The 72,089-nt window shown below is 32.0% G+C and overlaps 1 non-coding gene and 6 pseudogenes across 1 annotated transcript; all 7 read left to right on the top strand.

Moving 5' to 3' along the window:
- Positions 1–37,747: 37,747 nt before the first annotated feature.
- On the top strand, positions 37,748–40,204 carry LOC149514820 (25S ribosomal RNA; annotated as a pseudogene).
- Positions 40,205–46,563: 6,359 nt separating this feature from the next.
- LOC149514819 (18S ribosomal RNA) lies at positions 46,564–48,364 on the top strand (annotated as a pseudogene).
- Positions 48,365–48,667: 303 nt separating this feature from the next.
- LOC149514818 (5.8S ribosomal RNA) lies at positions 48,668–48,823 on the top strand. Its single transcript, XR_016328386.1, has one exon. It is a non-coding gene; the product is annotated as a 5.8S ribosomal RNA (ribosomal RNA).
- Positions 48,824–49,056: 233 nt separating this feature from the next.
- LOC149514817 (25S ribosomal RNA) lies at positions 49,057–57,716 on the top strand (annotated as a pseudogene).
- A 4,578-nt stretch (positions 57,717–62,294) lies between these two features.
- Positions 62,295–63,401, top strand: LOC149514816 (18S ribosomal RNA; annotated as a pseudogene).
- A 2,179-nt stretch (positions 63,402–65,580) lies between these two features.
- On the top strand, positions 65,581–65,735 carry LOC149514815 (5.8S ribosomal RNA; annotated as a pseudogene).
- A 253-nt stretch (positions 65,736–65,988) lies between these two features.
- Positions 65,989–67,360, top strand: LOC149514814 (25S ribosomal RNA; annotated as a pseudogene).
- The last annotated feature ends 4,729 nt before the right edge of the window (positions 67,361–72,089 follow it).

The raw sequence follows: 72,089 nt of genomic DNA, 5'->3' as shown, positions 1-72,089 counted from the left end.
TGAATGCCGCCTAGATGATGGGGTATTTAGGAAATTTTACTTCGTTAAGTCTTTTCACACGATTTTTTAATTTACATTAATAGTAAGATTAATAAATAAAAAGTATAATAGTAAATTGGGATCTTAAATATAAACAGTCGCACCTAAGCTCTGCCTAGATGTTGGAGAGTTAGAGTGGTCTCATTATATTTAAGAATCCAACTTTTAAATTATATTTCATTTTACATAACATTCATTGACATACACATATTAGCATGTTATTATTAGTATTTATTTTGTACTATTATGTCTTTAATTTTTATTTGTACTATTTTTAAAAAATAAATAAATAATAAAATATGATATTACAAAATAAAATAAAAATAACATTCCAAAAGAAATAATTCTTAGTACTCTGCCTAGATGTTGGAGAGTCACCAATAATTTTCTGTAAAGAGTGTTATTTCATTTTAATGATTATTGTGTTAAATCTTAAGCGAAAAGGGTTATTTTAAATTCTACCTACACGTTGGAGAATTTTAAGATAATTCTTTAACTTAAAGATTTTCTCAATATCCCTAAATAAAAATTTTAGCAAAAATATTTTTAAATGAAGGGAATTAATGTTAAATTTCAAATTAAAACCATTTTTATCCAACGTTGAAAATAGCGCATAATTAAATGGTACCAATTTATGGGCGCTGTGGGGGTGGTAATCCTTCCTCACGCGTAACCGACTCCCGGACCCAACCTGATTTTTCGTAGACCGAAATTTATCTTTTTGATAAACTTTAAACTCGTTTTTATAGTTTTATTAAAAAGATAAATTTTTGGGTGGCCAATCACACCATAACAAAGATTGGTGGCGACTCTTCTTTTTATTTATTTTCCCCGATTTTAAAACCTCATTTTTACGTCTAGCGGTCTCAAAACCGTTACGACAGCTGGCGACTCCACTGGGGAGATTGCTTGAGAGTCAGGCCAAAATTTTAATTTGCGCTATTAAGAATTGTTAGATTTAATTGGTTTTATTTGACATTTCATTTAATCCCCTTTATTTTGATTTTTTAAAAAAATATATATATATATATGTTAATGAATAAAATAATTGTATGTTAATTATTAATTTTGTGGTTATGATTTATTCATGTTATAATTAATACATTATTTTGCACACACTTTGCATATTCATGAGCTTTAGACCGGGGCTCTATCCCTTTTAGGAGGAAGTGAAGTAGCTACGCTCTCGTGAGGTGATAACCTCCGCATTTGCTAGCGAAACACTTCACTCAGATTGAACCCGTTCCGTTAGTAGCCTATAATGGGCGAGGATCGGGGAACCTTACTAGTCTATAATAGGCGATGATGTGAGGAATAGTCTGGGAACTTTTAGACATATAAATCCTAACCCAGCATATCGTGAGCCATAGGAAGCCTGCCTAGGATAGTGCCATGTCACCTTTTTAGAAAATTACCAAAAATTAGGACATTATATGTTATATTATTTGGTTATATGGTTGTTATATTATTTGGTTATATGGTTGTTATATTATTTCTCTTACTTGTTTGTTTTGAATTCTCGAATCGTTTTATTTTTTATATATTCTTTAATTGTGTACATTATATTTGAATATGTGATATTTATTTTAGGTCAATCATTGAAAAGAAAAAAAAAACAAAAATGTTTTCAGAAAAATTAAAAATTTTTCTTAAATTCTTTGTTTATTGGCCCAATAAAAAAAATCAATTTTCATCTTCTAGTTATTTTGTTTTTCCTTTTAAAAAAAAAAATTTTTTTTGTCTCATCTTTTGCATTTCATACATCATAAAAAATAATACATGTATCACATCCCATATACATCATAAAAGGTAGTATCAGTTTCACTAGGTTGGCATAATACAAGCATTGCATTCCATGTAACATGCACTTGATAGGTTTATGCATTCCATACAAGTATGTTGTATTAGTCATAGGAATACATCTCATCATTCATGTAAATATGTCATTGCATTTCATGCATATAAATTCATGAATGTAGGGTCGTATGGAACAAACGTTACATTCATATCCCGCTATCTCTGTAACATAATATATATATATATATATTTTTTGCATACACATTCATGGTTGAAGAAAATTTTTATTTGGGTCTTTGTACATATAAAAATTCATTGGGTCTTTGTACATATAAAAATTCATTGTCATAAGTATATATATGCATTCTGTGACATTCTCATATTCATGTGTTCATAAACATACTTTGTGTGTCATTGTTTTTGTGATATTCATTTAATAAGGGTAAGACTCTAGACTTTTTAGTTTAAGTCCCAAAATAAAATGTCTGTCTTAGTGAGAATTAGATGACGAAAATGAGAGATCAATTGGAACAAGGATTAGTGCTTTGGAGTTAAATCAAGAGGATTTATGGCTTGCACATCATGTATCATCTGTTTGAATTCATTGTTTTTCATGCTAGTGAACATGCTTTTGTTAAACCTTCAAAGCCAAAAGATTTTTTATAATAAAATTCTTGAGATTAATAAAAGGTTCAAGGATAGCTATCCTAGGAAACGAGGTCAGTTGAGTCTGCACACTTATAGCACTTGAGCCAGTATCATAATCATGAAAAATGAAGGTGCCAGTCGAACGAACAGAGTAGAAAAAGCCTAAGGAGAGATCGGTGAAACAGTTAGAGAATGCAACAAAACGTGAACAGATAACTGACAGAATTAAAACAGATGATAGTGGAATTGACAAAAGAAAAAGAAGTTGTTGAGACGCACAAGATAAGGGAGGAAACAGCTATCGAGACACCATTGTAACCATCTGGGTTTACATATGTTCAAGATCCTCATGTGTCACTAGCACCTCCAACAACTTATCAACATTATATTGGCCATTCATGATCTTGTTCCCACATTTGAATCCACCACCCGATCAACAACAAATCGAAAGAGACCAAGGAATGATCAAGAGAAATTACCCTTCCCTATTTCTCACCTTTTGCCTTTAGAAGGTCGATATCTCACTCCTGTGCCTTTGAAAACAACACCAAATCTATCAGCAAGGAGTTACAATCCCAATGATAAGTGTGATTACCATATGGGGGCAATTGGCCACTCAACTAAAAAATACAGACAGTTGGAAGAAAAGGTTGAAGATCTTATCAAGAATGGTTTTCTGACTCCAGAGGTAATAAAACAATAAAAGTTGTTGACTCCATTCAATTGTGAGAAGTTGATATGAAGAGGGAGGTGTCAAGTTTTGAAAATCAGGATAGGATTGATTTTTTTACTATGTATGTGGACATGTGCATTGTGTCTCTAAGAGTTATTTAACTTATAGAAGAATTGAATACTTTGGATCTTTTTCATGAAATTTTCTCTTTATGCATTTGTTTGGATAAAAGTTTCACATAAGTAACTTTCAAAAAAAAAAAAAACAAAAAAGAAAAAAAGTTTTATTTTGAAATAAAGATGGAAGAATTCTTAAAGAAAATGGTGATTACTGTTAGGAAAAAGCTCATTAAATACCTCCACACCTTTTCAAATACTTTCATCACTTAAATGATTGGACACATCAACCATAACCTTTCAGGGAATGTGAGTTTGAGTTCAGACCTTAAAGGGCTGATAATCTTTTCCTGGGCAAAGAACAAAAGAGATTAATTTTGAAAGTTTGTTTTGAATCTCAAAAATCAGATATTCTTTCAAATTTTCCAATTGATAGTCTAATGTGTGTCAAAATTTTGCTATGACCATAGATACAAAAACACTTGAGCCTTTTTCTTAAATAACATTTGTTCCATGTCTTAAGGCACATTGAAAAAAAAAAATCCCTTTCTGCCTAAGACAATTTATTTCATACCTTTATACCTTTTCTCTTCCTTTCACCAAAAAAATGCCAAAAAAAAAAATTTAGAGCCCAAAGAGCCTTTTTGAGCTATGCGATCAATCCTATACGACTTAATCGTCATTAGAACCTTGAGTAAAAAAGGGATGAGGCATAAAAAAAAAAACAAAAAAACAAAAAAAGAAGAAAAAAAACAAAAGGGACATATTCAATGATTTGCTCTTCTACCCAAGTAATCATATTTGAAATGATGAATGGCCATCTTTCTCTATCTTTCTCGTACATAAAAACTATCAATTTGCTACCGATTTGAGCCTATTAAATTTTTTGTTCCAAAATAAACCCTAGCCAAGGATCATTTTCTACATTAGGGGGTAAAATTAGGATACATTCAAGATTAACTTCAAGAAAAGTATCCGATATTGAAAGCATCTAACATGCCCTTCGGAGGTGAAAGTCTGGGGTAAAAAGTGAACAAGGTTTCGATTGAAATTTCAAGATTCAAGAAAGTGAACAGCCAAAGATAAAGTTAAATATTTCTAAGGCAAAACAAAGAAACCTTAGAGATAAGAATCTGAAGCTTCAATTAGAATTCAAAAAAAATAAAAAAAAAAGAAAGAAAAAAATATATATATATACCTTGAAAATGAGAATTCAAGGCAAAAAAAGGGGTAAGTAAAGTTGATCAAATTAAAGCCAAGTATTTCAAAGAAAAAAAAAAAGGGGGCAAAAGAAGAAGGTCAAAGAATGCTCATCAGGATCCTTGGCCTAATCACCCTGAATAACATATTTTGAGCCTATGTATCCTTTCTTTCAGAACCCTTAACCTCAGCCTACATTACACACCCTGAAAAGCCCATTTTGATCAAATGTGGATACTTGGATTGAAGAGCAATATCCTTGAATTTGTATATACTTGTTGAATTCTTCATTGATAAAAAAAATATATATAGCTCTAAGGTGAAAACCCCAAAAGGGCAGTTTAGAGCTAAAGGCATTTTTTAAGGCCTCATAATGAATTTCATAGTTCCAAGGTTCTATCCGAAATAAAAGGTCTCGATACAAAGCCTCTTGAGGGACCAGTACCCATTAAAGACCTTCCTTAAAAAAAAAAAGGCCAGCCTTATCTTCTTCTCAAATCTTGTTTGAAAAGTAATGGCTAGTTTTGACTCACATTGGAGTATCACGTTTTTAATAAAAAAAGGTGTTTTAAAATTATCTCTTTTTGTAAGCCCAAGATGAAATCTTTGCAACCCTTGTCGAGTTTTTCCATGAGATATGCCCACTAGTAAAAGGAGTTGAACTATTAATTACCCTCTCATCCATAAGCTTTCCAAATAGTGATCACCAACTTTCAAAAGATTCAGAAGTCTTGAATTCTAATTTTTTCATTAATTATGAAAATACTTTATGTGGGGAAATTTTTGATTAATTTTGAAAATTTTCAAGATTATTGAAACATTTTGTACATAATACTGAGATCATTTTTTTGGGTGAAAATGAAACAATGAAAATTTAAACAAAATTTTTTTCAAAAAAAAAAAGGGCAAAAAGAGTCTTTGCATTTACGTCGCTTGCATCTGCATCACAAGCAACACATTCGTATTTGCATCACTTGCATTGGCATTTGTATAAGACATTTGCATTCACACAACAAGAAGCATTTGCATTTGCATCATGGCATCTGCATCTTAAGAAAAGGTATTTGTAGGGACATCTACATGAAAAGGACATTGTCATTTGCATTGTGAAAAAGTCAAATGTATCAAGCATTTGCATTCTTACATTGGCATTAACATTTGCATCAGTATCATTTGATGAGAATAGAAATTTGTATCATGTTTGCATTTATCAACTTTGTAAATATTAAAAAAAACAACAAAAAAGGGCATGTTTTTAAAATTTTAAAGCCTCTGTTTAAGAGGAACCAATTTCAATCAAGATTTTAAAGCCTCTGTTAAAGGAAACCTTCCTCAGAAAAGACCTTTAGAGTCTCAAAAAATATCTGATTAGGCGAAAGCCATGTTTTAAAAGATTTTTAAATTTTTAAAGTTTCATTGCTTTTGATTATGAGGAGCATTCAAAGATTTTGAGATTTGTAAGACCTTCGGGCATAATCTCCAAAAGCCTCTGCGCATGACTTTCAAGATTAAAAGATTTTCAAATTTTTAAAGTTTCATTGCCTCTGATTATGAGGAGCATTCAAAGATTTTAAAATTCTATAAGACCTTCAGACATGATTTTTAATATCTTCGGGCAATTTTGTAAGACCTCCGGGTATGATTTCTAAGACCTCCGGGCATAAAATTGATTCGAGGTGTTATCCCGATCAATTCTATAATTTTGACTTGCGGTGTTATCCCAGTCAATTCTGTAAGACCTCCGGGAACAATTCTGTAAGACCTCCGGACATGATTTTTAAGACCTTTGAGCATAAATTTGATTCGCGATTTAATCCCGATCATTTAATTAATTCTCTGACTTACGGTTCAGTCCCAGTCATCTTTATCCTTTGACTCACGATTTAATCCCGATCATTTCATTAATTCTCTGACTTGCGGTTTAGTCCCAGTCATCTTTATTCTTTGACTCGCGGTTTAATCCCGATCATTTCATTAATTCTCTGACTTGCGGTTCAGTCCCAGTCATCTTTATCCTTTGACTCATTATTTAATCCCGATCATTTCATTAATTCTCTGACTTACGGTTCAGTCCCAGTCATCTTTATTCTTTGACTCACGGTTTAATCCCGATCATTTCATTAATTCTCTGACTTACGGTTCAGTCCCAGTCATCTTTATCCTTTGACTCACGATTTAATCCCGATCATTTCATTATTTATTGACTTACGGTTCAATCCCCGTGATCTTTAATCTTCGACTCGTGGTTTAACCTCGATCATTTCATTCTCTGACTTTCGATTCAATCCCAGTCATCTTTAATTTTTGACTCGTGGTTTAATCTCGATCATTTCATGCTTGACTTGTGGTTCAATCCCAGTCATCTCTAATCTTTGACTCACGATTTAATCCCAATCATTTCATTAATTACCAGACTTGTGGTTCAATCCCAATCATCTTTAATCTTTGACTCGTGGTTTAATCTCGATCATTTCATTATTTCTCTGACTTACTGTTCAATCTCAATCATCTTTAATCTTTAACTCGTGGTTTAATCCCGGTCATTTCATTATTTCTCTGACTTGCGATTCAATCCCAATCATCTTTAATCTTTGACTCATGGTTTAATCCCGGTCATTTTATTTCATTCTCTGACTTGCGATTCAATCCCAGTCATCTTTAATCTTTGACTCGTGGTTTAATTCCGGTCATTTCATTTCATTCTCTGACTTGCGGTTCAATCCCAGTCATCTTTAATCTTTGACTCGTGATTTAATCCCGATCATTTCATTATTTATTGACTTACGGTTCAATCCCAGTCATCTTTAATCTTTGACTCGTGGTTTAATCCCGATCATTTTATTCTCTGACTTGCGATTCAATCCCAGTCATCTTTAATCTTTGACTCGTGGTTTAATCCCGGTCATTTCATTTCATTCTCTAACTTGCGGTTCAATCCCAGTCATCTTTAATCTTTGACTCGTGGTTTAATCCCGGTCATTTCATTATTTCTCTGACATGCGGTTCAATCTCAATCATCTTTAATCTTTGACTCGCGGTTTAATCTTGATCATTTCATTCTCTGACTTGCGATTCAGTCCCAGTCATCTTTAAGCTTTGACTCACGGATTAATCCCGATCATTTTATTCTCTAACTTACGGTTCAGTCCCAGTCATTTTTAATCCTTGACTCGCGGTTTAATCTCGATCATTAATTCTCTGACTTGCGGTTCAGTCCCAGTCATCTCTAATCCTTGACTCATGGTTTAATCCTGGTCATTTTATTCTCTGACTTGCGGTTCAATCCCAATCATCTTTAATTCTTGACTCGCGGTTTAATCCCGGTCATTTCATTTCATTCTCTGACTTGCGGTTCAATCGCGGTCATTTTTAATCCTTAACTCGCGGTTTAATCCCGATCATTAATTCTCTGACTTGCGGTTCAGTCCCAGTCATTTTTAATCCTTGACTCATGGTTTAATCCTGGTCATTTTATTCTCTAACTTGCGGTTCAGTCCCAGTCATCTTTAATTCTTGACTCACGGTTTAATCCCGGTCATTTCATTTCATTCTCTGACTTGCGGTTCAATCGCAGTCATTTTTAATCCTTGACTCGTGGTTTAATCCCGATCATTAATTCTCTGACTTGCGATTCAGTCCCAGTCATCTCTAATCCTTGACTCCTGGTTTAATCCTGGTCATTTTATTCTCTGACTTACGATTTATTCCCAGTCATCTTTAATCTTTGACTCACAGTTTAATCCCGGTCATTTCATTTTCTGACTTGCGGTTCAGTCCTAGTCATCTTTAATCCTTGACTCATGGTTTAATCCCGATCATTAATTCTCTGACTTACGGTTCAGTCCCAGTCATTTTTAATCCTTGACTCATGGTTTAATCCCGGTCATTAATTCTTTGACTTGCGGTTTAGTCCCAGTCATCTCTAATCCTTGACTCATGGTTTAATCTTGGTCATTTTATTCTCTGACTTACGGTTTAGTCCTAGTCATCTTTAATCTTTGACTCGCGGTTTAATCCCAGTCATTTCATTTTATTCTCTGACTTGCGGTTCAGTCCCAGTCATCTCTAATCCTTGACTCGTGATTTAATCCTGGTCATTTTATTCTCTGACTTACGGTTCAGTCCCAGTCATCTTTAATCCTTGACTCTTGGTTTAATCCCGATCATTTCATTTTATTTTCTGACTTGTGGTTCAGTTCCAGTCATTTTAATCTTTGACTTGCGGTTTAAACCCGGTCATTTCATTAATTCTTTGACTTGCGATTCAGTCCCAGTCATCTTTAATTCTTGACTCGCGGTTTAATCTCGATCATTTCATTAATTCTCTGACTTACGGTTTAGTCCCAGTCATCTCTAATCTTTGACTCGTGGTTTAATCCCGATCATTTCATTCTCTGACTTGCAGTTCAGTCCTAGTCATCTTTATCCTTTGACTCATGGTTTAATCCTGGTCATTTTATTCTTTGACTTGCGGTTCAGTCCCAGTCATTCTTAATCCTTGACTCGTGGTTTAATCTCGATCATTTCATTAACTCTTTGACTCGCGATTCAGTCCTTGTCATCTTTAATCCTTGACTTACGATGTCGTCCCGATCACTTTCTTTATTATTCGACTTTTGGTGTTGCCTTAATCAATTCTTTATTTGTCAACACACAATGTCATTTTCTTTATCACTTGACCTGAGCTAAAAAAAAAAAATATGTTTGGATTCTGGACAAAATTGTTGTCTTTGTCTTTGCTCTATTACTGATTATCAGTAATGTGCAAAGAGGGGCAGCTGTAGACATCAATTTTTGTCCCAGAATAAAATAAAATAAAAACAATAATAATATACGAAATACAAAAATAATACAAAATACAAAACAAAAAAAATAAAAAAATACCAAACAAAAAAAAAAGATAAAAAAAAAATAAGGATGGCAGTGGTGCCGTCCCCAATGCCACTGCCACCAGACCCTACCCTCCACCAGATAAGACAGAAATGAATAAAAAAGGCATGGGGCTCGTGTTTACATCCCGTGACCGAGCCTCATGTCTTTCCCTTCAAAATACGTATGGCTGGAGCTCTATTTAGCGAAGCCAAAACAGAAAAAGAAAGAGCTCTCTCGAATCCCTTCTCTCGAAACCCCCTTTTCTGAAACCTCTCCCTAAAAACTCCTACCCATCAAAAACACTCCCAAAACACTACACCAAAATACCCAAAACAGAAACGTAAAAAAAAAAAAAAAAAAAACAGAAACAAAAACCAAAAAAAATAACACAGTCCTCGTCGTAGGCGAGGAACCTCAATGCCAAGCTCCCTGCAAAAGCAAAGAAATCATCAGTTTCACCAAAAAAAAAAGAGAAGGAAAAGAATCCGAAAGCTTCAAGCCCCGATCTACGCCGATCGGGGCTATTTATGATAAAACGGATGCCAGATCTGGAAAGATATCGTTGAAAGGAGTTTCTGGAAGCATTTTGGCATTTTTCGATTACCGGCGATGACCGCCGGTGGCGAACCAGGCGACGACCGGCAGGGTGGTCCGGCGATCGGACGGCGGTCGGCCAGACCTCTCCCCAGAGCGCTCTCTCTCTCTCCCTCTCTCCTTTTTTTTTTTTTTTGAAACAGAAACCAAATGAGCCAAAAAAAAATCTTCAGATATATATAGTAAAGCAAAAACTCAAAACGATGTCGTTTAGGGAAAGACCCCAAACGATGCCGTTTTAACCAAAGAAGGATCCGCGCGTGAACCAGATCCGACCCGAGATCCAATCGAACCGACCCGTCAACCTATTTCAGCCAACCTTGAACCGGTCCAGAAGAATCGCCAGTGAACCGATCTGAACCGGTACGAACCACTGGACCGCCCGAACCGCTGACTGAACCGCAGAACCGGTCAGACCGGTCCAGACCAGTGTTGACCGGACCGTTGACCGGTCCGGTTCAGGTTTAAAAATTTTTTTTTTAATTTTCTAATTTTTTTATATATTATTATTTTTGTTATTCTAAATATATTTTTTATATTTATGCATGATAAATTTATAAATTTGTTAGAATAAATATTTAATTATTTTAATAATAATAAAATTGAAAATGAATAATAATTAAAATATATTAAAATGCTCAAAAAAATAATTTTTATTATTTTCCCTGCCTAGATGTTGGAGGGAATAAAAATATTTTTCTAAAGAAATAATTCCGCCTAGATGTTGGGGAATTATTGTTAATAAATTTTCATAAAAAAATAAACATAAAAAATTTTTAATTAATTTTTAAAAATTATAAAAAATTGAACATGCTCCGAAAGTCTACCTAGATGATGGAGATTTTTAGAGATGTTCGCGTTCTACTTAAACCTTAAATACTAATTTTTAATTTTCAAAATCCCTTAAATCCAAACTCCCCAAAATCCAAAATCCAAAATCCATGAAATCCAAAGTCCTAAAAATCCTAAAGACACGTGTGAAAATTCTATTTGAAGCAATTTGTTCCTGAATGCCGCCTAGATGATGGGGTATTTAGGAAATTTTACTTCGTTAAGTCTTTTCACACGATTTTTTAATTTACATTAATAATAAGATTAATAAATAAAAAATATAATAGTAAATTGGGATCTTAAATATAAACAGTCGCACCTAAGCTCTGCCTAGATGTTGGAGAGTTAGAGTGGTCTCATTATATTTAAGAATCCAACTTTTAAATTATATTTCATTTTACATAACATTCATTGACATACACATATTAGCATGTTATTATTAGTATTTATTTTGTACTATTATGTCTTTAATTTTTATTTGTACTACTTTTAAAAAATAAATAAATAATAAAATATGATATTACAAAATAAAATAAAAATAACATTCCAAAAGAAATAATTCTTAGTACTCTGCCTAGATGTTGGAGAGTCACCAATAATTTTCTGTAAAGAGTGTTTTTTCATTTTAATGATTATTGTGTTAAATCTTAAGCGAAAAGGGTTATTTTAAATTCTGCCTACACATTGGAGAATTTTAAGATAATTCTTTAACTTAAAGATTTTCTCAATATCCCTAAATAAAAATTTTAGCAAAAATATTTTTAAATGAAGGGAATTAATGGTAAATTTCAAATTAAAACCATTTTTATCCAACGTCGAAAATAGCGCATAATTAAATGGTACCAATTTATGGGCGTTGTGGGGGTGCTAATCCTTCCTCATGCGTAACCGACTCTCGGACCCAACCTGATTTTTCGTAGACCGAAATTTATTTTTTGATAAACTTTAAACTCGTTTTTATAGTTTTATTAAAAAGATAAATTTTTGGGTGGCCAATCACACCATAACAAAGATTGGTGGTGACTCTTCTTTTTATTTATTTTCCCCAATTTTAAAACCTCATTTTTACGTCTGGCGGTCTCAAAACCGTTACGACAGAAATAATGATTGATGAATGAATAATGGCATGAAATATTTTTACATTACATTGAATAAGTCAAGAGTGATAAAGACAGGATTGAGATGTTCAGTCCCTGATAAAGACATTGAATTTGGAAAGAGATTTTTTTTTACAGAAAGAATGTGAGTGGAAGAGATGATTGAGAGCTATACTGGCTCGATCTTAGAAGAGCAATGCAATTGGGTCTTTGAAGAATCAAGGGTTCAAGGCCCAAGAAAATAGCTTGAGAAATTTGAGTACCACAATTGAATAGGAATTAATTGGCCAACATTTGCATAACATGCATTGAATTTCATATGCATTGCATAGCATATACTACATAAATTCAAAAAGCAAGGGTATTCTAAAATCCCACATAAAAAAGATAGATGTGAAGACATTTTCAAATTTGAGAAGAAACTTGTCAGGTAAGTTCCTAATCCTTGAAATAGGATGTCTCTTGGTATCAGGATTGATTTATAAGACCTTTGGGCATAATCTCCTAAAATTCCTTCAAATATGATCTTCGACTCCTTTAGACATGATTGTCAAAAAGCCATTTATTTTTCCAAAGTCATTGAGCCTCTAATTAGAGGAGCCATTTATTTTTTCCAAAGTCATTGAGCCTCTGATTAGATGAGCCATTTATTTTTTCAAAGTCGTTGAGCCTCTGATTAGAGGAGCCATTTATTTTTTAAAAAAGTCGTTGAGCCTCTTATTAGAAGAGCCATTTATGTTTCTCAAAGTCGTTGAGCCTCTGCTTATAAGAGCTTTGATCAAATTTAAAAAAAAATAAAAAAACAAAAAAATAAAAAAATAAAAAAATTGCCTCTGTTTAGAGGAACTTTGTTTATTTTTTTTCAAAGTTGTTGAGCCTCTGATTAGAGGAGCCATTTACTTTTCAAAAGTCATTGAGCCTTTGTTTAGAGGAGCTTTATTCATTTTCAAAGTCATTGAGCCTCTAATTAGAGGAGTTTTATTCATTTTCAAAGTCATTGAGCCTCTGATTAGAAGAGCATTGTTTATGTTTTTCAAAGTCGTTGAGCCTCTGCTTAGAGGAGTTTTGATCAAATCTTTAACACAAAAAAAAAACACAAAAAAATAAAAATGTCGAGTTAAGTCTTGATTAGGTGTCTACATCTTTGCACAATTTCTGTTTTACAGAAAATGTGCAAAGAGGGGTAGCTGTAGACACCCAATTTGGTCCAGGCCCGGATCAATTGGGCTTGGTCCAAATGGGTAAGCCCATTTTCTTTTTTTTATCTTTATTTTTGTATTTTATATTTATATTTTATTTATATTTTTATTTATATATATTGTTCTTTTATTTTTATCTTATGTATTTATTATTTATTTATTTATTATTACTATTTATTAATATATATATCCTTATTATTATTATTACTATTTTTTTCTGTTAATATTCATATATATATTTATCTGATTATATACTATAATTTATCTATTGTTTATTTTTAATTTATCTGTTAATTTTTTGGTTTATCTGATTATTTTCATTAATATTTTATTTGATTTTTTTTATTTATTTGATTTTTTTTTACTGAAGATTGGATTGGTTTTGGAGGAATCCCACCATGAATTGGGATTCAATCAGAGTCCAAATTGGATTCAATGATTGAATCCTAATCCAAAGAGGAGTTGTGATTGATCAGAAACTCTTCTGATCAATCTCTATAAAAGGACCCTCAGATCAAAGGAAAAAAATAGAGAAAAAGAGTTACTGGCTGAGAGAAAAGGTAGATACAGAGAAGATTTAAAAACTAAAAAAGGTTTTGGTGCATTTAGAACAACTCTAGGAATCGACAGGAATTTTTGAAAAATTTTTGTGAATTTTTTTCTGGAAATTTTTGGAAAATTTCAAGATTTTGGTTGAATTTTTCGACGAAGGTTGAATTTTTCGATGACTATTCTGGCCAAGTTTGAAGTTTCCAGCCAACTTCCCAGTTTTCGACAACCATTTTCAGAAATCGATCAGTTTTCCAGTGAACTTCCGACGAAAAACCTAGATTCTGGTGAAAATTTTTAGAATCCGATGGCCATTCAATCGGAGTTCTTTGGGTTTTTAGAGAGAAGGGAGAGAAGAGAAAGGAAGAAAGAGAAAGGGAAGAAGGGTTCTATTGAAAAAATGAAGGAATCAACCTTATATACCCTCCCAAAATGACGTCGTTTCTGTGTTAAGTAAACCAGAAGATCCGTACGTTTTGCCAAGATCCGACCCGACCCGAGCGTCGACCTCGTTTTCGACCCACGTCTCAAACCGTTAGTCGAGTCGAGCCGACACCCTTGAGCCGCTTCTCCGAGCCATTTTTTCTTCCTCAAACCGAGCCAAGCCGGGCCGGGCCGCAAGCCGAGCCATTCCTAAGTTTTTTTTTTCATTTTTTAATTATTAATTATTATTATTATATCAAAATTATTTAATATTTTTATTTTTATTCATTTATTTATTTATTTTCATTTTTATTTTATTTATTTTATTTTATTATTTAATATTTTTTAAATAAAATTATTTTTGAGGAAAAGTTGAAAGTATCAATTTTCCTTAAGAATAAATTTTCAAAAAAAAGGTTTTGAGGAAAAGTTAAAAGTATCAATTTTCCTCGAAATTAAAAGTTTCCAAAAAATATTTTTGGGGAAAAGTTGAAAGTATCAATTTTCCTTAAAAATAAATTTTCAAAAAAAAAAGTTTTGAGGAAAAGTTGAAAGTATCAATTTTCCTTAAGAATAAATTTTCAAAAAAAAAAAAGTTTTGAGGAAAAGTTGAAAGTATCAATTTTCCTTGAAATTAAAGTTTCAAAAGAATCTTTTTGGGGAAAAGTTGAAAGTATCAAATTTTCCTGCACAAAAGCAATCTTTTTTTTCTTCTTTTTTTTTAATGTTAAATAATCCGACGATTGAGCCTCTGCAAGTGAAACAGTAGTTTTCTTGCATACTCTTGAGGTGAGGGGATTTTCTCAATTTTCTGCTAAAAGTATTAGAGTTAATTGAGAACAGTTTCCAACAACTAATTACTTGGTAAATTTTTAAGGCTTATTGGATAACACAAAATTAAGCTGGTACCATCTTTTGATAGGCGTTGTGAAGGTGCTATAACCTTCCTTACATGTAACCGAACTCCTGAACCCTGTTCTGGTTAGTAGACCCAAACCTATTCTTTTACGGACCTTTAAACTTAGGTGTTCCCTGAAAAGATAGATTCCTTAGGTAGCCAATCGCACCTAGATAAAAAAGATTAGTGGCGACTCCTTCAAGCCAATGTCTAGCGATAGATCCCCGGATCTAGATGTTATGACAATATCATAAAACAATTATTTTTGTTCATAAAAGTTTATTCAAAATAAAATAATACTAATGTAATAATATTCTAAAAATTAATAACTAAGAGATTTAAAAAATAAATGTATTTACCAAACCAGTTCAAATAGTTAAGACTATATGAATAATTCTTAATTTTAAATCACTAGGACTTTTTGTTTTATCGTAAAACAATTTTTTCAGTTTTTAGTAACTTATTCAAAGTAAAAAAAAAATAAATTTATTAATATTTCAAAAATTAGTAAGAGATTTAAAAAATAATTATGTTTGTCGAATCAATTCAAATAATTATGACTATTTGAACAATTATCTATTTCAAATCATTATTACCTTTTGTTTTGTCATAAAACAAATGCTTTTGTTCATATAAGTTTATTTGGAATAAAATAATATTAATTTATTAATATTTTGAAAATTAAGAAGTAAGAGATTTAAAAAATAAATTTGCTTACTAAACCAGTTCAATTAGTTATAACTATTTGAACCATTATTTACTTCAAATCGTGATGACAATTTATTTTGTCATAAAAGAATTGTTTCTATTCACACATTCTTATTCGAAATAAAGTAATGCTAATTTATTAACATTCTAAAAATTAATAAGTAACTGATTTAAAAAATGAATTTGTTAACCTAACGAGTGCAAATAGTTATGACTGTTTGAACAATTATCTACTTCAAATTGTTATGACCATTTGTTTTATTGCAAAACAATTGTTTCTATTTGTACAAGCATATCTAAAATAAGATAATTCTAATTTATTAATATTCCAAAAATTAATAAGCAAGAGATTTAAAAAATGAATTTGTTTATTGAACAAGTTCAAATAGTTATGATTGTTTGAACAATTATCTATATCAAATTGCTATGACTTTTTGTTTTGTTATAAAACAATTTTTTTATTCATACAAGCTTATTTTAAATAAAATAATACAAATTTTTTAATATTCCAAAAATTAATGAGTAAAAATAAAAAAAAAGATTTTTGAACACATTCAAATAGTTATGACTATTTGATCAATTATCTATTTCAAATAGTTATGACCTTTTATTTTGTTTGTTTTGTTATAAAACAATTTTTTTATTTGTACAAGCTTATTTTAAATAAAATAATACAAATTTTTAATATTCCAAAAATTAATGAGTAAAAATAAAAAAAAAAGATTTTTGAACACATTCTAATAGTTATGACTATTTGATCAATTATCTATTTCAAATAGTTATGACCTTTTATTTTGTCAGAAACTAATTGGTTCTGTTCATACAATCATATTTGAAATAAAATAATACTAGTTTATTAATATTCTAAAAATTGATAAGTAAAAAATTTTAAAAATAAATTTGTTTATCGAGCAACTTCAAATAGTTATGACTGTTTGAACAATTGTTTATTTAAAATAGTTATAATCTTTTGTTTTGTCATAAAACAATTGTTTCTATTCATACAAGTTTATTGGGAATAAAAAAAATACTAATTTATTAATATTATGAAAATTAATAGGTAGGAGATTTAAAAAATAAATCTGTTTATTGAACAAGTTCAAATAGTTATGTCCATTTGAACAATTATCTATTTGAAATCGTTATGACCTTTTGTTTTGTCATAAAACAATTGTTTCTATTTGTGCAAAATTATTTAGAATAAAATAATGATAATCTATTAATATTTTGAAAATTAATAAGAGATTTAAAAACTAAATTTGTTTATGGAAACAGTTCAAACAATTATGATTATTTAAACAATTATTTATCTCAAATAATTATGATCTTTATTTTATCATAAAATAATTATTTCTTTTTATACAAGCTTATTCAGATTAGAATAATATTAATTTAATAATATTCCAAAAATTAATAAAAGATTTAAAAAATAAATGTATTTGTTGAACCAATTCAAATAGTTAATACTATTTGAATTGGTTATTTATTTCAAATTGTTCTGACTTTTTATTTAGTCATAAAATAATTATTTCAGTTCATACAAGCTTATTCAAAATAAAATAATAGCAATTTATTAACATTTGAAAAATTAATGAGTAAGAGATTAAAAAAATTGTTTATCAAACAAGTTGAAATAGATTTGACTATTTAAACAATTATCTATTTAAAGTCATTATGACCTTTTGTTTTATTATAAAACATTTGTTTCAGTTCAAAAAAACTTATTCGAAATCAAATAATGCTACTTCACTAATATTTTGAAAATTCGTAAGCAAGAGATTTAAAAACTAAAGCTGTTTTTCGCACCAATTCAAATAGTTATGACCATTTGAACAAATATCAATCTTAAATAGTTATGATCCTTATTTTCTCATAAAGCAATTGTTTCTAATCATACAAGGTATTTTAGATAAAAATAATATTAATTTAATAATATTCCAAAAATTAATAAGAGATTTAAAAATATATATATTTGTTGAACCAGTTCAAATAGTTAAGACTACTAGAATAATTATCTATTTCAAATCGTTTTGACCTTTGGTTTAGTCATATAATAATTGCTTCAGTTTATACAAGCTTAATTGGAATAAAATAATACTAATTTATTAATATTCAAAAAATTAATAAGCAAAAGATTTGAAAAATTAAATTTGTTTACTAAGCAAGTTTAAATAATTATGACTATTTGAACAATTATATATTTAAAATCGTTATGACCTTTTATTTTGTCATAAAACCATTGTTTTAGTTCATAAAAGCTTATCCAAAATAAAATAACACTATTTTATTAATATTTCAAAAGTTAATAAGGGATTTAAAAAATAAATCAATTTACTGAAATAGTTCAAATAAGTATGGCCATTTGAACAACTACCTATTTCGAATTGTTATTACTTTTTGTTTTATCTTAAAACAATTGTTTTTCAACATTAAGCTTATTCGAAATAAAATAAAACTAATTTATTAATATTTCAAGAATTAATAAGAGATTTTAAAAGTAAATCTATTTACCAAACAAGTTCAAATAGTTATGACTATTTGAATAATTATCTATTTCAAATTGTTATAACCTTTTGTTCTATCATAAAACAATTATTTCTGTTCCTATAGGCTTCTTCGAAATAAAATAATACTAATTTAGTAGTATTCTAAAAATTAATAACTAAGAGATTTTAAAAAATAAATCTATTTACCAAACTAGTAGAAACAGTTAAAACTATATGTACAATTATTTATTTCAAATTGTTATAACCTTTTGTTTTGTCATAAAGCAATTATTTTAGCTTATACAAGCTTATTCGAGATAGAGTAAAAAGTAATTTATTAATTGTTCAAAAATTTATACAAGATTTAGAAAATAATTTTATTTACTAAATCAGTTCAAATGATTATGACTATTTGAACAATTATCAATTTCAAATCATTATTACTAATTTATTAATATTTAGAAAATTAATCAATAAGAGATTTAAAAAGTAAATCTATTTACCAAACCATTTTAAATAGTTTTAACTATTTGAATAATTATCTATTCCAAATTATTATAACCTTTTATTTTATCATCAAACAATTGGTTCTGTTGATACTATTTTATTTGAAATAAAATAATACTAATTTAATAATATTTTGAAACTTAATAACTAAGAAAATTAAAAAATAAATATAATAGCCAAACAAGTTCAAATAGTTAAGATTAAATGAATGGTTATTTATTTCAAATCATTATGACCTTTTGGTTTCTCGCAAAATAATTATTTTGTTTGTACAAGCTTATTTGAATTAAAATAATACTAATTTAATAATAGTTAAAGAATAAATAAGAGATTTAAAAAATAAATTTGCTTACCAAATCAACTCAAATGGTTAAGACTATTAGAATAATTATCTATTTCAAATTGTTTTGATCTTTTGTTTAGTCATAAAACAATTGTTACAGTTCATATAAGCTTATTCATAATAAATTAATACTAATTTATTAACATTCAAAAAATTAATGAGAAAGAGATTTAAAAAAATAAATCTATTTATCAAACAAGTTCAAGTAGTTGTTACAATTTGAACAATTGCCTATTTAGAAGCTTTAAAACCTTTTGACTTGCCATAAAATAATTTTTCAGTTAATACAAGCTTATTTTGAATAAAATAATATAAATTTATTAATATTAAGATAATTAATTAGTAAAAGATTTAAAAAATAACTATGTTTATCGAATTAGTTCAAATCGTTATGACTATTTGAGCAATTATTTATTTCAACTTATTATGACTTTTTGTTTTATCATAAAATAATTGTTTCTATTCATTCAAACTTATTCAAATTAAAATAGTTTTAATATATTAATATTTTGACAATTAATAAGTAAAAGATTTTAAAAATAAATATGTTTATCGAACTAGTTTAAATAGTTATGACTATTTGAATAATTATCTATTTCAAATCATTATGACCTTTTCTTTTGTAATAAAATAATTGTTTTAGTTCATATGAGCTTATTTCAAGTAAAATAATATTGATTTATTAATATTTTAAAAATTAATGAGTAAGAAAATTGAAAAAGGAATCTATATATCAAATAAGTTCAAATAGTTATGACTATCTAAACAATTACCTATTTCAAAACATTATGGCCTTTTGTTTTATCTTAAAACAATTGGTTCTGTTCATGTAAGCTTATTTTGAATAAAATAATATAAATTTATTAATATTTTAGAAATTAATAAGTTAAAATTTAAAAAATAAATCTGTTTTCTTAACTTGTTTAAAAATTTATGACTATTTGAACAATTATTTATTTCAAATCGTTATGACCTTTTGTTTTGTCATAAACCAATTGTTTCTATTCATACAAGCTTATTCATAATAAAATAATATTAATTTATTAAAATTTCAAAGGTTAATAAGTAAAAGATTTAAAAAATAAAGTTGTTTACCAGACGAGTTTAAATAATTATAACTATTTGAATAGTTATTTATTTCAAATCATTATAAACCTTTGTTTTTGTCATAAAATAATTGTTTCTATTCATACAAGTTTATTCGAAATAAAATAATATTAATTTATTAATATAATAAAATTAATCTATTTATCGAATAAGTTCAAATAGTCACATCCACTTAAACTATTATCTATTTCAAATCATTATGACTTTTTGTTTGGTCGTAAAATAATTGTTTTTATTCATGCAATATTATTCAGAATAAAATAATACTAATTTATTAATATTTCAAAAATTAATAAGAGATTTAAGAACTAAATCTATTGACCAAACTAGTTCAAATTATTATGACTATTTAAACAATTATCTATCTCAAATCATTATGATCTTTGTTTTGTTATAAAACAATTGTTTCTGTCTATACAAGCTTATTCGAAGTAAAATATTGCTAAACTAATAATATTCTAAAATTAATAAGCAATATATTTAAAAGGTAAATGCATTTGCCGAACCAGTTCAAATAGTTAAGAATATTAGAACAATTATCTATTTCAAATCATTCTAACCTTTTGTTTAGTCATAAAATAATTGTTTTAGTTCATACATGCTTATTCGAAATAAAATAATATTATTTTATTAACATTAAAAAAATTAATAAGCAAGAAATTTTAAAAAATAAATATGTTTCCCGAACAAATTCAAATAGTTATGACCATTTGAACAATTATCAATTTAAAATCATTATGACCTTTTGTTTTATAATAAAACAATTGTTTCAATTCATAAAAGCTTATCCAAAATAAAATAATATTACTTTATTAATATTTTAAAAATTGAGAAGTTGGAGATTTAAAAAATAAATCAATTTATCGAATCAGTTCAAATAATTGTGCCCATTTGAATAATTATCTATTTCAAATTGTTATGAACTTTTGTTTTATCATAAAACAATTGTTTTTCATCATATAAGCCTATTCGGAATGAAATAATACTAATTTATTAATATTTCAAAAATTAATGAGTAGGAGATTTAAAAAATAAATCTATTTAGCGAACTAGTTTAAATAGTTTAATTATTTGAACAATTATATATTTCAAATCATTATAACCTTTTGTTTTGTTATATAACAATTATTTATGTTCATACAAGCTTATTCAAAATAAAATAATACTAATCTAATAATATTATGAAAATTAATAACTAAGAGGTTTTAAAAAAAAATTTGTTTGCCAAAGTAAAGGCTGTATGAATAATTATCTATTCTGAATCGTTATGACTTTTTGTTTTGTCATAAAACAAATGTTTCTATTAATATAAGTTTGTTTGGAATAAAATAATATTAATTTATTAATATATTTAAAAATTATGAAAAGATTTAAAATATAAATCTGTTTACCAAACTAGTTCAAACAATTTGAATAATTATTTATTTTAAATCGTTATGACCATTTGTTTTGTCATAAAATAATTATTTCTATTGATACAATTTTATTTGGAATAAAATAATGCTAATTTATTAATATTCTAAAAATTAATAAGTAATGGATTTAAAAAATGAATCGTTGGCTTGACCAATGCAAATAGTTATATTTGATTGAACAATTATCTATTTCAAAACGTTATGACCTTCTATTTTGTCACAAAACAATTGTTTCTATTCATACAAGCTTATTCAAAATAGCATAATTCTAATTTATTAATATTTCAAAAATCAGTAAGTAAGAGATTTAAAAATTAAATTTGTTTATCGAACAAGTTCAACTAGTTACGATTATTTGAACAATTACCTATTTCAAATAGCTATAACCTTTTGTTTTGTCATAAAATAATTTTTTCTATTCATACAACCTTATTTCAATTAAAATAATACAAATTTATTAATATTCAGATAATTACTAAATAAAAGATTTAAAAAATAACTATGCTTATCGAATAAATTCAAATAGTTGTGACTATTTGAACAATTATTTATTTTAAATCATTATGACTTTTTTGTTTTGTCATAAAATAATTGTTTTTGTTCATACAAGCTTATTCGAATTAAAATAATATTAATTTATTAATATTTTGATAATTAATAAGTAACAGATTTTAAAAATAAATATGTTTATTGAACAAGTTTCGATAATCATAACTATTTAAATACTTATCTATTTCAAATTGTTATGACCTTTTATTTCATCATAAAGCAATTATATCAGTTCATATAGGTTAATTCGAAATAAAATAATACTAATTTATTAATATTTCAAAAATTAATGAGTAAGAGATTTAAAAAATAAATTTATTTACCAAACAAGTTCTAATAGTTATGGCTATATAAATAATTTTCTATTTCAAATCATTATGATATTTTGTTTTATCATAAAATAATTATTTCTGTTCATATAAGCTTATTTCAAATAAAATATATAAATTTAGTAATATTCCAAAAATTAATAAGTAAAATTTTAAAAAATAAATATGTTTTCTGAATACGTTCAAATAGTTATGATTATCTAAATAATTATCTATTTTAAATAATTATGACCTTTTGTTTTGTCATAAACCAATTGTTTCTATTCATACAAGCGTATTTAAAATAAGTAATGCTAGTTTATTAATATTCCAAAAATTAATAAGTAAAAGATTTAAAAATAAATTTGTTTACCGAGCAAGTTCAAATAGTTATGCTTGTTTGAACAATTATTTATTTCAAATAGTTATGATTTTTTGATTTATCATAAAACAATTGTTTCTATTCATGCAAGTTTATTCAAAATAAAATAATACTAATTTATTACTATTTTGAAAATTAATCGGTAGGAGATTTAAAAAATAAATCCGTTTACCAAATAAGTTCAAATAGTCATATTTATATGAATAATTATCTATTTCAAAACGTTATGACTTTTTGTTTTGTCATAAAATAATTGTTTCTATTCATGTAAAATTATTCAAAATAAAATAATACTAATTTATTAATATTTTGAAAATTAATAAGAGATTTAAATACTAAATCTATTTACTAAAATAGTTTAAATAGTTATTACTATTTGAATGATTATCTATCTCAAGTCGTTATGATGTTTATTTTGTCATAAAATAATTGTTTCTTTTCATACAAGCTTATTCAGATTAAAATAATACTAATTTAATAATACTCCAAAAATTAATATGAGCTTTGAAAAATAAATGTGTTTGTTGAACCAGTTTAAACAGTTAAGACTATTATAACAATTATCTATTTCAAATCATTATGAGCTTTTTGTTTAGTTATAAAACAATTATTTCAGTTCATACAAACTTATTCAGAATAAAATAATTGTAATTTATTAACATTTAAAAAATTAATGAGCATGAGATTTAAAAAATATAAATTTATTTTTCAAACAAGTTCAAATAGACTTGACTATTTGAACAATTATCTATTTAAAGTCATTATGACATTTTGTTTTGTCATAAAACAATTGTTTCATTTCTTAAAAACTTATTCAAAATAAAATAATACTACTTTAATAATATTTAAAAAATTAATAAACAAAAGATTTAAAACTAAAGTTATAACTATTTGAACAAATATCAATCTCAAATCATTACGATCTTTGTTTTCTCATAAAACAATCTTTTTTGATCATACAAGCTTATTTGGACAAAATAATAGTAATTTAATAATATTCCAAAAATTAGTGAGAGATTTAAAAAATAAATGTATTTGCTGAACCAGTTCAAATAGTTAAGACTATTAGAATAATTATCTATTTCAATCATTCTAACCTTTTATTTAGTGCTATAATAATAGTTTTAGTTTATACATGCTTATTCAGAATAAAATAATACTAACTTATTAACATTCCAAAAATTAATAAGCAAGAGATTCGAAAAGATAAATGTGTTTATCGAATAATTTCAAAGAGTTATGACTATTTGAACAATTATCAATTTAAAATCATTATGACATTTTGTTTTATCAAAAACAATTGTTTTAGTTCATAAAAGCATATCCAAAAGAAAATAATACTACTTTATTATTATTCCGAAAGTTAATAACTAAGAGATTTAAAAAATAAATCAGTTGACTAAATAAGTTCAAATAATTATGGCCATTTAAACAACTATTTATTTCAAATTATTATTACCTTTTGTTTGTCATAAAATAATTTTTTTAAAAAAATAAATGTTTTTACCAAACCAGTTCAAATAGTTATAACTATTTGCACAATTATCTATTTTAGATTGTTATAACATTTTATTCTATAATAAAACAATTGTTTCTATTCATACAAGCTTATTCGAAATAAAACAATACTAATTTAGTAATATTCTGAAAATTAATAACTAAAAAGTTTAAAAAATAAATATGTTTGCTGAACTAATTCAAACAATTACGACTATATGAACAATTATTTAACTCAAATTGTTATGACCTTTTGTTTTGTCATAAAAAAAATTATTTTAGCTTGTAGAAATTTATTCAGAATAGAGTAAAACTAATTTATTAATATTTCAAAATTTTATAAGAGATTTAGAAAATAATTCTATTTATAGAACTAGTTCAAATAATTATAACTATTTAAACAATTATCTATTTCAAATCATTATTACTTTTTATTTTGTAATAAAACAATATATTTTTTTTGTTAATATAAGTTTGTTCAAAATAAAATAATACTAATTTATTAATATTTATCAAGTCAATTCAAATAGTTATGACTATTTAAGCATTTATTTATTTCAAATTGTTATGACTTTTTGTTGTGTTATAAAACAATAGTTTCTGTTCATACAAGGTTATTTGGATTAAAATAATACCAATTTATTAATATTTCAACAATTAATAAGTAAAAAAATTTAAAACATAAATATTCTTACCGAACTAGATCAAATAGTCATGACTATTTGAATAATTATCTATTTCAAATCGTTATGACCTTTTGGTTTGTCATAAAAAAATCATTTCGGTTCATATAAGCTTGTTAAAAATAAAAGACTATTAAGTTATCAACAGTCTGAAAATTAATAATTAAGAGATTTAAAAAGTGAATTTGTTTAATGAACAAGTTTAAATAATTATGACTATTTGAACAATTATCTATTTGAAATCATTATAACCTTTTGTTTTGTCATAAAATGATTTTTTTCTATTCATACAAGCTTATTTTGAATAAAATAATACAAATTTATTAATAGTAAGACAATTAATAAGTAAAAGATCTAATAAATCTACCAGACCAAGTTCAAATCTTTATGACTATTTGAACAATTATTTATTTGAAATTGTTATGATCTTTTGTTTTGTCATAAAACAATTGTTTCTGTTCATACAAACTTATTTGGATTAAAAAATATTAATTTATTAATATTTCGACAAGTAATAAGTAAAAGATTTAAAAAATAAATATGTTTATCGAACAAATTCAAATGGTCATAAGTATTTGAATAATTAATTATTTCAAATCATTGTGACCTTTTGTTTTGTAATAAAATAATTGTTTCAGTTTATATAAGCTTATTTGAAATAAAATAATACTAATTTATTAATATTCTAAAAATTAATGAGTAAGAGAATTAAAAAATTAATCTATTTACCAATCATATTCAAATAGTTATGACTATCTGAATAATTATCTATTTCAAAACATTATGACCTTTTTGTTTTGTCATAAAACAATTGGTTTTGTCCATGCAAGCTTATTTTGAATAAAATAATATAAATTTATTAATATTCTAAAAATTAATAAGTAAAAATTTAAAAAATAAATATGTTTTCTGAATACGTTCAAATAGTTATGACTATTTGAACAATTATCTATTTTAAATTGTTATGACCTTTAGTTTCGTCATAAGCCAATTGTTTCATTCATAAAAGCTTATTCAGAATAAAATAATACTAATTTATTAAAATTGCAAAAATTAATAAGTAAAAGATTTAAAAAATAAATTTGTTTACTGAGCGAGTTCGAATAGTTATGACCATTCAAGTAATTATTTATTTCAAATCATATTGGTCTTTAGTTTTGTCATAAAACAATTGTTTCTATTCATACAATTTTATTTAAAATAAAATAATACTAATTTATTAATATTCTAAAATTAATAAATTGGAGATTTAAAAAATAAATATACGTACTAAATAAGTTCAAATAGTCATGTCTATTTGAATTATTATCTATGTCAAATCTTTATGACATTTTGTTTTGTCATAAAATGATTGTTTCTATTCATACAAAATTATTCAGAATAAAATAATATTAGTTTATTAATATTTCAAAAATTAATAAGAGATTTAAGAATTAAATCTATTTATCGAACCGATTCAAATACTTTTGGCTATTTGAACAATTATCTATCTCAAATTATTATGATATTTTTTTTGTAATAAAACAAATGCTTCTGTTCATACAAGCTTATTATGAGTAAAATATTGCTAAATTAATAATATTCCAAAAATTAATAAGAGCTTTGAAAAATAAATGTGTTAATTGAACCAATTCAAATAGTTAAGACTATTAGAACAATTATCTATTTCAAATCATTCTTACCTTTTGTTTATTCATAAAACAATTATTTCAGTTCATACAAGCTTATTCAGAATAGAATAATTGTAATTTATTAATATTCAAAAAATTAATGAGCAAGAGATTTAAATAAAATAAATCTATTTATCAAACAAGTTCAAATAGATTTGACTATTTGAACAATTATCTATTTAAAGTTGTTATAACCTTTTGTTTTGTCATAAAACAATTGTTTCATTTCATAAAAACTTATTCGAAATAAAATAATACTACTTTATTAATATTTCAAAAATTAATAAGCAAGAGATTTGAAACTAAAGTTATTTTTTGAACTAGTTCAAATAGTTATGACTATTTGAACAAATATCATTCTCAAATCTTTATGATTTTTGTTTTCTCATAAAACAATTGTTTCTGATCATACAAGCTTATTGAAATAAAAATAATATTAATTTAATAATATTCCAAAAATTAGTGAAAGATTTAAAAAATAAATGTATTTGCTGAACTAGTTCAAATAGTTAAGACCATTAAAATAATTATCTATTTCAAATCATTCTAACCTTTTACTAATATTTAGAAAATTAATTAGTAAGGGATTTAAAAAGTAAAACTGTTTACTAAACCTTTTCAAATTGTTTTGACTATTTGAATAATTATCTATTCCAATTCATTATAACCTTTTATTTTGTCATCAAACAATTGGTTCTATTCATACTATTTTATACAAAATAAAATAATAGTAATTTAATAATATTTTGGCACTTAATAACCAAGAAAATTAAAAAATAAATCAAATTGCTAAACCATTTCAAATAGTAAGACTATATGAACGATTATCTATTTCAAATCGTTATGACCTTTTGTTTTGTCATAAAATAATTGTTTTTTATCATACAAGCTTATTCAAAATAAAATAATACTAATTTATTAATATTTCAAAAATTAATAAATCTGTTTACCGAATTAGTTCAAATAATTATAACTATTTGAGCAATTATCAATCCAAATCGTCAAGATCTTTGTTTTATTATAAAAAAATTGTTTCTAATAATAAAGCTTATTTAGTTAAAAATAATACTAATTTAATAATATTTCAAAAATTAATAAGAGACTTAAAAAATAAATGTCTTTGCCGAACCAGTTCAAATAGTTAAAACTATTAGAATAACTATATATTTTAAATCATTCTAACCTTTTGTTTAGTTAGAAAATATTTGTTTCATATCTTACAATCTTATTCAAAATAAAATAATCTAAATTTATTAACATTTGAAAAATTAATAAGGAAAAGTTTGAAAAAATAAATCTGTTTATCGAACAAGTTCAAATAGTGATTACTATTTGAACAATTATTTATTTAAAATCATTATGACATTTTGTTTTGATATAAAACAATTGTTTTAGTTTATAAAAGCTTATCCAAAATAAAAGAATACTAATTTCTTAATATTTCAAAAATTAATAAGCAATAGTTTAAAAAAATAAATTAGTTTACCAAACAAATTCAAATAGTTACGCTTATTTGAACAATTGTCTATTTAAAATTATTATGACCTTTTGTTTTGTCATAAAGCAATTGTTTCAATTCATAAAAGCTTATTCAAAATAAAATAATACTAATTTACTAATATTTCAAAAATTAATAAGTAAACAATTTAAAAAGTAAATCGGTTTACCAAATCAGTTTAAATAATTGTGACTATTTCAACAATTATCTATTTTAAATTGTTATAACCTTTTGTTTGGTTATATAACAATTTTTTTTTATTATACAAAGTTTATTCAGAATAAAATAATAGTAATTTATTAATCTCTCAAAAATTAATAAGAGATTTAAAAAATAAATTTATTTACCGAACCAATTTAAATAGTTATGACTATTTGAATAATTGTATACTTCAAATGGTTATAACCTTTTGTTCTGTCATAAAACAATTATTTCTGTTTATACAAGTTATTCAAAATAAAATAATACTAACATAAAAATATTCCAAAAATTAATAACTGAGAGATTTAAAAAATAAATTTGTTTGCTAAACTAGTTTAAATAGTTAAGACTATATGAACCTTTATCTATTTCAAATCATTTTTGTTTTGTCATAAAACAATTTTTTCAATTCACACTAACTTATTTGGAATAAAATAAAATGAATTTATTCATACTAAAAAATTAATATGTAAGAGATTTAAAAAGTAATTCTATTTACCTAACCAGTTTAAATAATTATGACTATTTGAACAATTATCTTTTTCAAATAGCTATGACCTTTTGTTCTGTCATAAAAAAAATGTTTTTGTTCATGTAAGTTTGCTTAGAATAAAAGAATACTAATCTATTAATATTTCAAAAATTAATAAGGGATTTAAAAAATAATTTTGTTTATCAAACTAGTCCAAATAGTTTTGATTATTTGAGCAATTACTTATTTCAAATTGTTAAGACTTTTTGTTCTATTATAAAACAATAGTTTTTGTTCATACAAGCTTATTTGGATTAAAATAATACCAATTTATTAATATTTAAACAATTAATAGTAAAAAATTTAAAAAATAAATATGCTTACCGAACTAGATCAAATAGTCATGACTATTTGAATAATTATCTATTTCAAATCGTTATGACCTTTTTTTTTGTCATAAAAAAATCATTTTGATTCATATAAGCTTATTTGAAATAAAATAATACTAAGCTATTAATATTCTAAAAATTAATAATTAAGAGATTTAAAAAATGAATCTATTTAAGAAACGAGTTTAAATAATTATGACTATTTGAACAATTATTTATTTGAAATTGCTATAACCTTTTGTTTTGTCATAAAATGATTTTTTTCTATTCATACAAACTTATTTCGAATAAAATAATACAAATTTATTAATATTAAGACAATTAATAAGTAAAAAATTTTAAAAATAAATTTGTTTACTGAACAAGTTCAAATCGTTATGACTATTTGTGCAATTATTTATTTCAAATTGTTATGACCTTTTTTTTTGTTATAAGACAATAGTTTTTGTTCATATAAGCTTATTCAGATTAAAATAATACCAATTTATTAATATTTCAACAATTAATAAGTAAAAAATTTTAAAAATAAATATGCTTACCGAACTAGATCAAATAGTCATGACTATTTGACCAATTATCTATTTCAAATGGTTATGACATTTTCTTTTGTCATAAAAAAATTATTTCAATTCATACAAGCTTATTTGAAATAAAATAATACTAAGTTATTAATATTATGAAAATTAATAATTTAGAGATTAAAAAAATAAATCTATTTGTTGAACAAGTTTAAATAATTTTAACTATTTTGACAATTATCTATTTGAAATCACTATAACCTTTTGTTTTGTCATAAAATGATTTTTTCTGTTCATACAAGCTTATTTTGAATAAAATAATACAAATTTATTAATATTAAGGCAATTAATAAGTAAAAGATTTAAAAAATAAATCTATTTATTGAACAATTTGAAAAGTTATTTATTTCAAATCTTTATGACTATTTGAAAAATTATTTATTTCAAATTGGTATGACTTTTTGTTTTATCATAAAATAATTGGTTTTGTCATACATGTTTATTTCAATTAACAAAATATTAATTTATTAATATTTTGACAATTAATAAGTAGAATATTTAAATAGTTGTCTATTTCAAATCATTGTGACCTTTTGTTTTGTAATAAAACAATTATTTTAGTTCATATAAGCTTATTTGAAATAAAATAATACTAATTTTTTAATATTCCAAAAATTAATGAGAAAGAGAATTAAAAAAAGAATCTTGTTACCTAACATGTTCAAATAGTTATGACTATTTGAATTATTATCTATTTCAAATTATTGTGACCTTTTGTTTTGTAATAAAACAATTGTTTTAGTTCATATAAGCTTATTTGAAATAAAATAATACTAAGTTATTAATATTCTAGAAACTAATGAGAAAGAGAATTAAAAAATAAATCTTGTTACCAAACATGTTCAAATAGTTATGACTATCTGAACAATTATCTATTTTAAAATATTATGATATTTTGTTTTCTCATAAAACATTTGGTTCTATCATGCAAGCATATTTTGAATAAAATAATAAAAATTTATTAATATTTTAAAAATTAATAAGTAAAAATTTAAAAATAAATATATTTTCTAAATATTTTCAAATAGTTATGACTATTTAAACAATTATCTATTTCAAATTGTTATGACATTTTGTTTTGTCAAAAACTAATTGTTTCTGTTCATAAAAGCTTATTTGAAATGAAAATAAAACTAACTTATTAAAATTCCAAAAATTAATAAGTAAAAGATTTAAAAAATAAATTTGTTTATAGAGCAAGTTCAAATAATTATGACTATTTGAACAATTATTTATTTCAAATCATTACGATCTTTTGTTTTATCATTAAACAATTGTTTCTATTCATACAAGTTTATTCAAAATAAAATAATACTAATTTATTAATATTTAAAAAATTAATAAGTTGGAAATTTAAAAAATAAATTTGTTCACAAAACAAGCTTAAATAGTCATGTCCATTTGAACTATTATATATATCAAATTGTTATTATATTTTGTTTTGTCGTAAAATAATTGTTTCTATTCATACAAAATTATTCAAAATAAAATAATACTAATTTATTAATATTTCAAAAATTAATAAAAGAGTTAAAAACTAAATCTTTATATTGAACCAGTTCAAATAATTATGATTTTTTGAACAATTATCTATCTCAAATCGTTGTGATATTTTTTTTTTCATAAAGCAATTGTTTTTGTTCATACAAGCTTATTTGGAGTAAAATATTGATAAATTAATAATATTCTAAAAGTTAATAAATGATTTAAAAAATAAATGTGTTTGCCAAACTAATTCAAATAGATAAGAAAATTAGAACAATTATCTATTTCAAATCTTTTTGATCTTTTGCTTGTCATAAAATAGTATTTTTAGTTCATACATGCTTATTCAAAATAAAATAATACTAATTTATTAGCATTCAAAAAATTAATAAACAACAAATTTTAGAAAATAAATTTGTTTATCAAACAAGTTCAAATAGTTATGACTATTTGAACAATTATCTATTTAAAATAAAAATGACCTTTTGTTTTATCATAAAACAATTGTTTCAATTTATAAAAGCTTATCTGAAATAAAATAATATTACTTTATTAATACTTCAAAATTTGATATATTAGAGATTTAAAAAATACATTGAACTAGTTCAAATAATTATGGCTATTTGAACAATTATATATTTCAAATCGTTACAAACTTTTGTTTTTTCATAAAATAATTGTTTTTCATCATACAAGCCTATTTGGAATAAAATAGTATTAATTTAATAAAATTTCAAAAATTAATAGGAAGGAGATTTAAAAAATATACCTATTTACTAAATTAGTTCCTATTTAAACAATTATTTATTTTAAATTGTTGTAACCTTTTGTTTTATCATAAAATAATTGTTTCAATTCATATAAGCTTATTTGGAATAAAATAATACTAATTTAATAATATTCCCAAAATTAATAACTAAGAGATTTAAAAAATAAATCTGTTTGCTGAAGTAGCTCAAATAGTTAAGACTATATGAACAATTATCTATTTGAAATCATTATGACCATTTGTTTTATCATAAAACAATTGTTTCAGGTCATAGAAGCTCATTCAAAATAAAATAATACTAATTTATTAATATTCTAAAAATGAATAAGTAAGTTATTTAAAAAGTGAATTTGTTTGTCGAAGCAATTCAAATAATTATGATCATGTTATCAATTATCTATTTCAAATTGTTATTACCTTTTGTTTTGTCATATAACAATTGTATTTGAACATTCAACTTTATTCATAATACAATAATACTATTTATTAATCTTTTAAAAATTAATAAGTAAGAGATTTAAAAAATCAATTTATTTAAGAGATTTAAAAAATCAATTTATTTATCGAACTAGTTCAAATAGCAATGACTATTTGAACAATTGTAAACTTCAAATTGTTATAACCTTTTGTTTTGTCATAAAACAATTATTTTTATCCATACAAGCTTATTCGAAATAAAATAATACTAATATAATAATATTATGAAAATTAATAGCTAAGAGAATTAAAAAATAAATTTATTTGTCAAATCAGTTCCAATATTTAAGACTATATAAACAATTATCTATTTCAAATCGTTATGACCTTTTTTTTTGTTATAAAATAAGTTTTTTTGAATTCATAATAGCTTACTTGGAATAAAATAAAACGAATTTATTAATATTTCAAAAATAAATAAGAGATTTAAAAAATAATTCTATTTACCTATCCAGTTCAAATTATTATGATTATTTGAACAATTATCTATTTCAAATCATTATGACCTTTTGTTTTGTCATAAAACAAAAGCTTTTGTTCATATAAGTTTGTTCGGAATAAAATAATACTAATCTATTAATATTTCAAATATTAATAAGAGATTTCAAAAAAAATCTATTTATCAAACTAGTTCAAATAGTTTTGACTATTTGAGCAATTATTTATTTTAAATCATTATGACTTTTTGTTCTGTTATAAAATAATTGTTTCAGTTCATACATGCTTATTTGGACTAAAATAATACTAATTTATTAATATTTCAGCAATTGATAAGTAAAATTTTAAAAATAAATATGTTTACTAAAATAGATCAAATAATCATGATTTTTTGAATAATTATCTATTTCAAATCGTTATGACCTTTTGTTTTGTCATAAAAAAAATGTTTCAGTTCATATAAGCTTATTCGAAATAAAATAATACTAATTTATTAGTAATTCAAAAATTAATAATAAAGAAATTTAAAAAGATGAATCTATTTACTGAAAAAGTTTAAATAATTATGAATGTTTGAACAATTATCTATTTAAAATCGCTATACCCTTTTGTTTTGTCACAAAAATAATTTTATCTATTCATACAATCTTATTTCAAATAATATAAATCAAATTTATTAATATTAAGACAATTAAAGATGTAAAAGATTTAAAAAATAAATTTGTTTACCAAACAAGTTCAAATCGTTATGACTATTTGTGTAATTATTTATTTCAACTTGTTATGGCTTTTTGTTTTATCATAAAACAATTGTTTCTGTTCATACAAGTTTATTTAGATTAAAATAATATTAATTTATTAATATTTTGACAATTAATAAGTAAAAGATTTAAAAAAATAAATATGTTTGCCAAATAAGTTCAAATAGTCATGACTTTTTCTTTTGTAATAAAACAATTGTTTTAGTTCATATAAGTTTATTTGAAGTCAAATAATACTAATTTATTAATATTCCAAAACTTAATGAGTAAGAGAACGAAAAAAAGAATCCATTTACCAAAAAAGTTTAAATAGTTATGACTATATGAACAATTATCTATTTTAAAACATTATGATCTTTCATTTTGCCACAAAATAATTGGTTTTGTTCATGCAAGCTTATTTTGAACAAAATAATTTAAATTTATTCATATTCTAAAAATTAATAAGAAAAAAATGTTTTTTGAACATATTCAAATAGTTATTACTATTTGAATAATTATCTATTTTTTTGTTTCGTCATAAATTAATTGTTTTTGCTCATAAAAACTTATTTAGAATAGAAATAATACTAATTTATTAAAATTCTAAAAATTAATAAGTAAAAGATTTAAAAAATAAATCTGTTTAATGAGCGAGTTCAAATAGTTATGACTATTTGAACAATTATTTATTTCAAATCATTATGATATTTTGTTTTGTCATAAAACAATTGTTTCTATTCATATAAGTTTATTCAAAATAAAATAGTACTAATTTATTAATATTCTAAAAATTAATAAGTTAGAGATTTAAAAAATAAATATGTTTGCCGAACAAATTCAAATAGTCATGTCCATTTGAACTATTATCTATTTCAAATAATTATGGCATTCTGTTTTGTTGTAAAACAATTGTTTTGTTCATACAAAATTATTTAGAATAAAGCAATACTAATTTATTAATATTTCAAAAATTAATAAGACATTCAAAAGCTAAATTTGTTTACCAAACCAGTTTAAATAGTTATGACTATTTCAACAATTACCTATCTTAAATAGTATGATCTTTGTTTTGTCATAAAACAAATTGTTTCTATTCATGCAAGCTTATTCTAAATAAAATAATGCTAAACTAATAATATTCTAAAAATTAATAATTAAGAGATTTAAAAAATAAATGTGCTTGCCGAACTAGTTATAACAGTTAAGACTATTAGAATAATTATCTATTTCAAATCATTTTGACCTTTTGTTTTGTCATAAAATTTTTTTTTCAGTTCATGCAAGCTAATTTGAAATAAAATAATATAATTTAATTAACATTCAAAAAATTAATAAGCAAGAAATTAAAAAAAATAAAATTTGTTTACTGAATAAGTTCAAATAGTTATGACTATTTGAACAATTATCTATTGAAAATTGTTATAAACTTTTGTTTTATCATAAAATAATTATTTTAGTTTAATAAAACTTAACCAAAATAAAATAATATTACTTTATTAATATTTCAAAAATTTAGAAGTTGTAGATTTAAAAAATAAATCAGTTTATCGAATTAGTTCAAATAATTATTGCCATTTCAACAATTATTTATTTCAAATCGTTATGAACTTTTTATTTTGTTATCAAATAATTGTTTTTCATCATACAAGTTTATTTTGAATAAACTAATATTAATTTATTAATATTTCAAAAACTAATAAGTAGGAGAATTAAAAAATAAATATACTTATCGGACCAGTTTAAATAGTTATTACTATTTTAATAATTATAGATTTCAGATCATAAAATAATTATTTATGTTCACACAAGCTTATTCAGAATAAAATAATACTTATCTAATAATATTATGAAACTCAATAACTAAGAGATTTAAAAAATAAATTTGTTTGTCGAACTAATTCAAATACTTAAGGCTATATGAAAAATTATCTATTTCAAATTGTTATGACCTTTTGTTTTGTCGTAAAACAAATATTTTTGTTCATATAAGTTTGTTTTGAATAAAATAACATTTATTTTTTAATATTTTAAAAATTAATAAAAGATTTAGAAAAATAAATCTATTTACCAAACCAATTCAAGTAGTTATAACAATTTGAACAATTATTTATTTCAAATCATTATAACCATTTGTTTTGTCATAAAACAATTGTTTCTATTGATATAGTCTTATTCAGAATAAAGTATGCTAATTTGTTGATATTCTAAAAATTAATAAATAACAGATTTAAAAAATGAATCTGCTGGCCTGACTAGTACAAATAGTTAAACAAATTTATTTTTCAAATCTCTTAGTTATTAATTGTCAAAATATTATTAGATTAGTATTATTTTATTTTGAATAAGCTTGTATGAATAGAAATAATTATTTTATGAGAAAACAAAAGGTTATAACAAATTAAATATATAATTGTTTAAATAGGTATAATTATTTGAAGTGGTTCCATAAATAACATTATTTTTTAAATCTCTTATAAAATTTTAAAACATTAATAAATTAGTTTTATTTTATTATGAATAAACTTGGATGAGTTGAAATAATTGTTTTATAATAAAACAAAAAGTCAGAACGATTTAAAATAATAGATAATTATTCATATAGTCTTAACTATTTGAACTGGTTCGACAAACAAATTTATTTTTTAAATCTCTTAGTTATGAATTTTTAGAATATTATTAATTTAGCATTATTTTATTCCAAATAAATTTATATGAATAGAAATAATTATTTTATGATAGAACAAAAGGTTGTAACAATTTGAAATATATAATTATTCAAATAGTCATAACTGTTTGAAATTATTCAGTAAATAGATTTATTTTTTGAATCTCATACTAATTCTTGAAATATTAATAAATTAATATTATTTTATTTCAAATAAACTTGTATGTTCAAAAATTATTGTTTTATGACAAAACAAAAAGTACTAACAATTTTATTTCAAATAAGCTTGTATGTTGAAAAACAATTGTTTTATGACAAAATGAAAGGTAATAACGATTAGAAATAGATAATTATTTAAATATCCATAATTATTTAAATTGATTCAGTAAACTGATTTATTTTTTAAATCTCTTATTAATTTTTAAAATATTAATAAACTAGTATTATTTTATTTTGGATAAACTTTTGTGAACTAAAACAATTGTTTTATGACAAAACAAAAGTTCATTCGATTTTAAATAGATAATTATTTAAATAGTTATAGCTATTTGAACTTGTTCAGTAAACAGATTTATTTTTTCAAATCTCTTACTTATTAATTTTTTGAAAGTTAATAAATTAGTATTATTTTCTTTCGAATAAGCTTGTTTGAACTAAAACAATTATTTTATGACTAAACAAAAGGTCAAAATGATTTGAAATAGATAATTATTCTAATAATCTTAACTATTTGAATTGATTCAACAAACACATTTATTTTTTAAATTATTTATTAATTTTGAAAATATTATTAAATTAGTATTATTTTTATCTGAATTAACTTGTATGATTAGAAACAATTGTTTTATGACGAAATAAAGATCATAATGATTTGAGATTGATATTTGTCCAAATAGTCGTAACTATTAGAATTGCTTTAGAAAACAGCTTTAGTTTTTAAATCTCTTACTTAATAATTTTTAAAATATTAATAAAATAGTATTATTTTATTTCGGATACGTTTATTAATTAAAACAATTGTTTTATGACAAGACAAAAAGTTAAAACAATTTAAAATAGATAATTGTTCAAATAGTCATATCTAATTAAAATTATTCAGTAAACATATTTATTTTTTTAAATCTCTTGCTTATTAATTTTTTGAATGTTAATACATTAGTATTATTTTATTCCAAATAAGTTTGTATGAACTAAAATAATAGTTTTATGACTAAACAAAAGGTTAGAATGATTTGAAATAGATAATTGTTCAAATAGTCTTAACTATTTAAACTAGTTCGACAAATATATTTATTTTTTAAATCTCTTACTTATTAATTTTCAGAATATTATTAAATTAATATCATTTTAAAATAAATAAGCTTATGTGAAAAGAAACAATTGTTGTATGACAAAATAAAGATCATTACGATTTGAGATAGATAATTGTTCAAATAGTTATAACTATTGAACTAGTTCAGTAAATAGATTTAGTTTTTAAATCTCTTATTAATTTTCAAAATATTAATAAATTTGTATTATTTTATTTGGAATAATTTTATATGAATAGAAACAATTATTTTACCACAAAACAAAAGGTCATAATAATTTAAAATAGATAATTGTTCAAATGAACATAACTATTTGAACTTGTTCGATAAACAACTATATTTTTTAAATCTCCTACCTATTAACTTGCAAAATATTAATAAAGTAGTATTATTTTATTCTGAATAAACTTGTATGAATAGAAACAATTGTTTTATGACAAAACAAAAGATCTTAACTATTTGAAATAAAAAATTGCTCAAACAGTCATAATAATTTGAGCTTACTCAGTAAACAGATTCATTTTATAAATATTTTACTTATTAATTTTTGAAATATTAATAAACTAGTATTATTTTATTTCAAATACGCTTGTATGGACAGAAACAATTTGTTTATCATGAAACAACAAGTCATAACTATTTGAAATAAATAGCAAATATTCAAATGAGAACTTTGAAGGTCGAAGGGGGAAAGGTTCCATGTGAACAGCACTTGAACATGGATTAGTCGATCCTAAAAGATGGGGGGAGTTAGTCCAACAGCGCATCTAGTGCGAGCTTTGAAAGGGAATCGGGTTAAAATTCCTAAGCCAGAATGCGAAGGCTAATGGGAAAGTTAGGGAGTTTGGAGTCGTCGGCAGGGGCCTCGAGAAGAGTTTTCTTTTTTGTTTAACTACCTACCCACCCTAGAAATGGCTCAGCTAAAGGTAAGGTCTAGTGGTCGAAAGAGCACCACATGTCATGTGGTGTCTGGTGCACCCTCAACAGCCTTTGAAAATCTAAAGGATCATGCTATCCGTGCTCAATTGTACTCATAACCACATCAGGTTTCCAAGGTGAATAGCTTTTGGTCGATGAAACAATGCAGGCAAGGGAAATTGACAAAATGGATCTGCAACCTAGAGAAAATGATTGGCTCTAAGGGCTAGGCATTGGGGTCCCAGTGTCGAACCCATCAGCTACTGGAGCACTACTTGAGTTGCTTTCATGGCGAGAGTAGGTCACCGTATGCTGACCAAGGGACGGATTGGGAAAGGCTCTCTCAAGGGCTTTTCTCGAGTGATGAACAGTTAACTCAGAATTGATATAGACAAGGAGAATCTAATTGTTTAATTAAAACAAAAGCATTGTGATGGTTGTTACGGATGTTCACATAATGTGATTTCTACCCAGTGCTTTGAGTGTCAATGTGAAGAAATTCAACCAAGCATGGGTAAACGACGGAAGTAACTATAACTCTCTTAAGGTAGCCAAATGCCTTGTCATCTAATTAGTGATGCACATTAATGGATTAATGAGATTCCTATTGTCCTTGTCTACCATCTAGTGAAACCACAGCCAAGGGAACGGGCTTGGTAGAATCAATAGAGAGAGAATACCTTATTAAGTTGACTTTAGTCTAACTTTGTGAAATGACTTGAGAGGTGTAGGATAAGTGGGAGACCTCAGATGAAATTGAAATACCATTACTTTTAACGTTATTTTACTTATTCTATGAATTGAAAGCGGGGACAACCCCCTTTTTTTGGACCTAAAGCCGACCTCGGTTAGTCAATCTAGGTAAAAAGCATTGTTAGGTGGGGAGTTTGGCTGGAAAGGCAAATTTGTTAAAAGATAATGTAGGTGTCCTAAGATGAGCTCAATGAGAACAGAAAACATATGTGGAACAAAAGGGTAAAAGCTCATTTGATTCTGATTTCCAATAAGAATATGAATTATGAAAGCATGGCCTATCAATCCTTTATACCTTTAGAATTTAAAGCTAAAGGTGTCAGAAAAGTTACCACAGGGATAACTAGCTAGTGGTAGCTAAGCATGCATAGCAACATTGCTTTTTGATCCTTCGATGCCAACTTTTCCTATCATTGAGAAGTCGAATTCACCAAGTGTTGGATTGTTCACCCACTAATAGAGAACATGAGTTGGGTTTAGACCATCGTGAGATAGGATAGTTTTACCTTATTGATGGTAGTGTCACAATAGTAATTCAACCTAGTAGAGAGGAACTGTTGATTCACACAATTGGTCATCGTGTTTGGTTCAAAGTTCAATGGGGCAAAGCTACCATACACTAGATTTTGACTGAACACCTTTAAGTTAGAATCTAGGCTAGAAATAATGCATGCGCTTGTCACTTGATTGTCAATCCATAGTAAAAGCCTATGGCCCTCAAAGGTACATGTTGTAGGTGCAGCCTCTAAGGTGAACAAATTATGCAGGCCTTCTTAGAGCTTAATTCCCACAAAATGGTAGGTAGAATCCTTTGCAGATGACTTAATTATGTGATGGAGTACTATAAGTGGTAAAGTGGCCTTGCTGCCACTCTGCCATGATCCACTAAGATTTAGCCTTTTGTTGCTTTGATTCATCCCTTCCTCTCACACCCATTGAAGTCTATTCACTTTATTTTTTTACACCATACCTTTTTGGGGTAGGGGATGCATGGTGTTCTCCATTGCAATCAATTGGGCTGGTGGATGACATCCCTACCTCAAACATCCAAGTAAATGACAACCAAATGCCTTTGGTATTTGTTACAGGAACAGGCTCACCCTTGGTGCAACTAGCCTTTGGATCAGTTCTGCTTGCACACCATTGACAGCACTTGGCCCTTGGTTCATATGGGCAATCGCATCCAACACCATTGGTAGATGTTGGTCTATTGTTTCCTTGAATACCATCAGCAAATGCTATCCCTTTAGTTCAGGATGCTACCTCGGATACCATCGCTAAATGCTGGCACTTGTCAAAAATTGTCAAACGAAAGTCAAGTGCTTAGCATAATTCTAGCTTGTCAAATATTGTGCTATAGTATTAGGCATTCTAGAAGCCCACAAATTTGGTCTTCCCAGGACTATGTTTAGGCAATCCCGCACATGGGTTTGATCATGTGCTCGTACCTTGATCATCAGTGTTTGCATTTAGGTCTGACTGTGTGATCGCATATTGCTCATAAATGAATGTACCTAGACCTAGCTCAATTCTACCAAACCTGAAAACCTTGCTTGTGTCTTTGAAGTCTTGATTACTGCCCATACCACTGTTTTGGGTTAGTTCCCTATGACCTAGGACTCTAGTAAGCCTTATGGATTGGTTTGCTTGGTAGTCGAACCTTGTCATACTAGAATTAAGACTGTTCCTCAACTTAGAGAGAACCTTTGGGCTTGGACCAGCTTACGGACCATGACACATGCACATGCCTCAATTCATCTAAGTGCTCACCAGCGCTTACACCTGAGCCTAGTTCAATTCTATAAAACTTAAACACTATGCCTAAGCCTCTAGAGTTTTGATCAGTGCCTATACCACTATTCTAGGCTAGTGCCTTACAACCTAGGCCTCCAGTAGGCCTTAAGGCTTGGTCCTCTTGGCAATCAGACCCTTTCCTATTAGAACTAGAACTACTCCTTGACTCGAAGAGAACTTTTGGGCCTAGACCAGCTTTTAGACCATGACACATGCACTTGCCTCGACCACCATTAAGACATGTTGGCCCTTAGTCTTTGCACATGCTTTGAACTCTATCAACACATGCTAGCCTTTTGTATAAGTAGTTCCCTTGAACACCATTGGCATATGCTGGGCCACACACCGAGCGTGGTATCCTGGGCCTAGACCACATACCATGCACACTACTATCGAGTAGTTGGTGGGTTTAAGCACATCTTCACAATTTTGCCATGCGAATGCCATTTTAATGGCTTGTCAATTCATCTAAGCGCTCACCAGCACTTACACTTAGGGCTGGCTCAATTTCATGGAACCCGAACACCATGCTTGAGCCTTTGGATTTTGATCACTGCCCATACCACTATTATTCTCTAGTGCCCCGTAACCTAGGCCTCCAATAGGTCTCAAGGCCTAGTCCCCCTAGTAGTCAACCCTTTTCTACTAGAATTGGAACCGTTCTTCAACTTAGAGAAAACCCTTGGGCTTGGACTAGCTTGCAAACCATGACACGAGTACATGTCTCAACCACCATCAGGATATGTTGGCCCTTGGTCTAGGCACATACTTCCACCACCAATAGCACATGTTGGCCCTTTGTGCGAGCAGTTCTCTTGAACACCATCAACACATGCTAGGCCATGCATCACACATGAGTATCTTAGGCCTAAGCCTCGCACAATGCATACCATGATTGGCCAGTCGGTTGGTTCCACCACATCTTCACACTTCTGCCATGCCAATGCCATTTTTATGGCCTATAAACTCACATAAGCACTCACTAGTGCCTGCACTTAGGCCTAGCTCAATTTTGCCAAACCTAAACATCACGCTTAAGCCTTTAGAGTCTTGATCACTGCTCGTACCACTATTTTGGGCTAGTTCCTTATTACCTGGGCCTCTAGTAGGCTTCAAGGCTTAGTCCCTCTCACAATCAAACCCTTTCCTATTAGAACTAGAATTGCTCCTTGACTCAAAGAGAACCCTAGGCCTGGATCAACTTATGAATTATGAAACATGCATATGCCTTGACCACCATTAAAAGATGTTGGCCCTTGGCCTTCGTGCATGCTTCAACCACCATTGGCACATGCTAGCCCTTTGTGCAAGCAGTTCCCTTGAACACCAATGGCACATGCTAGGCCACACATCAAGCACAGGTATCCTAGGCTTAGGTCATATACTATGCATACCATGATCAAGTAGTAGATGGGTTCAGGCACATCTTTATATTTTGCCCATGCTAATGCCATTTTCATGGCTTGTAAATTCATATAATGCTTACTAGCTCCTGCACCTTGGCTTGACTCATTTCCACTAAACTTGAACATCGTGCTTGAGCTGTTGGAGTCTTAATCACTACCCTTACCACTATTCTGGGCTAGTTCGCTATGACCTAAACTTCCAGTATACCTCAAGGCTTGGTCCCCCTGGCTATCAGACTCTATCTCACTAGAATTGGAATTATTGTTTGACTAAAAAAAAGCCTCTAGGCTTGGACTAGCCTGCAAACCATGGCACATGCTCATGCCTCAACCTTCATTAGGACATGTTGGCCCTTGGTCTTAGCACATGCTTTGACCATCATTGGCACATACGGCCCTTTGTGTGAGCAGTTTCGTCAAACACCATCAGCACATGCTAGGCCGTGCACCAAATGCAGGTATCCTAGGCCATAGTCGTGCACCATGTGCACCACAACCAAGCAAAAGGTGGGTTCAAGTGCCATGGTTCATAAGCTAGTATAGGCCAAAAGGTTCTCTCCAAGTTAAGTAGCAGTTTAAGTTCTAGTGAGATAGAGTTTGACATCCAAGAAGACCAAGACCTGAGGTTCACTAGATGTTTAGGTCATGGGGAACTAGCCTAAAACAATGGGGCAAGTAGTGATAAAGACTCTAGAGGCTTAGGAAAGGTGTTTGGGTTTGGTAGGATTAAGCTTGGCCAATGGGTAGGCGTTGGTGAGCATTGCATGAGCATCCAATCAAACCCAAGTGAAAGCATTGATGGTCAAAGAGTAGGTACACGATCGAGCCTAAGTGTGGGCATACCTAAACACAATCCTGGGAGGATCAGTTTTTAGGGCTTCTAGAAGGCTCGATAATTAGCACAATTTTAGCAAGTCAAAGATTGTGCAGCAATACCAATCCCTTAGAATCAAGAATTGTATCTTATTTCTTAAAATCATAGGATTCAAGCCAGCATAATCCTTAGAGTTTAGAAATGTATCTTGGCACTAATTATAAGGGGGACTCAGTTATAAATAGAGAGATTCTTACCCTCATTGTACACACACTAGAACCATTAAGTAATAACATCCTTACTTTTACCTTAAACTTTTTTTTATTCTTTTGTTAGCCTTTCTACAAGCACTTATTGTGGCCTTTCATTTCATAACATACTAGGTGGCCAAGTCTTGTAGTCTAAAGTGTCCATGCACTGTTTCTTATGTTAGGCTAATTTGGGACGTGGAAGAGTCCATTCTTGTGTCCTGGAGTTGTCCGAGCCTAAAGCTTGAGTCTCGACCAGTGACATGGCACATTTTCATATTTTTGCCATGCAAATGCCATTTTTATGGCTTGTAAATTCATAAAATGCTAACCAACACCTGCACCTAGGCTTGGCTCAATTTTGCCAAACCTGAACATTCAGCCTAATCCTTTAAAGTCTTGATCACTGCCTGTAAATTCATAAAATGCTAACCGACACACACACACACCCCTAGGCCTAGCTCAATTTTGTCAAACCCGAACACTAGGCCTAAGCCTCTAGAGTCTTGATCACTACCTATTCCATTATTTTAGGCTAGTTCCCCATGACCTAGACCTCTAGTACACCTTAAGGCTTGGTCTCCCTAGCTTTCAGACCTTGTCCTACTAGAACTGGAACTATTTTTCTACTCAAAAAAAACTCTTGGGCTTTGACCAGCTTACAGACTATGACATATGCACCAGTTAGCCCTTGGTCTTGGCACATGCTTTGATTATCATTGACACATGCTGGCCCTTAGTGCAGGTAGTTCCTTCAAATATTATTGGCACATGCTAGGCCATGCATCATGTAGACCATAACTGGGCAATAGTTGGGTTCAAGCACATCTTCATATTTTTTCCATGCCAATACCATTTTTATGGCTTTTAAATTCATATAATAGTCCCCTTATGCCTTCATGTGAAGTTTCATGGCAAGATGTCTCATTTTCTATTTTTCATGATTTTTAAAATTTTTCATGGTTTAGGATTTTTTTAAATTATTTTAAAAGGATTTTTGGCCCTAAATTTAATATACATGATCCTTGTATTTTTGTAGGCATCCATAAAAACATTCAGCTAAGAACTTAAAGTGTAGAAGATCTTATGGCCATTCGAAAAAAATATCCCTATTTTAGACACTTGAATGACTACTGATTGTAAACTTATAAAAGCACTTATGCTTTTTTAAGGGGTTTTTACTTGTTGAGGTTCCTTGGGGGATAAGGGGCAAATATAAGGGCTAAGGACTAGCACCTATTATACATCATGTGCACACACCCTCTGGCCCCTTTCCCTAATCGTTGGAACCCTTAATACCATTGACTAGGTTCTTCAACAATCTTTCAGTAATGGTGCCCTAGGCAAAATATGTGACAGCAATACATGCTTGAGCCTAGCATGTGCATCAAGGCCTAGAATCAAACTTTAGCCAAGGCCTCAACCATCATCAGCACATGCTAGCATATGGTGCAGGCACATGCCTTGACCATCATTAGCATAAGCTGGCCTTTGGTAAGGGCACCTACCTCGACCACCACTGGCACTAGCTGGCTTTGGTATGGGTAATTGGCTTGACCACCATTGGTACATACTAGCCCTTGGTGAAGGCACATGCCTCGATCAGTATCGATAGAAAATGACTTTTGGTATAGGTAGTTACCTCAAGCACCATCGGCATATGCTGGCCTTTGCTACGGGCATTTGCTTCGAACACCATTAGCACATACTGGGCCTTGGTGCGGGTACATGCCTCAACCACCATCAACACCTACAAACCCTCGTGCAAGATATGCCTATTTGAAAGAAGTTTCTCATTATAGACACTTTAATGTCTACTATTAACATATCTATAAAATCTATCATGCCTTTTAAGGGTGGTTGTTTGGTCGCCCTTTTTCCCCCATGAGGGAGTAGGTGTGCATGATAGGTTTTTGTTACAAACATCCATGGCAATGTCCTTAGAGCAAAATCTAGACCATGCATGCCTTATGGTCATGTTGTCAAGCAACTAGTTGTTTTGGTGACTTGTAAGAGCTTATGGTCTTGACTGGTTGGTGTGCATGTGGAAAAAAGGCTCAGTTATGTTGAGCTCAAGCCCATGCCTATGATTGATGCTGCCTTAAACCCCAAACCAAGTTCCTAAATCAGGTAATAGCTCTTTAAAGTGGTGTAAGTAGAAGCTACAACCACTAGCTTAGTCTAGCCAAGTCTTTTGAGTATTTGGCAGTCCAGTGGTCCCTTATCGTTGACCATAAAAATGCCTTGGATTGGCCAAGCCCGTACATGTAGCCTATGCTACCAAAGACCCTAGGAACAAATCCTTAAATCAAGCAACATCCCCTTAGGGTGGTGGTTACGGAGGTTTCATGTGCAGTCTCGGCTAGACCAAGCATTAGTGGTGTCCTGCCATTGTTGCCTATTGGATGGCAAGGGCAGTCTTATGGCCCTTGCTTGTGTTTTTCCCATGCCAAGCGATTATGGCATGGCCTCGTACATCATTTCCTCCTCTCGGTCATCTAGTAATTGATTTGGTGGGTTGTGGAGTAGTGTGCATGGATGCTGCCACTTGTATGCAATAGGCATATAAGTGATGTTATGATTATACATGTTGGTAGGCTCCATACTTAATGCATCAAATTGTCAATACATCATCCTCTTCAATCTCCCCTTATGTAGTCATCGTACCTTGGGGGTGCAATCAGGATCCTATGCTACATACCTAAATTGATGGTAGCTGGATGTCTTACAATCCATCATTCTTCTTGTATCCTTAAGGGCTATGGGTCAAACCTCAATCATGTGTTGTATCCTGAGTATGCCGCCCAAACCTCTATAGCCATATTGGTGCACTAGTGTTTGATCGTGCTATTGGATGTGGAATGTTTTGTGGGTACAGGCTCTCGACCCTTGCATATATATTGCTATGTATTTTACGAGCTTGACACGTATAATGCTTGTGCTTCGTGTTGGCTATCTCCATCGCTTAGTCAGTGCATTGAGGCCCATGCGATGCCAACATCCTGAAAGAATGCTACTTGGTTGATCCTGCCAAGTAGTCATATGCTTATCTCAAAGATTAAGCCATGCTTATGTAAGTTTGAACTAATTCAGACAGTGAAACTATGAATGGCTTATTAAATCAATTATAGGTTATTTGATGGTATCTACTACTCGAATAACTGTAGTAATTCTAGATCTAATATGTGCAACAAACCTTAACTTTTGGAAGGGATGCATTCATTAGATAAAAGGTTTACACAGGCTTTGCCCATTACTCTGATGATTCATGATAACTTGATAGATCACATAGCCTATGTGCCAGAGACGCATCATTTAAATTTTTACCCTATCAACTTTTGATAGTAGGATAATGACCTACTATGGTGGTGATAGGTGATGGAGAATTAGGGTTTGATTCCAAAGAGGGAGCCTAAGAACCATCTACCACTTCCAAAAAAGGCAGTAGGTGCATAAATTACCCAATCTTAACATAAGGAGGTAGTGAAAATAAATAACAATACCAAGCTTTATGAGTCTGGTAATTAGAATAAGTACAATCTAAATCCCTTAATGGGGATTCATTGGAAGGTAAGTCTAATGCTAGCAGCTGCAGCAATTTCAACTCTAATAGCATATATTTAAGTTGTTGCAGTTAAAAAGCTTATAGTTGAAACTAGGATTGGGTCATCTGATCCACCTCATAGTGAGCACCAAGCTACTTTTCCCTACTACTAGTGAGGCACTCCTAGCCTTAATTGGCCATGTCATTCCTCTAACATTGTTACTTTGCAAAAATTAGAGTGCTCAAAGTAGGCTTATGCTTGTATACATTAGCATGGGATAACATCATAGGATTTCAGTCTTAACATGTTGGCCTTCAAGATAGGAGTAATGATTAATAGGGACAATTAGAGGCATTCAAATTTCATAGTTAGAGGTGAAATTTTTGGATTTATGAAAGATGAACAACTGCAAAAGCATTTGCCAAGAATGTTTTCATTAATCAATAATGAAAGTTAGGGCTCAAAGATGATCAAATACCATCTTAGTCTCAACCATAAATGATGTCGACTAGGGATCAATGGATATTAATGTAGAACTCCACCAGCACCTTATGAGAAATCAAAGTCTTTGGGTTTCGGAAGAGTATGGTCGCAAGGTTGAAACTTCAAGCAATTGACAAAAGGGCATCACCAAGAGTAAAGCCTGTGGCTTAATTTAACTTAAGAAAGGGAAACTTACTAGGTCTAGACATAGTAAGGATTGATGGATTGAGAGCTTTTGTTTGATTCTATGGGTGGTGGTGCATGGTCGTTTTTAGCTGGTGAAGTGATTTGTCTAGTTAACTCTATTAAAGAACAAGACCTTAGCTAGCTAACTAGGTACGCGAAGGTGATCCTTCATGGCTAGCTTCTTAGAGGGACTATGGCCACTTGGGCTAAGAAAGTTTGAGGTAATAATAGGTCTGTGATGCCCTTAGATGTTCTTAGCCACACACGTGCTGCATTGATGTATTCAAAGAGTCTATAGCCTTAGCTGACGGCCTAGGTAATCTTTAAAATTTCCTCATGATGAGGATAGATCATTGTAATTGTTGGTCTTTAACAAGGAATTCCTAGTAAGCGTAAGTCATTAACTCATGTTGAGTATCCCTACCTTTTGTACACCACCCATTGCTCCTACCGATTGAATGGTTTGATAAAGTGTTTAAATCATGATAACATGGACAATTCGCTACTTGTGACATCATGGGAAGTCCACTGAACCTTATCGTTTAGAAGAAAGAGAAGTCGTAACAAGGTTTCAGTAGGTGAACATACAGAAGGATCATTGTCTAAAGGATCATTGTCAAAACCCACTTAACGAATGATTCATGAACACGTTAACGAAACATTGAGAGGGTGAGGGTGCTTTCATGCCCTGAGCCCCTTTTAGCCTCAGGCGAGTGTGACATTTCATTCTACCTCTCGAAGGGGCAAAATGATTGGTATTGCTGCCTATGGCTGAATAACAAAGCCATAGTGTGAATTGTGCCAAAGAACCAAAATGAAAAAGAATGCATATGCCATCACCATCCTGTTTGTGATGTGTGCACAGTCGACATTATGACTCTTTTTATCATGAAAAATCAAAAATAACTTTCGACAATGGATATCTCAACTCTTACATTGAAGAAGAATGTAGTGAAATACAATACTTAGAGTGAATTGCAAAATCCCATGAACCATCAAGTCTTTGAATACAAGTTATGCCCCAAGCCATTAGGTCGAGGGCACGCTTGCCTAGGTGTCATGCACTGTCACCCCCTCTAAACCCCCGCCCATTGAACTATGGGTGAAGGGGGTGAAAGATGGCTTCTTGTGATCTTATTGATCATGGTTGGCCCAAAAATGAGTCCCTGGCAATGATAGCGCTATGACCATTAATGGTAAAGCTCGTAATGTGCCTCATCTTTAATGACATGTACTTGCTGTCCACCCAAACCCTATTAGATCCCCTGCATCACTTGGTCAATGCTCACATCATGACCTTAGGTCAGGCGAGATTACCACTAAGTTTAAGCATATCAATAAGTGAAGGAAATGAAATTTACCAAGATTCCTTTAGTAGTGGTGAGCAAACTGAGAATAGCCCAGCTTCAGAATTGGACACCTTCGGTGTCTAAATTGTAGTATAGAGAAGCATCCTTAGTGGTAGATTAGACTCAAGTACCCTAAAAAGGGGTGCCAAAAGGGTGAGAGACCTGTTGTGCCTGGACTTTTTCGTAGCACTAGGCATTGTCTGTGAGTTGGGTTGTTTAGGAATGCAGCCCTAATTGAGGGGTAAATTCTATCTAAGGCTAAATATGGGTGAGAGATCGATAGCAAACAAGTACCATGAGGGAAAGATGAAAAAGACTTTAAAGAAAGAGTTAAAAAATGCTTAAAATTGTCGATAGAGAAGCAGATAGGGTTGACAATGTAGCTTGATTAGATGTGGAATGGTAAGAGTCGATTCGTTGATTAGCTCAAGGCATGGATCGACATGGGTCATGATGGTGGCCCAAGCCTAAGCTTTCGGTATGCCTATGAAGATGTTATCACCGTGATCATGGAATGCAGCACACATCATCTCGGTGTGCCTCGACATAGACATGCTCTAGGTAGTAGCATGTGGTCTTGCCATCTGACCCATTTTGAAAAACAGACCAAGGAGTCTAACATGTGTGCCAGTCAATAAGCTAAAAAACCTATAAGGTGTAACAAAATTGATTGGCGGGATCTCTCACGAGTGCACCACTGATTGACCTTGAACTTTTTTGAGAAGGGTTCGAGTGTGAGCTACCTGTTAGGACCCAAAACATGGTGAACTATGCCTAAATAGGGCAAAGCCAAATGAAACTCTGGTGGAGGCCTATAGTGATAATGATGTACAAATCATTTGTATGACTTGGGTATAGGGGTGAAAGACTAATCGAACCATTTATAGCTGGTTCCCTCTGAAGTTTCCTTTAGGATAGTTAGAGTCCTTGGCATGTTCTATAGGGTAAAGCCAATAATTAGAGGCATTGGATGCACAATGCCCTCGATCTATTCTCAAACTTTAAATAGGCAAGATGGCATGCGTCACTAGCTAAGCTTTCTCTTAATGAAGCAATAGACCATGTGGCATTTGGATGGATGCTTCCCCACATGTAGCCAATGATAATTTGATATCTAAATAGGCAACCAACAAGCCACAAATTAATCTCAAGAATATATAACGATATATTAGGCCATATTAGGAGCACACCAAGGCAACCTTCGATGTTCTTATAAGAAAAAAAACTATTTTATTAATATAAAAAAAGTACAACAAGTACAAAAAAAGCACCGAGTCTTCCCACCATCATTGGGGTAAAAGAGGTAGCCCTAGATGGGTGGTCTAACATGTACCTTAGTCAGTGAAGTAGCCCAATAATATGTCGATTGCTCAACCTCTTTAAAGAGTTAAGAGATTTTGCACCGATGCTATTAAAAACCATTAAAAAGTTTGAAATGGGGACATTTTTTCTAAGCCAATGGATCTACCCTCATTTTTTGGCACCTTTACTTAGTCATGGCCCTATACATGGGTGGCTCATTACATCCTATGCCTGGTTGTGGCCCTATACAAGGTTGGCTCATGACATCCTCCCCCACCTATTTTGTCAATGACCTCATTGACTTATTGGTGTAGAATTCTTCAATCTTTTGCTTGAATGCTTGGAGGACATGATCTCTCTCCCAACTAGTTTCTTCTAGTCCTAAGCTCTCTCGCTTCACTAAATATTAATGAACTATTCTTCGAGATACTTAAATACCTTGTCAACTAAAATCTCTTTAACTCGATGTTTTGATGGTGGCTTCATGGTAATGGCAACTCTAGTTGATTCTCCTCGACTTGTATCTATGTGGTTTGCATGATAGTGCTTTAAGTTGTTCACATGGAACACTGGGTGCACCTTCATCCATTTTGGTGGGCTAATTTTATAAGAGGCATTCCCAACTTTGGAAAGGATCTTCACTGGACCCTTATACTTATGCTCCAACCTACAATCCTACTTCTTTAGGAACCTAGTTTGTTCGAGCACTAATTTGACAAGAACAAGATCACCAATTTTGAATTGCTGTGCCTTTTGGCCCTTATCTGCCCATTTTTTCATGTGGTTGGATGCTTTCTCTAAGTCTGCTTGCATAATTTTTATGTTTTGTATTGATTTTTTACTAAGGTTGAAGGCTCGTGGATTCTTCTCTTGATATGGCTCAAGGGATATATGTAATGGTCTTTAGTTGTTCAGTGACCATTTCAAATAGACTCTTGTTTGTGGAAGAACACTTGTTGGAATTAAAACAAAGTTGAGCTACATCCAACAATGAAGGCTAATTCTTCTGATTAGCTTGAACAAAGTGTCTTAAGTACTCTTCCAATAACCCATTAAATCATTTAGTTTGAGCATCAACTTGCAAGTGATAACCTGAAAAGATGTTGAGCTGAGATACCAAGATCTTGAAAAATTCTCTCGAGAATGACCTAGTGAATCTTGGATCCTTATCACTAACAATGTTTTAAGAAAAGCCTTAATACTTGATTACATGTTTAAATATTATTCAGGCCATATCTTCCATGATGCAATACTTTTGGGTGAGAATCAATGTAGCATGTTTAGAGAAACGATCAATCACTACTAGAATTGACACAAGATCACCAACCTTAGGAAGGCCTAATATGAAGTCAAGGGAGAAACTTGCCTAAAGCTTGTAGGCATAAGTAATGGTTCAAGTATGCCTATCAATTTCTTCTTTTCAACTTTGTCCTATTGGCAAATAAGGCAAGTTTTCGTATAGTCCATCACATCTTGCCATATGTGAGGCCCATAATAGCCTTGTTTCAGTAAAGCCAAAGTATGTTGCCAACCAGGGTGACCCGCCCATGGTGTATCATGGCATTCACTAGCATCTATCTTAAACCTCCTACTTTTGGCACAAACAACCAAGGACCTTTTATCAATAAGACCCCATTTTCTTGCCAAAAGTACTTAGACTTCCCTTCTTCTACTAGCTTCATGATGGCACTAGCCTGTGGGTCTTTCTTCAGATTATCTTCAATTAGCTTATGAATATCTATTATGACTCTACTAGCTACCATCGGGGCAATTCTCATAAGGGTAGTCATCTTTGCCTATCTATTCAGTGCATCTACCACTTGATTGGTTATTCCAGTTGTGTGTTCAAAACAAAATTCAAATTTGGTTAGAAACTCTACCATTTAGCTTGCTTAGCCATGAGCCTCAGTTAGGTGAGAAAATGACTAACCACTGCATTGTCTATCTTAACTACAAATTGTGAACCTAACAAATAATGCTGCCATGCTTTCAAACAATGGATTACTACTAGAAATTCTTTCTTTTGAGCCATATATCACTTTTTAGCTTCACTTAACTTTCGACTTTCAAATGCTATAGGGTGCCATTCTTGTAAAAGCACTCCCCCAATAGCAAAATTAGATACATTTGTTTGAACTTCAAAAGGCTTCCTAATGTAAGGGAGAGTTAAGATAAGGTCCTTCATCATGGCTTCCTTCAAGCCCTCAAAAGCCGCTTGATATTCACTTGTCCAACACCATTTATGCTCCTTTTTCAATAGCTCCATGAGAGCCATGATTCTACGAGAGTATCCTTCCACAAATCTCTTATAATAGTTGGCTAACCCAAAAATGCGTGGAGTTCACCTAACATTCTTTGGTGTTGCCCAATCCTTGATAGCTTTAACTTTTTCCATGTCTATTCGAATATGGCCTTGTTCAACATTATAGCCTAAGAAGTGAATCAATGTTTGAGCAAATGCACTTTTCTATCTTTTAACATACAATTGATGGTCTTGTAGTATTTGAAACACAAGATGTGGGTGCTCTTAGTGCTCTTCTAAGGTAGAACTATATACATTATGTCATCTAAATAGATGACCACAAACTTGTTAAGATAGCATGGAACACCTGATTCATCCAGGTACAAAATGTGGTAGGGGCATTGGTCAATCCAAAAAGCATAACAAGAAATTCAAATGCACCATACTGCATTACACAAGTGGTTTTTGGCTCATCTCTTTTAGCAATTCTAACTTGATGATAGCCAGATTTCAAGTCCAATTTGGAGAAGCACTTGGCCTGGCTTAGTTGATCAAACAAATCTGCAATAAGAGGAATAGGATATTTGTTTCTCATAGTGACTTTTTTCAATGCCCTATAGTCCATACATAACCATAAACTCTCATTAATCCAACCTTTGTAAATTGGCATAGCCACATAAGAAGGCTCCCTTCTCTTTACTCATTTTTTGAATTATAATATTGAAATCATTTTCCTCTTACTCTTATGGAGGATTGTGGCTGACATAACACATAAGCTTTCCCCCAAGAACAATAAACATCTAGCAGTAGGGATTGGGATTGCCTAAGCCAACATCATGAAGCCTAATCCTAGGACAACATTAAAGTCATCCATGAGGGAAATCATGAAGTTTACATTTCCATCCCATGGCCCAAACTTGGTCATCACACTCTTTGAGCTTCCATTGATCACAAAGGTTGGTGGGTTAATCACTTTCATTTGCCCACAATCTTTATTAACCTAGAGACCACACCTTTTTGGTTCCTCTAGTGTGATAAAGGTATCAATTGCACCTATATCTACCATGGCTTTTGTGGTTTTACCATTGAGTACTAGGTCCACATACATCAAACCTCTCACAGATTCTTTCTTTATCATGTTTAGTTGGGTACAAAAGGCATTAAAGAACCATATTGAGCCCATCCATGATGGCTCCTATTTAACTTCTTCAATAGTTTTGACTACTTTGGAGGACTCTTAAAATGAGGCTCTCAAAGCATTAAAAGCACTTCTACATAGGCATTTGGCCACCCGATGCGACCTCTTGCATAAGAAACAAGCTAGTAGTTACTTTAGATTGAAATTCGATACATTGTTTGCCTTAGGTTGGGTATTGTCTCAACCAGAAGGCCTTTTATCTAATCCCTCATTGAAAGGTCTATCTACATTGACCATCTTTCTGCCATTCCCAAAGTTGGAGTTATTGCCACCTGATAAAGGATTCATTCATTTTGAGGGGGCATTATTATAGTCATTAAGATGTTTGGTGGCAGCCATGGTCGTGGCCACATCTTGCACCTTTTATCCTTGTTATTCCATCCTAGCCTAAGGTTTGAGCCCTCAAGGAATTAGAACATCTTGTATTTTTTAGACTTGTCTCTAATATCTAACATCAAGGTAGAAAAGCTCCTCCCAAACTCTCACATTGTTCTTGTTTACACTAATTTTAGAAGCATCATTCGGGCCATATACTCCACATTCTCAGGGAAGAACTCATTTTTCAACTCTTGCTTAAGATTTGCCAAAGTTTTAATAGGGCATTCATTATTTACAAATTTTGAACACCACCATAGCTTGGCATCCCTGGCAAGGTATATTAAAGCCGTTGCAACCTTATCCTCCTCTGATTATGTGTGTATAGCTTAAAAGAATTGTTCTATGTCAAATAGGAAGTTTTCAAGCTCTTTGACATCTCTTGCCCCCTCATTACATCGAGGCTCTGGCCCTTTTCCCTTTCTCCACAAGCTAAAACTTAACCTGGCCATAGACATTTGTAGCATACTCACTTGGGCCCTAAGCTCCTCAAACTGTCTCTAGAGGACACTTAAGGCATCTTTGGTCTCCTCACCCAAGCTATGTAGAGTATTAGACAACTCCCACTAGGATATCTTGATCCCTTTCAGTGGATCATGAGTTACCATTTGAGCTTTTAGGGAAGCCACCATGGCCTCAAGCTCTTCAATCCTTTGTTGATCATTAAATCCACCACTCGTAGCCATTTTATCAATTATCTAGCAGTTCTCAATTGTGCCCTAATACCATGTGTCATAAGCTAAGCTTTCTCTCAATGAAGTAATAGACTGTGTGGCACTTGGATGGATACTTCCACACAAGTTAGCCAAAGATAGTTTGATATATGAATAGGCAACCAACAAACCACAAGTTAATCTCAAGAATACACAACAATATATTGACACATAATGGGAGCACACCAAGGTAACCCCCGGTGTTTTCATAAGAAAAAAATATTTATTAATATCAAGAATAGTACAATAAGTACAAAAAGAGCATTGAGTCTTCCCACCATCATCGAGTTCAAAGGGGTAGCCCTAAATAGGTGGTCTAGCACATACTTTAGCTAGTGAGACAGCCTAATAATACATTGACTTCTCACCCCTCTAAAGAGCTTAAGAGATTTTACACCTATGCTACCATGAACCATTACAAAGTTTGAAATGGGGACACTTTTTCTTAGCCCATGAGATATACCCTCCACCTCGGCACTTCTACTCAATCATGGCCTTATACATGGGTGGCTCATGACATCCTATGCCTGGTCATGGCCCTACACAACATTGTCTAATGACAACGTGGTTGCTTCGTTTAGCCATGCCATAGAATCAAGAGCACTAAGTAGGCCATTTTTGGGAAACAAAATTGGTGATACAAGATGAACTGGAAGACAAGTTATGGCACCCACTTGTGCTCTAACCTAAAACCCATAAGGGGTGTTGGTCGATTAAGACAGCAGGATGGTGGTCATGAAAGTTAAAATCCACTAAGGAATGTGAAACAAGTCACCTGCTAAATCAACTAACCCAAAAAATGGATGGCGCTTAAGCATGCGATCTATACCCAGCTATTGGGGCAAGGGCCAAGCCTCGATGAATAGGATGACACAACAGTCATCGCAAAACCCAGGGTGTGAACCTAGGTGGAGTGACCATCGGTACTGATCTTGGTGGTAGTAGCCAATATTCAAATGAGAACTTTGAAGGCTGAAGAAGGGAAAGGTTCCATGTGAATGGCACTTGCACATGGGTTAGTCGATCTTAAGAGACAGGGGAAGCTCGTCTAATAGCATGTCTAGCATGAGTTTCGAAAGGGATTTAGGTTAAAATTCCTTAATCAGAATGCAGTAGCTAATGACAACATTAGGGAGTTTGAAGAAGTTGATGGGGGCCTTAGAAAGAGTTATCTTTTTTGTTTAATGGCCTGCCTACCCTAGAAATGGCTTAGCTGGAGGTAGGGTCCAACGACCAAAAGAGCACCACACATCTTATGGTGTCAAGTGTGCCCTTGGTGGCCCTTGAAAATCTAGAGGACCAAGTGCCATCCATGCCTAATCAAACTTATAACTGCATCAGGTCTCTAAGGTGAATAGCTTCTAGTCGATGGAGCAATATAGGCAAAAGAAGTCGCAAAATGGATCCATAACCTTAGGAAAAGGATTGGATCTAAGGGTTAGGCATGGGGGTCCCAATCTCGAACCCATTAGCTACCGATACATTACTTAATCTACTCCTATGGTGAGAGCGGGTTGCCATGCGCTGGTAAAAAAGATTGGGAATTGCTCTTTCGAAAGCCTTCCTTAGATGAGAGTAGTCAAATTAGAACTGGTACAAACAAAGGAAATCCAACTATTTAATTAAAACAAATCAATGCAATGGTTTCTGTATATGCTCACATAATGTGATTTCTACCTAGTGCTCTAAATGTCAAAGTAAAGAAATTCAAACAAGCATGGGTAAATGACAAGTGTAACTATGACCCCTTTAATGTAGCCAAATGCCTCATCATCTAATTAGTGTTTCACATTAATAGATTAATGAGATTCCCATTATCCCTATCTATTATCCATCAAAACCATAGCCAAGGGAATAGGCTTGAAAGAATCAGTGGGGAAAGAAAACCTTGTTGAGCTTGATTGTAGTCTGACTTTGGGAAATGACTTAAGAGGTGTAGGATAAATGGGAGGCCTCAAGTGAAATTGAAATACCACTACTTTTAATGTTATTTTACTTATTCCATGAATTAGAGGCGAGGCATGACCCCTTCTTTTGGACCCAAGGTTGGCCTTGGTCAATCAATTTGGGCAAAAAACATTGTCAAGTGGGGATTTTGGCTGGGGTAGCACATATGTTAAAAGATAACACAGGTTTCCCAAGATGAGCTCAACAAGAACAAAAATCTCACATGGAACAAAAGGGTAAAGGCTCATTTGATTCTGATTTCTAGTACAAAAATGAACCATGAAAGCATCGATTATAGATTCTTTAGACCTTCAGAATTTGAAACTAGAGGTGTCATAACTAGCTTGTGGCAGCCAAGCATTCATAGCGATGTTGCTTTTTGATCTTTTGATGCTGGCTCTTCCTATCATTGTGAAGCAGAATTCACCAAGTGTTGGATTGTTCACCCATCACTAGGGAATGTGGGTTGGGTTCAGACTATCATAAGGCAAGTTAATTTTACCCTACTAATGGCAGCATCATGATAGTAATTCAGCCTAGTATGAGAGGAACCATTGATTTACACAATTGGTCATTGTGCTTGGTTGAAGAGCTAGTGGCACAAAGCTACCATGGGTTGGATTATTACTAAATGACTCTAAGTCAAAATCCAAGCTAGAAGTGCCACACGTGCCCATCACTCAATTTTTTATCCATCATAGGGGCACCTGCTAGCCCTTTATGTGAGCAGTTCCCTTGAACACTATCAACACATGTTGGATTTCACACCATGCACCCCATGATCTAGTAGTAAATGGGTTTAGGCACATCTACTATGCCAATGCCATTTTTATGGCTTTTAAATTCATATAAGCACTCACTAGCACTTGCAATTGGGCCTGGCTTAATTTTGTTAAACCTAAACAATGTGCCTAAGACTTTGGAGTCTTGATCACTACCCATACCATTATTTTAGGCTAGTTCCCCATGACCTGGGCCTCCAGTAGGCCTTAAGGTTTGGTCCATTTGGTAATTGGATCCTATCTTACTAGAATGCTCTATGACTTAGAGAGAACCCCTAGGCTTGCACCAGCTAGCAAACTATGACACATGCACATGCCTCGACCAACTTTAGGACATGTTGGCCCTTGGTCTTGGCACATGCTTTGACCACCATCGACATATGCTGGTCCTTTATGTGGGTAGTTCCCTCGAACACCATTGGCACATGCTGAGCCACACACCACGTGTAGGTATCCTAGGCTCAGGATGCTCACCTTGCACATCATGATTAGAAAGTAGGAGGGTTATGGCACATCTTAATTTTTCTTCCATGCCAACACCATTTTTATGGCTTGTCAATTCATCTAAGTGCTCACTAGCACCCATACCTGGGCTTAGCTTAATTCCACTAAACTTGAACATTGTGCCTAAGCCTCTAAAGTCATGATCACTGCCTATGCCATTGTTCTAGGCTAGTGCCTTATGACCTGGGCCTCCAGTAGACCTCAAGGCCTAGTCCCTTTGGCAATCAAACCCTTTCCTACTAGAATAGGAACTGCTCATTGACCAGAGAAAACCCATGGGCTTGGACTAGCTTGCAAATTGTGACATAAGCACATGCCTCAATCACCATTAAGACATATTAGCCCTTGGTCTCTATACATGCTTCAACCACCATCAGCACATGCTAGCCCTTTGTGTGGGCAGTTTCCTAAAACATTATCAACACATGCTAGGCCATACACCACACGCGAGTATCCTGGCCCTGGGCTGCGCACAATGCACATCATGATCAGGCAATAGGTGGGTTTAGCCCCATCTTCATATTTTTGCAAAGCGAATGCCATTTTTATGTTCTGTAAATTCACATAAGCGCTCAATAGGGTCTACACCTAGGCCTGACTCAATTCTGTCGAACCTGAACATCGTGCTTAAGACTCTTAAGTTTTGATCGCTGCTCGTACCACTATTTTAGGCTAATTCCCTATGGCTTGGGCCTCTAGTAGGCCTCAAGGCCTGGTCCACCTAGCAATTAAACCATTTCCCACTAGAATTAATACTACTCCTTGACTTAGAGAGAACCCTTAAGCTTAGACCAGCTTGTGGGTGACACATGTACATGCTTCGACCACTATTGGGACATGTTGAACCATGGTCTTTACACATGATTTGACCACCATCGGCACATGCTAGAATGCGCACCAAGCATAGGTATCCTAGGCTCGAACCATGCATTATGTGCACCATGATCAGGCAGTAGGTAGGGTCAGGCACATCTTCATATTTCTACTTTGCGAATGCCATTTTTATGGCTTGTAAATTCATATAATGCTCACCAGTGCCCGCACCTAGGTTTGGCTCAATTTTGCCAAACCTAAACATCATGCTTAAGCCGTTGGAGTCTTGATCATTGCCCATACCATTATTTTAGGCTAGTTCCCTATGACCTAGACCTCCAGTATGCCTCAAGGCATGGTTTCTTAAGCTGTCAAACTGTGTCCCACTTGAATTGGAATAGCTCTTTGACTTAGAAAAAAGCTATAGGCCTAGACCAGTTTGTCAACCATAGAACATCACATGCCTCGAATGCCATTGAAACATGTTGCCCTTGGTTTCGGCACATGTTTCAACCACTATTGGCATATGCTAGGCCGTACACCAAGCACGGGTATCCTGGGCTCGGGTCGTGCACTGTGCACACCATGATTGGGTAATAGGTGTGTTTAGGCACATCTTCATATTTTTACCATGTCAATGCCATTTTTATGGCTTGTAAATTCATATAAGGCTTCACTAGTGCTAGCACCTAGGCCTGGCTCAATTCTGCCAAACCTAAACACCATACCTAAGTCTTTAGAGTCTTGATCACTACTCATACCACTATTTTGGGCTAGTTCCCCATAGCTTGGGCCCCAAGTAGGCCTTAAGGCCTAGTCCTCTTGCCATTCAGGCACTATTCTACTAGAACTAGAATTGTTCCTTGACTCAGAGAGAACCTCAGGGCTTGGACCAGCTTACGAACTCTGACGTAAGCCCATCCTTGACAACCATCAGGACATGTTGGCCTTTGGTCTCAGCATATGCTTCAACCACCATCGGTACATGCTTACCCTTTATGTGGGCAGTTTTATCAATCACCTTTGATATATGCTAGGCTGCACAACACTCGCGAGTATCTTAGGCTTGAGCCATTCATAATGCACACCATGATTGGGTAGCAGGTGGGTTTAGGCACATCATATTTTTGCCATGCCAATGGCATTTTTATAGCTTATAAATTCACATAAATGCTTACCAATGCTCGTACTTGGGCCTAGTTTAATTCTGCCAAAGCTGAACACTGTGCCTAAGCTTCTGAAGTCTTGATCACTGCCCATACCACGATTTTAGGCTAGTTCCCCATGACTTGGGCCTCCATTAGGCCTTAAGACCTAGTCCCCCTAGCAATCAAACCCTTTCCCATTTAAACTAGAACTGTTATTTGACTTAAAGAGAACCTTTGGCCATGGCCTAGTTTATGGACTATGACACATGCACATGCCTCCCTCGACCACCATTAAGACATGTTGGCCTTGGTCTCCGCACAAGGTTGGACTGCCATTGGCACATGCTAGCCCTTTATGTAGGCAGTTTCCTCAAACACCATCAGCATATGCTAGGCGACATACCAAGCATGGGTATCCTGGGCTCGAACTATGCACTGTGTGCACCTAGACCATACAGTAGGTGGGTTTAGGCACATTTTTATATTTTTGCCATGCCAATGCCATTTTTATGGCTTGTAAATTTATATAATGCTCACCAACGCTTGCACCTGGGTTTGGCTTAATTTTGTCGAACATGAACATTATGCCTGAGCTACTAAAGTCCTGATCACTGCCTATACTACTATTTTGGGCTAGTTTCCCATGACCTAGACCTTTAGTACACCTTAAGGCCTAGTCCCTTTGGCTATTGACTCTATCCTGCTAGAACTATAACTAATCTTCAACTTAAAAAACCCCCTAGGCCTAGATACCTTATTGTCCATGGCACATACACATACCTAAAATACCATCAGAAAATGTTGGCCCTTGGTCTTGGCATATGCTTTAACCACCATCGACACATCCTTTGTGCAGGTAGTTCCATCGAACACCATCAATACATGCTAGGTCGTGCACCAAGCACAGTTATCTTAGGCTCGAGTCGTGCACCATGCACACCATGACTGGGTAGTATCTGGGTTCAAGCACATCTTTATATTTCTACCATGCCAATGCCATTTTTATGGCTTGTAAATTCATATAATGCTCACCAGCACTCATACCTAAGCTTTGCTCAATTCTATCAAATGTAAACACTGGGCTTAAGCCACTAGAGGCTTGATCATTGCCCATACCACTATTTTAGGCTAGTTACCCATGACTTAGACCTCTAGTATGCCTTCAGGCCTAGTTTCCTTGGTTGTCAGACCCCATTTCACTAGAGCTGGAACTACTCCTCGACTCGGAGAGAACCTCTTCACCTAGACTAGTATATGGACCATGACACATGCACATGCCTTGATCGTGATTAGGACATATTGGCCCTTGGTCTCGACATATGCTTCGACCACCATCGACATATGCTTTGACTATCATCGGCACATGCTAGCCTCTGGTATGGATAGTTCCCTCGAGCACCAACTGCATATGTTGAGCCACGTACCATGCATGGGTACCCTGGTCTCGGGCTATGCACCTTGTACATGACCGAGTAGTAGGTGGGTTCATGTGCATCTTTCTATTTTGCCATGCCAATGCCATTTTTATGGCTTGTAAATTCATATAACGGTCCTCTAAGCCTTCTTGTGAAGTTTCATGGCATGATGACTTACTTTCTATTTTTTATGATTTTAGAATTTTTCACGGTTCAAGATTTTTCAAAAATTTTTTTAGAAAAAGTTTTAGACCGATGTGCATGGATGCTAGCACTTGTATGTAATCGGCATATGAGTGGTGCTATGGTTATGCGTGTTGGCAAGCTTCATACTCGATGCATAAAACTATCGACCCATCATCCTTTTCAATTTCCCCCATGTGGTCATCATACCTTGGGGGCACAATTAAAATCTTGTGCTACATACCTAAATCAATAGAAATAGGACGTCTTTCAATCCTACATCCATCTTGTGTCCTTAAGGGCTATAGGTTAAACATCAATTGTACCCCATGTCCTAAGCGTGCCTTTTAAACCTTCATGGACACATTGGTGCACTAATGTTGAATCGTGCTTTTAGATATGGAACATTTTATGGGCACAGGCTCTTGGCCTCTATTCATCCGATGCTATGCATTTTATGTGCTCGACATGCACGATGCTTGTGCTCTGTGTTGGCTTTTTCCACTACTTAGTTGGTGTGTTGAGGCCCATCCAATGCCAACATCTTGAAAGAATGCTACCTCGTTGATTTGGCTAGTAGTAATATGTTTGTCTCAAAGATTAAGCCATGCATGTGAAACTATTAACTAATTCAAATTTTGTAATTGTGAATGGCTCATTAAATCAATTATAGTTTATTTGATGGTATCTATTACTCGGATAACCATAGTAATTCTAGAGCTAATATGTGCAACAAACTTTAACTTTTGAAAAGGATGCATTTATTAGAAAAAAAGGTCGAAGCGGGCTTTGTCTATTCCTTTGATAATTCATAATAACTTGACGAATCGTACAGCTTTTATGCCAATGACACATCATTCAAAATTTTACCTTATCAACTTTCAATGGTAAGATAGTGGCCTACTATGGTGGTGATGTGTGACAGAGAATCAGGGTTCAATTCTAGAGAGGGAGCTTGAGAAATGGATACCACATCTAAAAAAGGTAGCAGGTGCACAAATTACCCAATCCTAACATGGAGAGGTAGTGACAATAAATAACAATATTAAGATTTATGAGTCTAGCAACTAGAATGAGTACAATCTAAATCCCTTAATGATGATCAATTTGAAGGCAAGTCTAGTTCTAGCAGTCGCAGTAATTCTATCTCCAATAGCATTTATTTAAGTTGTTGCAGTTAAAAAGCTAGTAGTTAAAACTAGGGTTAGGTCATTTCATCTGCCTCATAGTGAGAATTGATATACATGTCCCGATTATCAGTGATGCACTCATAACCTTAATTGGCTAGGTTATTCATCTGGCACTATTACTTTAAAGAAATTAGAGTGCTCAGAGTAGGCTTATACTTGTATACATTAGCATGGGATAACATCATAGGATTTTGATCCTATTATGTTGACCTTCAAGATCAGAGTAATGATTAATAAAGACAATCAAGGGCATTCATATTTCATAGTCAAAGGTGAAATTATTGAATTTAAGAAAGATGAACAACTATGAAAGCATTTACCAAGGATGTTTTCATCAATCAAGAATACAAGTTAGAGGCTCAAAGATGATCAGATACTATCCTAATCTCAACCATAAATGATGCTGACCAGGGATCGATGGATATTACTTTTAAGACTCTGCTGGCACCGTATGAGAATCAAACTTTTTGGGTTCTAGAGAAAGTATGGTCGTGAGTCTGAAACTTAAAGAGATTGATGAAAGGGCACCACCAAGAGTGAAGCCTGTAGTTTAATTTGACTCAACATGGGGAAACTTACCAGGTCTAGACATACTAAGGATTGATGGACTAAGAGCTCTTTCTTGACTCTATTGGTGGTGGTGCATGGCCATTCTTAGTTGGTAGAGCAATTTGTCTAGTTAATTCCATTAACAAATGAGATCATAGCTTGCTAACCAGCTACGCAAAGGTGATCCTTCATGGCTAGCTTCTTAGAGGGACTATGGTCACTTAGGCCAAGGAAGTTTGAGGCAATAAGAGGTCTATAATGCTTTTAAAAGTTCCAAGCCATATGTGTGCTACACTTATGTATTCAATGAGTCCATAGTGTTGGCCAACAAGCTAGGTAATCCTTGAAATTTAATCATGATAGGCATAGATCATTGCAAATGCTGGTATTCAATGAGGAATTTCATCAGCTTGTATTGACTACATCCCCACCCTTTGTACACATCGCTCATTGCTCCTACCAATTGAATGTTTTGGCAAAATGTTCAAAAATAGGGAGGTAGTGACAATAACTAACAATACTGGGCTCTATGAGTTTGGCAATTAGAATGAGTATAATCTAAATCCCTTAATGAGGATCAGTTGGAAGGCAAGTCTTGTGCCAGCAACTATGGTAATTCTAGCTCCAATAATGTATATTTAAGTTGTTGTAGTTAAAAAGCTCATAGTTAGAACTAGGGTTGGGTCATCTAGCTCGTCTCACAATGAGCAATGATTTACTCATCCCTATTATCAATAATGTGATCTTGGCCTTATTTGACCGGGTCATTCCTTCGGTGCTGTTACTTTAAAAAAATCAAAGTGCTCAAGTAAGCCTACACTTGTATACATTAGCATAAGGTAACATCATAGGATTTCAATCCTATTGTGTTGGCCTTCTAGATCGGAGTAATGATTAATAGGGACAGTCAGGGGCATTCATATTTCACAGTCAAAGGCAAAATTCTTGGATTTATGAAAGACGAACAACTATGAAAGCATTTGTCAAGGATGTTTTCATTAATTAAGAATGAAAGTTGAGAGCTTGAAGATGATCAAACACCGTCCTAGTGTCAACCATAAATGATGCTGACTATGGATCGATGGATAATACTTTTAGGACTCTGCCACCAACACCTTATGAGAAATCAAAGTCTTTGGGTTTCGAAGGGAGTATGGTCGTAAGGCTGAAACTTAAAGGAATTGATGGAAGGGCACCACCAAGAGTGGAGCTTGCATCTTAATTTGACTTAACACAAGGAAACTTACCAGGTCCAGACATAGTAAGGATTGATAGATTGAAGATCTTTCTTAATTTTATGGGTGGTGTTGCATGGCCATTCTTAGTTGATAGAGTGATTTGTCTTGTTAATTCCATTGAAAAACGAGACCTCAGCTTGCTAACTAGCTACACAGAGGTGATCTTTTGTGGATAGCTTCTTAGAATCACTATGGCCACTTAGGCTAAGGAAGTTTGAGGCCATAATAGGTCTATGATGCCCTTAGATGTTTTGGGCTACATGCACACTAGACTGATGTATTCAACGAGAGGTAATTTTTGAAATTTCATCATGGTGGGGATAGATCATTACAATTGTTGGTCTTGAATGAGGAATTCCTATTAAGCATGAGTCACTAGCTCATGTTGACTATGTTCTTACCCCTTATACACATCACCCATTGCTCTTACTAATTGAATGGTTTGGTGAAGTGTTTGGATCGTGGCAATGTAGATGGTTTATTGCTCATGATGTTATAAGAAGTCTACTAAACCTTATCATTTAGGGGAAGGAGAAGTCATAACAAGGTTTCTTTAGGTGAACCTACAAAAAGATCATTGGATAAACTTGCTCAATGAACAACCCATAAATGCGTTAACAAAACACTGAGGGGGTGAGGGTGCCTTTGTTCCTTGAGCCACTTTTGACCCTGGGCGTGCATGATGATCGATTTGTTTAGCCTCCCAAGTAGGTGAAATGATCGATATCATCACTTGTAGCTAAATAACAAACCCCTGGCATGAATCGTACCATGAAATTGAAACAAAAAAGAAAGCATATGCCATCAACATCCCATTCATAGTGTGTGCAAGTGACACTGTGACTCCTTTTGTCCTAAAAAACCAAAACGACTTTCAGTAATGGATATCTCAGCTTTTGCATTAATGAAGAATGTAGCAAAATGTGATACTTGGTGTTAATTGAAGAATCTTGTAAACCATCAAGTCTTTGAACACAAGTTGCACCCAAGCCATTAGGCTAAAGGCTTGTTTGCCTGGGTATTATGCATCGTCTCCCCTTCCAGCCCCTTGCCCATCAGGTTTCGATGAGAAAGGTGAAAGATAGCCTTCTGTGATCTCATCGATCATAGTTGGCCCAAAAGTAAGTCCCCAACAATGATAGCATTGTGACCATCGATGGTAAAGCTCTTGAGGTGCCTCATATCTAGTGACGTGTGGTTATTATCCATCTGACCCCATCAGACCCCTACATCACTTGATTGATGCTTGTATCATGACCCTAGGTCAAGCAAGATTACACAGTAAGTTTAAGGATATCAATAAGTTGAGGAAAAGAAACCTACCAAGATTCTCCTAGAAACGATGAGCAAATCGGGAAGAGATCAGCTTGAGAATTAGGCACTCATGACAACCAAATTGTAGTATAGAAAAGCATCCTCACCAGTGGACTAGGCCCAACTCCCTTGGAAAGGGATGTCAGAGAGGGTAAGAGCCCCATTGTGCCTAGACCTTATCGCACCACAAAGCACTATCGACGAGTCCGGTTATTTAGGAATGCAACCCCAATCAGGCAGTAAATTCTATCCAAGACTAAATATTGGTGAGAGATTGATAGCAAATAAGTACCATTAGGGAAAGATAAAAATGACTTTGAAAAAAGAGTCAAAGAGTGCTTGAAATTGTTAGGAGGGAAATGGATGAGAGCTAATGATGCACCCCAATCGGATGTGAAAAAGTAAGAGCTGGTCCATTGATTGGCTCTAAGTGTGGACTAATACAGGTCACGATGGTGGCCTAAGCTCAAAGTTTTGATATGCCTACAAAGACATTGTCACTACGATCATGGAATGCAGCATGCACTATCTTGACATAACTTATCACCTATGTGCTCTTGACATTGCCCTATGAGCTCTCCATCTGGCCCATCTTAAAACACAAGCCAAGGAGTTTGATATGTGTGAGTCAATGAGCTAGAAAACCCATAAGGCAAAAAAAGCTGATTGGCAAGATCCTTCATGGGTGCACTACTAATTGACCTTGATTCAGATAAGGGTTAGAGTATGAACATGCCTGTCAGAACCTAAAAGATGGTGAATTATGCTTGAGCAGGGCAAAGCCAAATGAAGCTCTAATGGAGGCCCATAGTGATACTAACATGTAAATTGTTCACCTAACTTGAGTATAGGGACAAAAAACTAATCAAACTCTCTAGTAGTTGTTTCCCTCCAAAGTTTCCCTTAGGATAGCTAGAGCCTTTGGTGAATTCTATTAGGAAAAGCCAATGATTAGAGGCATTAGGGGGATAATGCCCTTGACATATTCTCAAACTTTAACTAGATAGAATAGCATGGCTACTTCATTGAGCCATGCCACGAAATCGAGAGCTCAAAGGGAGCCAATTTTGGTAAGCAAAATTGGTGATGCAGGATGAATTGAAAGACAAGTTATGGTGCCCAATTGCATGCTAACCTAGAACCCACAATTTAACGACTTACCCACCCTGAAAATAGCTCAACCAAAGGTAAGGTCTAGTAGCTAAAAGAGCACCACACATCATGTGATGTCCAGTACACCATTGGTGGCCCATGAAAATTCGAAGGAGTAAGTGCGATTCATGCCCTATCACATTCATAATAGCATCAGGTCTCCAAGGTGAACAACCTTTGGTAGTTAGAACAATGTAGGCAAGGAAAGTCAGCAAAATGGATTCGTAACCTTGGGAAAAAGATTGGGTCTGAGGGCTAGGCATAGGGGTCCCAATCTCAAACCCAGTGACTACTAGTGCACTATTTGAACTGCTCATCGAGTGACAAATAGTCGACTCAAAACTAGTACAGACAAAAGGAATCTAACTATTTAATTAAAACAAAGCATTGTGATGGTCCTTACAGATGCTAACACAATGTAATTTTTGCCCAATGCTCTGAATATTAAAGCAAAGAAATTCAACCAAACGCGGCTAAATGCTGGGAGTAACTATGACTCTTTTAAGGTAGCCAAATGCCTTGTCATCTAATTAGTGACGTACATGAATAGATTAACAAGATTCCCACTATCCCTGTCTACTATCCAGTGAAACCACAACTAAGGGAACGAGCTTGGCAAAATCTATTGGAAGAAAAGACCATGTTGAGCTTGACTCTAATATGACTTTCTGAATGACTTAAGAGGTGTAGTATAAGTGGGATCCCTTGGGAAAAATTGAAATACAACTACTTTTAATGTTATTTTACATATTTCATGAATCAAAGGTTGGGCACAACCTTTTCTTTTAGACCCAAGGTCAACCTTAATCGATCAATTCGAGCAAAAGACATTGTCAGGTGGAGAGTTTGGCTAGGGTGGCACATTTGTTAAAAGATAATGTAAGTGCCTTAAGATGAGCTCAACTAGAACAGAAAGTGTGGTCTTTGCAAATGACTTAAATATGTGATAGGGTGTTGTAAGTAGCCAAGTGGCCTTGCAACCACAATCCATTGAGATTCAGCCCTTTGTCACTTTGATTCATCTCTTCCCCCATGACACCTACTAAAGTCCTTTCACTTGATTTTTTTACACCATACCTTTCTAAGGTTAGGGATGAATGGTGTTCTCCATTGCAACTGATTTAGTTAGGTGATGACATCCCTCCCTTGGGCATCTAAGTACATGAAAACTAAATGCCCTTAGTATTTGTTATAGTGATAGGCTTGCCCTTGGTGTGAGCACTTGCCTTGAACTCCATCGGCACACCCTAGCCCTTGGTCCATGTTGTTGCCCTAAACACCATCGACAGCATCTGGCCCTTGGTTGGTGTAGGCAATTGTATCCAACACCATTAACAAATGCTGGCCCATTGTTGCCTCGAACACTATCAGTAGATGTTGGCCCCTTGGTACGGATGTTACCTTAGACACCATCACCAGATGCTAGCACTTACTTCAACCACTATTAACGCAAGCAGGCCCTTGGTATGGATTGTTGCTTCAGACACCTTTTTGGTAGATGCTAGCATTTGAGGTAGCATGTGTACCATGAGCCTCTTACCGAAGGCACTTGTCTACCTTTTAATCACCATTAGCACCAAAGGACATGCGATGTATATGGCATGGGCTTTGGTCTTAAGTCAAACTTCGTGCTACCTTAGATAGGGAATTGATTTCATCTGCCAAACTCAACCTACAAAACTCAAGTGCTTAGCATAATTCTAACTTCTAAAAAATTATGCTATAGTACTAGGCCTTCAAGAAGCCCACAACTTTGATCCTTTCAAGACTGTGTTCAGGTGTGCACACATTTGGGTCTAATTATGCACTTGTAACTCGGTCATTAGTGCCTGCATTTAGGTTTGACCATGCACCCACACCTTGATCATTAGTGCCAACACTTGGGTCTAACTATGTGTCCATGCATCCCTTACTAGTGCCCACAAGTAGTCCTAGCTCAATTCTGCCAAACTTGAACACCGTGCCTAAACCTTTGGAATCTTGATCACTGCCCATACCATTATTCTGGTCTAGTCCCCTAAGACCTGAGCCTCTAATAGACCTCAAATGTTTGGTCCTTATAGTTATCAGACCTTGACCCACTAGAGCTAGAACTATTCCTTGACTTGGAGAAAACCCTCAGGCCTGGACCAGCTTGCAGACTATGACACATGCACATGTCTTGACCACCATGCCCTTGGTCTTGGCATATGCTTTGACCACCATCGGTACATGTTAAGTCATGCATCACGCGTAGGTATCCCAAGCTCGAGCAATACACCATGTGTACCAAAACTAGGCATGGGTGGGTTTAGGCACATCTTTTTATTTTCGCAATGCTAATGCTATTTTTATGGCTTGTAAATTCATATAAGTGCTTAGCAGCACCTGTACCTAGGCTTGGCTCAATTATGCCAAACATGAACACCATGCCTAAGCCTCTAGAGTCTTGATCACTACCCATACCATTGTTCTAGGCTAGTTTCCCATGACCTGGGCCTTTACTAGGCCTCGAGGCCTGGTCTTTTTAGTTGTTAGACCCCATCTTGCTAGACCAGGAACTGCTCCTTGACTTAGAGAGAACCTCAGGGCTTGGACGAACTTACAGACCATGACACATGCACATGCCTCAAGCACCATTAAGACATGTTGGCCCTTGCTCTTGGCATATGCTTCAATCACCATCAGCATATGATAGGCTGTGCACCACTACAGGTATCTTAACCTTGGGCTGTAAGTGGGTTTAGGTCATATTTTTGCCATGCTAATGCCATTTTTATGCTTTGTAAATTCATATAAATGCTCACCAGTGTTCGAACTTGGGCCTGGCTTAATTTTACTAAACATGAACATCGTGCCAGAGCTTTTGGAGTCTTGATTGCTGCCCATACCACTATTTTAGGCTAGTTCCCCATGACTTGGGCCTCTAATAAACCTTAAGGCCCAGTTTGTTTGGCTGTTGGACCTTGTCCTACTAGAACTGGAACTATTTTTTAACTCAGAAAGAACCCTTAGGCCTAGACTAGTGTGTAGAGTATGACACATGTGCATGCCCCAACCATCATCAGGATCTATTGGCCCTTGGTCTCGACACATGCTTTGACCATCATTGGTACATGTTGGCACTTTGTGCGGGTAGTTCCCTCGAGCACCTTCGACACATGCTAGGCCATGCACCATGAACATGTATCCTAGCCTTTTTGCTGTACACCATGAATGAGCTATAGGTGGGATCATGTGCATTTTCATATTTTTACAAAGCCAGTACCTTTTTTATGGCTTGTAAATTCATATTAGTGCTCACTAGCATCTGCACATGGGCCTGGCTCATTTTTACCAAACTTGAACACTGTGCCTAAGCCTATAGAGTCTTGATCACTTTTCGTATGTCATGAGTCAACCTTGTAGAGGGCCATGACCAGGCATAGGATGTGTCAAGGAGAATGATAGATTTCATGTGCTAGGAAAAAATGTCCCCATTTCAAACATTGTAATGGTTCTAGGTAGCATAACTATAAAATCTCTTAAGCTCTTTAAAGAGGGTGAGCAATTGGCATATTACTGGGCTACCTCATTGGCTAGGATATTAAACTATCTTTGGTTGACTTGTATGGAAACATCCATCCAAGTGTCACATGGTCTATTACTTTATTGAGAGAAAACTTTATCCATGACATGTGGCATTAGAGCACTATTGAAAAGTGCTAGAGATGGCTACAAGTGGTGGATTTAATGATCGATAGAGGATCAAGGAACTTAAAGCCACAATGGTTGCCCTTAAAGCTCATGTGGTAACTTATGGTTGACTGAGGTAGATTGAGACATCCTAGTGGGAGTTGTCTGATACTATATATATCTTGGGGTGAAGAGACCAGAGATACCTTAAGTGTCTTTTAGAGAGAATTTGAGAAGCTTAGGGCCCAAGTGAGTGTGCTACAAATGGCTATAGCTAGATCAAGTTTTAGCTCAATAGAGAAAGGGAAAAGGGCCAAAGTGTTGGAGCCTTGATGTTACGAGGGGGCAAGAGATGCCAACGAGCTTGCAAACTTCTTGTTTGATATAAAAAAATAATTTTGAGATGTACACATAAAATCAAAAGAGGATAAGGTTGCAATGGCTTCAATGTACCTTGATAGGGATGCCAAGCTGTGGTGGCATTCAAAATTTGTAAATGATGAATGCCCTATCAAAACTTGGGTGGATCTTAAGCAAGAGTTGAAAAACCAATTCTTTCTTGAGATTGTGAAGTATATGGCCCAAAAAAAGCTTCAAGAATTTATGCAAATGGGAATGGTACAAGAGTTTGTGAGGAGCTTTTCTACCATAATATTGGACATTAAAAACATCTCTAAACAAGATAAGATGTTTTATTTCCTTGAGGGCCTTAAACCTTAGGCCAAGATAGAATTGCAAAGACAAAAGGTGCAAGATGTGACCACAGTGATGGCTGCCACTAAACATAATGACTGTAACAATGGGCCCTAAAAAAGAAAGAACCTTCCATCAAGTGGTAGTAACTCTAACTTTGGGAATAAGGGAAAGATGGCAAGAATGGACTGACCCTTTTATAAGGGATCAGATAAGAGGCCTCCTAGTCAAGACAATACCTAACCTAAGGCAAACAACGCATTGAATTTCAAGCTGAAGAGACTGCTAGCTTTTTTCCTATGCCAAGGGCCACATTGGGTGGCTAAATGCCCATATAGAGATGCCCTTAATGCTTTAAGATCCTTCTCAAAAGTCCTTTAAAGTGCTTGAAACTATCAAAGAAGTTGAGGAGGAGCCTATAAGGATGGGCTCGATATGGTTTCTTAGTGCCCGTTGTACCCAACTAAACTTGATAAAAAAAAGAACCTGGAGAGGTCTGATGTATGTGGACCTAGTACTCAATGGTAAAACCACAAAAACCATGATAGATACGGGTGTAACTGAT

This window comes from Durio zibethinus, chromosome 15, assembly GCF_047325235.1.
Source record: "Durio zibethinus cultivar Kanyao isolate XHJ-2024 chromosome 15, ASM4732523v1, whole genome shotgun sequence".
NCBI classification, from domain to species: Eukaryota; Viridiplantae; Streptophyta; class Magnoliopsida; order Malvales; family Malvaceae; genus Durio; species Durio zibethinus.
Note: the sequence above shows the minus strand (reverse complement) of the source record. Positions and strands in the feature narration are given on the sequence as shown.